Below are 60,948 nucleotides of genomic sequence, written 5' to 3' on the forward strand. Positions count from 1 at the left end.
ATTTAAGAACCAAGAATATCAAATCATCATTATAAACTAAAATTTTTGATACCATTCAAAACACACTTGTTAATCACAATAATACAGTTACAATTAATCTCCGAAACACTTAATACTTACCTAGAGACCTAGATGCCACAACCTCTACAGTGGATTCTGTTAGCGGTGAAACATTAATGGGTGCATGCAGATTTAGAGACGCTTTGTAAAGGCCTTACAGTGAGACTCTGGCTCTACACTTTGGAAGTATGCAGTAACACGAGAATAACAACTTATGGGTAAAGTGTACAACCTCTGCAGAGTGTAAAATTGATATATCAGTCGTGCTCATAGTCAAGAACGGGATTAGACTTCTTCATGATTAGTGGGGATCTTGGATGGTTGGTTACGGTAGTCGGGTGACGGTAACCCGATGATTTGTTAGCTGGATATGGAATATCTGGTGAGTTTTAGTATTCGGATGAAATCTGATAAGCTATAACTTGTAAATTCTTGATGTCATATATAGTAAATAGGACTGCTAAGTTTTTTAGTCATAGGATAAGATGATATTGATACAGTAAATCTGAGCCAAATCTTTTTTTATCTTAAGTTTTTATGTCATATTTTTTTTATACTTGTTATTTCAATAATAAATACTACTCGGTTAGGAAAAAATATATGAAAATTAAAGAAGCTAAAGACATAGCATCCTATGTCGTGTTACTCTCGGTCGATTGACCGTGTTGTGCTTAAAGTTTTCGTTGGAGTTTTTTTTATTTTTTCGTTGCTGTTTAAAACTCTAGTATTTATTTTAATAAAATTATTTTTATATAATATAGTACTATTTATTACTAATTATATTGTTACCTATACGATGTACGGAATGCATCTGATATATTGTTTTGAAATCGAACGTGGCATGCAGGCTGCCCGCTGCCGCTGTGTCTTCCTCTGCCATCATCCGCAGAGAGCGAGAGAGCTCTCTCTCCTCTGCGACGAACTGCTCTGTCCTATCCTTTCTTTCCCTCACACCACTGCCGCTCCTGTCCCTTCCCCAACCTCTTTTGTCCGTTACATCTCAATCAAGTTGTCCAAGCAGCAATGCAGCCGTCGCGCTCACAGCACGCCAAGCAGCAGCCATACACGCGCTCGCGCACCCAGGTGCTGGAGGCGCCCCTGGATCCGGGCTCCGATTCTGGGTACCAAGATTTCCAGTTCCGGTTCATCCCGGAGGTGTTCGAGCTCCAGATGGGCGGCGTCGGTGGGGGAAGGAGTGTCGACGCCAAGTTGACGGAGAAGGTTCTTGGGTTCGAGTTTGACAAGGTCAGGATCAGCATTGCGTCCAGCAACGACGAGGTGGACCGAGAGGCGCCGCCCAGGAGCTCCTTCTCCGGGGCGAGCCACCCGCCGGAGCCGGTGGACGAGATGGACACCGTTTTCGTTGCCGTCGACGGCCGGGACAAGCCGGTGATCTCGCGGGACGCGTCCCCGCCGCCTAGCGGCGCGGCGAGCCCGCACAGCAGCATGGACAGCTCCGGCGCGGCGGCCACGGTGACCAGCATCGCGCCGAGCTGCACCGTCACCTGCCGGAGCGCCAAGACCAGCGTCAGCAGCAGCGCGGCCAGCGACGGCAGCGGCTGCAGCAACGGCACCGCCGGCGGCGGGAGCGGCGGAAAGCCGCACAAGGGCGGGGACCCTAGGTGGAAGGCGATCCTCGCGGCGCGCGCGCGGGACGGGCCTCTCACGATGTGCAGCTTCCGGCTGCTGCGGCGGCTCGGGTGCGGCGACATCGGGACGGTGTACCTGTCCGAGCTCAGCAACGGCGGCGCGACGGGCGCGTTGAGGCCCTGCTGGTTCGCGATGAAGGTGATGGACAAGGCGTCGCTGGAGAGCCGCCGGAAGCTCAGCCGCGCGGAGACGGAGCGGGAGATCCTGCAGCTGCTGGACCACCCGTTCCTTCCCACCCTCTACGCGCACTTCGAGACCGACAGGTTCGCCTGCCTCCTCATGGAGTTCTGCCCCGGCGGCGACCTCCATGCGCTCCGGCAGCGCCAGCCTTGCAAGCACTTCCCAGAGCACGCGGCGAGGTACTTACTCTCTTAATCTTTTTTCTCAAAGTCACATTAGATTTCTTGCTTCGGACTGGTAATTTTGCTAGAAATTGCGTACTTTTAATCATCATACAGAGACATCTGTGAAATGTTGTATGGCAGCTATGAGTTCAGCACTGCATGGATCTTATTGCAGCATTGCCATGAAAGCCAGGGGGTTGGAATGGTCAGGTCAGGTCTACGAACCAATGCAGTTGTGGGTTAATCGCTGGTTCTTCGGTTGCAATACTTGCAAGTGTGCAGGTGCTTAGTAATCTAGGACCTGCCAACAATATCATAGAAATCTTCAGTGCTTATCACCACATTTTCCGGGTGGTTTTCATATGATTTGTCTGAAGTAGTGCTCTGGATTTCGAAATACTGTGTCCGTAAACGAAATGGCCTGTCATTTTTCAGCATTACCGATGTGTCTGACACGACTATAAGCACTAATATACCGATGTGTCTGACGGATTTCTCCATCACTAGAATTGGCATTTTGTTTTTGCTAGATTACAAAGTGCGTAAACGTTCTCCAACAAATCTGAAATATGTATTGGTCAGTCTGAGGTGTATGATCCTTTTCATTTTTTCAGGTTCTACGCCGCAGAAGTGCTTCTTGCGCTGGAGTACCTGCACATGCTTGGAGTAGTCTACAGAGACCTGAAGCCGGAGAACGTCCTCGTCAGGGAAGACGGACACATCATGCTCTCCGACTTCGATCTCTCCCTCCGTTGCGCCGTCTCGCTGACAATGTTGAGATCTTCCCTGCACTCTGACCCCAGGAACGCGCAGTCGTGTGCCCAGCCTGCCTGCATCCAGCCCACATGCTTCATGCCCAAGCTCTTCAACCAGAGGAACAAGAAGAGCAGCACCACCAATAAATCAAAGGGCACCGATCCCAGGCAGCAGCAGGCGTCCGCCGGCTTGCCCGAGCTAGTCGTCGAGCCGACTGGTGCGCGATCGATGTCGTTCGTCGGAACACATGAGTACCTCGCCCCGGAGATCATCAAGGGCGAGGGCCATGGCAGCGTGGTGGACTGGTGGACGTTCGGCATCTTCCTGCACGAGCTGATGTTCGGCAAGACGCCGTTCAAGGGGCAGACGAACCGTGCGACGCTGTTCAACGTCGTCGGCCAGCAGCTCAAGTTCCCGGATTGCCCGCCGACGAGCAACGCGAGCAGGGACCTGATCAGAGGCCTGCTGGCGAAGGAGCCTCAGAACCGGCTCGGCGTGAAGAGAGGGGCAGCCGAGATAAAGCAGCACCCGTTCTTTGAGGGCGTGAACTGGGCGCTCATCCGGTGCAGCACTCCCCCTGGTGTGCCGAGGGCTGTGGAGCCCATCGCGGTGACGCCGGCGAAGCCAGCGCCGGTGGAGAGGGTGGCGATGAACAGCAGCAATAGGATGGCAGGGGCAGAAGTTGAGTCTGGCGGGAAGTTCCTTGACTTCGAGTTCTTTTAGAAGATCTCTAGCATGCTTCGCAAGCTCTAGTTGGGGATTAACAACACTTGCTTCCAGTTGTAACCTTGTAGGTGTAGTCCCATACTGGCATACTGCTAGCAGTAGATTTTCCTCGCCTACCCTAGGATTATCCTTGGCTCTAGTTGTGTGTCAACAATTCTAGTTTTGGAAATAGAAAACTGCATGGTCTTGTACACACTACTTATATTTACTGTTCATCCCCTCCCACCTATACTTATCTATCATTTGATTCTTTATGATTTTTTTTTCACCCACTCGAATCTCAGCGTTTAGGCAATGACATGTCTGACCGGTTCCAATATCTTGTGTTGCATTTCCTCACTCTCTTGTTTGCAATGCATGCCACTAGTTAGTCAACAAGAGTAAGATGCAAGATTTGAGCACCGATTTGCATAATCTGTCTTGCCATGATTTTGTACAAAATTATAGTAGCAGTAGATTACATGATTAGAGCCAAAATACACCGTTAACTGGCCAAAGCATTCTGGCCAAACTGTGAATCCCCAGAACAAAACGGCAGAGCCAAGAAAGTCAGGATTCAGGAGCATGAGAGAGGAAAAACAGAGGCACCACCTCCTTACATTACGTTAGTGCACTACACGACCAGGTTCTCTGCTGCGCCGATGAGCCCCATGCCGGCAGCTGGACTCCGGTGCCGCATGAGGACACGCAGCTGCGCCCGCTGGCACTCGAGGTTGGTCACCAGATCAACCCTCTCCTCTCGCGGCCGCATCCGCACCGCCCGCGGGAACTCCACGGACCCCTTGATCCCCCTCCGGATGTGCGGGTTCTTGCTGCCGCCGGCCTCTCGCCGGTGCAATTGACCCTGCTGACTCCGGCTCGGGCTCTGTTCACCGTGTTGACTCGTGGAGTTTGACTTGCTGGCGTTTGGGCTACGGCTGCGGCTGCTCTTGTTGCAGCTGGCAGCGGTAGCATGGAGCTCGGCGACGGCGTCGTCGATATCCCGTAGCTTCTCCTCCATCGCCGCCCTCGCGTTGGCGAGCTTCATCTGCACCCGCTCCTCCCGCCACAGCTCGGCGACGCGCATCATCCGGCGCTCCTCCTTGATCTCCTCCATCGCGCGCTCCGCCTCTGCGCGCGTGGCGCCGGCCTCCTCCCGCAGCGCCCGGCACTCTGCCTCCGCGGCCTCGCCCCGCCGCCGCTCCTCCGAGAGCTCCGCGGCCAGCGCCTCGTTCAGCGCCTCCGCCTTCCGCCGCATGCGCCTCTCGAATTCGAGATCCGCCCTCAGCTCCCTGATGCGAGCCACGCAGAGCTCCAGCTCCGACGACATGGCACCGTACCCCTGGTCCAGCTCCACCTCCTCGCCGCCGCCGTCGTCGAACACAACGATCATATGCGGCTCGAGGTCCTTGCGGCCTTGACAAGAAGAGCGCGAGAAGGAGGGGACGCTGGGAGAATGGTCGTCCTGCGGGGAGTAGAGGGGGTTGCGATAAAGCTTCCAAGGTGGCGAGCAGTGTGAGCCGGCGCCATGATTGGCCTCCACCTGTTGCACCGACGCCATCTTTCCCACCTCGGGATCCAATATTTTACTCCACCTACTACTCGAGAGTGGGATTTGGAGGGAAAGTGCATGGCCCGGTGCTCCGGCCTCGTCCAAGCTTCGTCTTTGCGAGCTGTAAAAGGGAGGAGGAGAAGGAAATGGTCAGGTCTCACATGCATGGATCCCGATTTCGACGCCCCCATCATGGTGCTTCATGCTCCTGGTTGCTTTTTCTCATGCGATACGTTGTTTATCATTCCGTCTCATGCTGATGACGCCGCCATTGCTGCTGGCAATGGTATACGGATCATGTGCGCGCCATAGTTTTATGGTGAGGCGCGCATGCCGCGCACTCGCATCCTTGCAAATGCCAGATGCTAAGCCACACACTTGGCACGCCGGAAGTTCAACACCAACCCTCTTTTTTTTGGGAATCAGGCATGAGTTCTGCCGTTTCATACTAAGAGAGGAGCAGAAAAGTTTTTTAGTTTACAATTTGGCCGTCCGAACTAGGGGATGTCAATATGGCTCGGATAGATATCATTGGCTCCCCAACAATCCCTAAAAAAGAAGAAAAAACACATTACTATGGAAGGGAGAGGTTATTTTTTCTCTTATTTACATCTTCCAAATTGACATCAGCCAGTTTGTCCGGTTGTCTTGACAGATTTTGGAACACACGGCGATTGCGTTGCTTCCGAATGATCCACATGGTGTAGATTAAAAGGTCGTTTAGCTCACGATGTCTAGAAAGACATCGTCATTGCTGTTTTTTTGCCACCACACTCTCACTCCCTGTGAGATTTTGTAAGAAATTTCAGTACAAAACCCTATATACAGGAACAATAACCTTATGTTTTTCCTATGAAAATTCTTTGTTCCAAAGAGTTTAAGGCCATCTCCACATTCCTTAATACTCTTAAAAATTTATATTTTATAATACTATTATAATATTCTTTAATACTATCATACTAATTTCTATTTTTTATCACCAACCGCTACCAAATTTCATATATTTTATTACTCTACTCTTCCTTTAAACCTATAATCATCCTTATAAACAGTAACATGGCTGACTCTCGCCGTCTCCATCACTGTAGCACGCGATCCGAACTGTGTTGGAGGGAGCAGAGGCAGTATCCGGATCGGCATAGTGATGCGGGTGGCTATGAGATTTCATTGGCGATCGATTCCGACTGGTTTGACTTTGTGCAAGCATGTATCTCTGAGCCTGCTCCTTTCGTTTCTTGGGTGACCAGTTTTCGGTTGTGTCCGTCACGCAGAATCCTTTTCTGAAGGTACTCTACTCACGTGAAGAACAGCAGTGCAGTGCAGTGCACTACTCACGTGAAGAACAGCAGTGCAGTGCACTGCATCAGCCATCAAGACCGTCTGCAATTGATATCTACTGGCAATGCTACCCTTCATCGCGTAGCTTCCAACGCTGCCGTGGCATTAACTGTGTCCCGTCCGGTGCAAAACACGGGACACAGCATGCAGCACTGACACTGTAACGGGCACTGGATCTGCATCAGCCGGACACCGTGATAGCCATCAATGGTGCCCTATTCGTATCTCTGAGCCTGCATGTATTCAAAACCCAAACAGTGAGTGTAGTGTGGTGTGTAGGGTGTAAGGCTCTGTTTGTGGTAGCTGAAATTTATAGGTTTTTATTGAAAAATTGTTTTTCTAAAAAGCGGTGTATAGTTTTTAAGAAAAACTGTTAGTTTATAGTCTTAATTTATAGACTCTCAGCAAACAGCTTTTCAGAAAAAGGTATTTTTAGTTAGCTTATTAACTTTTAGTTTATTTTATCAAAAATTAGATTATCAATTTTTCAAAAATTAACATAAGCTCAGTCTGTTAATACAATTTATGATTTTTGAGAAACAGAAATTACTAATAAATTGTGGCAAGCAAGGCCTAAGTACTCTTCTCAGATTCCAGAGAGAGACAAGAAGAGCAGAGGTGGCCCGATGAGAACCAGAGATGGGTCGCTCTTGCAGTTCACAGGCTGGAATGGGCCGTAAATTCCATCTATCTGGACGAGCCATTCAATGTATTTACGGCCTCATTAACATTAAAGATTTGGGCTCCGAATTTTAACCAGAAAAGTTTGGGCCTCAAGGTCGTGACCCAAGTTAGGCCAGAGCTCAAGACGATTTTTTAAAATAAAAATTTGCAAATATATGTCTCCATTTTGAATTTTTTAGCCGATGACAAGAGTATATAATTATAAATTTTGAAAATAGATGCATATATTTACAAAATTTTCATTTTAAAAATATATAATTAAAAATTAACTCAAGATTACTTATGGTCTAGGTGGCTCTCAGTGCACATACATATGCAACCAGAGACTAAGGATCTGTGGTTGGGTTGAGGCTTTTCAAAAACTATTTTTAAAAGCTATTGTTGAATAGCTATTTATAGAAAAACTATTTTTAAATTGAATTGTGATACAAATAAAATATATAATATATGTAATACCTCTTATAATATCATTACTCATAAGCTATAAAAGCTTCTTCGGACTAGCTTATAGGTTCTAAGTAATAATAATAGTTTTAAATTACTTTTGTTTCTTATAAATTATTTCTAAAAACAGACTGTTTAATTTAACTTTCTACTTTTTAAATAGCAAAATCCAACAGAAACCGAAACAAACGAGACCTAACTCGCTCGCCTTATTATCTCGGCCCCGATGGTCGGTCGGTATGGTGTTAGATGCATGCAGCCCATGGATCACGTATACGGGGCTAACCTGCACTCCACTTAAATTCAATTTTGCTATCAGAATAAGATTGTGCTTATATTATCAAGGGACGAAGGTAATGGGCCGGGCTACCAGGCACGCCGCGCCCTATATCTAGTCGTATACTTTATTCATTTGCTATCAGATTAAGACCATAGAAGTACCATCTAAAAAAACAATCGTACAAGTTCATGGAGTGTTTCCAATTTGCTCCATCAGAAATGCAGATCTCCACAATTGCAAGAGCCTTTGCTACTTATCGATTATATTTTGGTACCAATCCGTAAGGACCACACGTCTCTTATTGATGGCCCTAGAGTCCATCATACGTAGTGCCACTTACTCCAGGACAGGAAGTAGGAATGATAAAAGAGTCGACAATACCAGCTGAGACCTGAGAGCTTGTCAGGTCCACTAAAAATGTGTTTGGTTACTTATATATGGTTCAGTTTCATCTGTGGAATGTAGGAAACACAACTGTTTAGTTTGCTTTTATGCACTCCTTAGACTTGGTTCACGAGATGAAAAAAGCTTCTCATGGCTGAGTACATACGTAGAAATTGGTTGTTTCTCTAGAGGCAGGCTCACGGGATATAGTCATGTGCTCATGTAATAATAGTATTAGCACATGATTAGTGAGTATTAATTTATATTAATACTTTGAAATTGATTAAGATTGAATATGATAAATTAAATACTATAGAGTATATTTATGTAAAATAAATATCATGTTAACTTTTATTATTTTTTATTTCAATCTAATGCAACATGTATTAATGCAGACAACCAAACACAATATCTTCTCATCTAATCTGAGCATATACAACCAATCAAATAAATAGCATTATATGCACACAGTCTGACTCACTAATATCAGTCAAACTAAGATCAAACGAGTAATCAAACGGACCCTAAGAATAGAAGCTCCTACACTACACATGCCGTCCGGTCCATGAACACAGCTATACAAGGCGATCTGCACTAGAGATTGTAGAGCTCTCCCTTTACTCTTCCCGGATTCTCCATCCAGCTCCAGCATGAGGTGTTTTGGACCCTTGCTCAGCCAGCCCACAGATCATTCCCAAATCCCAATTCGAACAGCATGGACAGGAAGCGGCCGAGCACATGTTGGCGCCATGTCCTGCTTTCTCTCTTTCCCTCCATCCTGCCGTCAAATCCAGCAACATTTTGTTGCCAACTGTAGGCTCTGAAGACCTTTTCTACACTCTAAAAACGAGTTAACGAGGTGAGGAGCTCTCTACCACCTTTCGCTATATATTGATAGCCTCTCATGTCATGTCATGTCCCACTAACACAAATAACTCTAATATTAATTATAGATCGAAATGGTCTTTTTAAACTTCAAAAACTATATGAGATGAGAGACTCTTCACTTTTGAGACTATTTCAACTCAACTATTTTTTCACACTACTTTAAAATAGATTTATATATCAGTCTATTACTGTCGGTTTCTTACGAGTCGGCAATAATGTAATATCACCACCGGTTCATATCATGAACTGATACTAAAAAATCATTAAAAAAACTGACAGTAAAAATCCACTATCACTGCCGGCTCGTGGCTAGAGCCATAATTCATAACTTTTTCATATGAAGTCGGATAAGGATAAACTTTATATCAAAACTGTAGCTCTCGACGATATCTACAACTTTGTAGTCGAAAAAACCTTTTCATTTGATGTCATTTAAATATTCAAATAATCGTTTGAATTTTCAGACATAAGATGTTAAAAGGATTGCATATGTTAATGATATCACTGGTACTTTTATAGTGGGTTGTTAAGGACGTATCTCATGAGCTGAGAGGTTCCGAATTCGAGTGACATGAACTGCAAGTGCGGGTATATCGCACGAAAAATCTTGTGACTTGCGACGACGCGGGTGTGAGGGTTTCTCGGATGTAATATATATATATATTTTAATTTTTTATCAAAAGATTGATTCAGTACCTGACTATTACAATGATAGTCGGAAAAGGTTACTGTCCGTTGTTAATATTGGCTTTAAAACGATAATGAAACTTTTTTATAGGCCAGCGATAAAGGGGTTTTTATAGTGTCATGTCTTTGGAGACTGGACGAAGGAATGAATGCCAACTACTTTTTCGTGCCACCCAAAGGAATGGCTGGCTTTGCCTTTGCCCAACAACCGGGATAGGGATAGGTCCAAACGCCAGCCTTGCTTTGCTGCTATTCTTCACCTCGCCCCGCCGAAGCGCGCGCAAGCTGCCATGTTGTTGAAAGGCCATGTTGTGGCGGACAAAGTGGGGCATGGCGGCAAAGAGCTGCTGATGCTGCATTTGGCTTGCCCCTTGATCGCGTGCAAACGCATGATAACCTGGCTGCATTAGCGCTAAAGACACCCAAAAGGCACGCACAGATACTACATAAATTTGAAGCTTTCCAGGCAGGGACACAAGTAGAAGGAGAAGAAACGAACCGTAGGAAAAGAGATGCGATGCAGGCAGAGAGGAGGGTTCTTCTCGCACTATGCAGCACGGCAATGACAACGGCAGAGAACAAATGGTCCAATGGAGGTCAGGAAAAAAACAACACAAATGTCGCCCACCTTTCAGTTCAGAGTTCAGACTTCAGAATTTTTACCCACATGGACAATGAATGATTCACTTCTGAAACAGTGGAGCTCACAAAAAAAAAGTAATGCTCATATTAGATTTCTAGCACAAGCTTGATTCGACACTAGAGTGCAAGGTGACCAGAATGTCTGTACATTATATATCCCCCTTCGCACTTCCCAGGAAAGGCAAAACAAGACCAACAATCATGGGCAAAATCATTATCTACAATCGAAATGATCCCAACACGGCAAAACATCCAAGGAGCCTTCACCTATATTTCATCACTAATTTGAGCTATATATATTGCATTTCCCCTATATAAACTACTGAATCACCCAAAAAAGAGAGGTAGTAAATGATTTCTTGGTACTTCTGATCACACGAGCTTCTACCGCACCGACCCAGCTCGCCGACACACAACATCAAGAGCCTCAACAACTGTTCCGGAGAAACCAGCTATGGCTTGGAACATTCCTGGCAGGCCTGTTTGTATGTTGTTCAGTGTCATTGACCTTGTGACCTCGACAGCCTTAGCGTGCCTTGTAATTTCATCCTCCACCTTGCGACGGCATAGGGCGATCTCAGATTTCTTCTCAGCAAGAGGATCACGGGCATCATACGCATGGCTTTCAATGCCATCACGCCCGCTGCCAGGAAGGCCAAGGCCAACCATTGAGTAGGATCGGTAATACTTCTTCTCAATGGCCCTGAGCGAGTTGGTTTTCTTTTCTAGCTCCTTTGAATACGTCTCCGCACGCTTCTTGATCTTCATCTCCTCTGCCTGCTTAGTGTAGATGACATGGACGACATTCACAAAGCTCTTGATAGCCTCTGAAGCCACAGCATCTGGAAGCCGGTCCAGTGCTTGCTTCCACTCATCACAGAAGGTGGTGAGTTCACGCGAGATCAGCGAGGCATAGGCTTCTTGTGGGGCACTGTTATCCACTTGGAAGAGTGTGAGCTTTAGCCAACCATATAGAGCACGGATGTAGTCACGTTGAAACTTGATGAGGCGGTTGAAGTTTGAGTGCCATGCTGAAACAGCAGCCTCAAGATCACGAGTAGCAAGCCTGTGAAGGTCAGATGTTGACTCGGCCATGGAATTGTCCACCAGACCACGGACTTGCTGAACAATCTCATTTTGGATCTCATGGAAATGATTCATTGACCTCCACATGCCCAACAGCCTGCATGTTAGTATTCAGAAACAGTTAAGTACTTCTGAGCAGCACAACAAGATCTGGAATCTGGGATGTGGGAAATGGAATAAGACTTACGCAAAACAAAGCTCAACAAGCTGTGGTGCAAGCTCATTGTCACGGACTCTGACAATGGCTGAGGATGTAGTGGTGGCAGCCTGTGAAGTAACTATAATCAGTGATTGCAGCTTGTTTATGGAGGCCTTGGTCTTGTCCAGCTTGGCACTATTCCTCCCTCTATATTCCAGGCTCTGCAGAGTAGAAAGCTTTTTCTCGTGCTCGATCTTCACACTCTCTCTTGCCTGCAGCAATTAAAATTCATCTACATGTTGGAAGTTCCAAATATTGGCTCAAGAAACTGCTTAGTGAACATAAGAATAATAACAGAAATCACATGAGCACTCATGGGATTCATCCAGTATTACCCCTCAAATTTGCTGATACTAAAGACGCAGATATGCTAAATCTACTAAAGACAATTTCTTGAGGATATAATATGCGAAGTTATCTACTAAAGACAATTTCTTGAGGATCAAGACCGTCATACAATAAAGAACCTCAAGGACAAGAGTAGTTTAGAAAAACATCGAGCAAAGGAAGGGAAGAGAATATGAAGGTGTGGTTAAGAAGTCAATTTCAATGTATCATGCTTGCTGCCTTTCCTGAAAGTAGTGAAAGTTATTGAGCAAATGCTCCAGTTGTTTCAAAGTAGGAAAATGCAGGACCTATCTAAAGACACTTTATGCAACAGAATCTGATTCTTCTTCCACTTTTGGTGAATTAAAGGGAGACCGGTCAACAATGGCTTTAAATCTGAGAAGTTTCACTTAATTCAATAGAAAATACAATATCTAGTTATTTTCTTTGGTAAGATTCAGTTGTATCACAGCCCTAATAAAATGATTGAGCTATTTTCTTGGCAACAGGGTTAAAACTAGCTTCAGTTCTGCCCTTGCTCTTTACTGCTTGGTAGCCCTATACTACCATGCCAGATTACAACGTCGTGTCGTGGTCATGCGTTTGTCAATAGCAAAGATGCAGACCTTGCCTGTATTATTCTAGCACCATATGTGCATTTCATTGTTTCCATGCACAACAAAGGTGGATACTAGAATGTCACAGTGGAGCTCACTAAGCTTGCATTACTGAAGACTGTTGTAAATTGTCTCTTACAATAGTACTATTCTCTAAGTAATGTAGTTGTATCATTTTCAAGTGGAGCCAAGCTGAATGGTTTCAAGGTGTTTCACCGACAAGTAATGATCGAGGCATCAGATAATTTTTTTCCATAGCAAACAAGCATCGCAAATTGAGTGCTGTGCCAGTACTTGACTATTAAGTATGACAGCCACTAATGTCCAAGTAACCATCAACCAAAGAACAAAATTACCTTGACCTCCTCGTAGAGCTTCTTCTCCCAAGCCAAAAGCCGCTCCAGCGTCGATCCATGGCTCTTCCCTTCCATTGACTCCATCTCCAGTGCATTGGTGTCCAACTTGTAGCGTACAGCCAATGGCGGCTTCGATGTCCACGTCGACGACAATGTTGATAGCACACTATTGGAGTGGTACACCGTCTCTGCGAAAGAAGAAATCAAATTAAGCAAATCAGCTAAAGTATTGTGACCATTGGAATCACAAACCATAGCATATTCAATGAGATCATAAAGCGCAACTACAGTCTGAATCATATTTTCATTTTTGAGGCACAGTTTGTGTATTCTCGTACTTTTGAGCTGCCGGAAGTTGCGGTCTAGCTGTGCGCGGCTGGCCTCCAGGAGCTCGGATACACCATTTCCGGCGTCAGCCGCCTTCACGAAGTACTCCTCTATGGCCACAACAATCTCTGCGAGAGTGCGGTGGCGTACCACCATCCGCATCTCGGTTGCCGCCGTGACCGTGGAGGAGTCCCCGGCCTCCGACCTCTCCTCCCTCCTCAGCGGCAACGGCACGGCGCCGTACTCCGACGGCGCCGTACCACCGTACTCCGATCTGGCCACGAACCCGCACTCCGATCTGGCCGCGAACCCGCACTCCGATCTAGTCCCCATCTCCCCCTCCTCCTCCGATCTGGTCTCCGACGTGGTCGTGGACGCGAAGTGCTCCTCGTCGTCCTCCCATCCGCCGCAATGCATCCCCTCCCTTTCCTCCTCCTCCTCGCCGTCTTCAACCTCGTCTTCTTCTTCTTTGAGGTGGTCGGGGTGGCGGTGGCGGTGGAGGTAGGCCCGGGCCTTCTCCTCCTCCTCGAGCTCGCGGAGGCGGTTGGCCTCCTCGATGTCGGCCTTGCGGCGGTCGAAGAACTCGGAGTCTGGCGGCGACGGAGGGTAGAAGTTCTCCCAGTCCCACGCGGAGGAGGAGGACGGCGTCCCCACCAATGGCTGCTTGCGGAACGACGAATGCGCGGGGCTGGCCACGCTCGAGTCGGACAGGATGTGTGGCACCCTGAGCCGCCGCGCGCGGGGTGCCCTCACGGGAGCAGGACGTGCCGACAACGCCGCCGCAGGAGGCTGCGGCGGCAGGGGCGGGGGCGGGTGCTGGGAGAGCGGCGTCGGGGCCGGGAGCGAGGAGGACGCTGCGGTGGAGGGCGCCGGCGTGGGGAGCGCGTGAGCGGCACCGGGGGCGGGCGGCGGCGCGGCGGCGGCGGAGAGGAGGACGGGGGCGGTGTGGTGGGAGACGGCGAGGGAGGGGTGGCCCTGCGCGAAGCGCGAGAGCGCGGTGGCGGTGACACGGAGGGAGCGGAGGTAGTCGGCGTGCGCGGAGGCCAGCATTTGCCGCGCCGCCACCGCCTCCTTCATGTGGCGCCGCCGCTCCTTGCAGCGCCGAACCGTGTCCTCCTGCTCCAACTTGGATGCCGTGCACCCCATCCCCACACCAGATCGGCGAGCTCTCAACCTGCCCTGCTGCTTCGATCCCTCTCCCCTTCAGCCCTTCTCACTCGGCTCAGCTCGTCTCCCCACTCTAGTGTGGGAAGTGAGAGAGGACTGAGGACCGTGCTCGTGCTTTGAGTGGGGAGTGAGCTGCCTGCCCCTTGCTTATGCTCTGCACAGATTTTGTACCAATAAATCTGTCAGATTTTCAGCTAATAATAAGCTGTCATATCATAAATAAAAAGTGACAAATAACAAATATAACAAATCTATTAGATTTTTCAAAACCCATACCGTGAGATTAATTGCCACAAAGATAAATCCAAAACCCGATAAAAACAATAGGTGAATAGAATCCGATCCGAACAACTATTTTCTTAGAAAAAGGTATGAAACAAAATGACTAAAACAGAACAAATTGTCAGACTTGACCAACAAAATGTCATGCTCGATGAAAAAACTGTCAGACAAAAGATTTGCTCGTAAAATGAAATTCAATGAAGCAAGAAAAAAAGATCGAAGATATTGATTCTGCTATTGCAAAATCATGACAATTAGCATTCCAAATTATAGAGCTCAACAAATACAAAGACATCTTTTAAATTGGCGTTCAGAAGTGCCTCGTGCATCAAAATTCAACACTTAGCTACTTCTTTTTCAATTGGATTCGAAAGTTCCCTGCTGCATAAAGAATAAATGTACAGTCAGTAATCTTACAACAAGCACATGTAATACATATAGATTTATAATGAAAAAACAAGAAAGCATATTAAAAGTAGATAGTAGAAAAGAAGCAGAAACATAAAAACACACACAACAGGAATAGAACCACAAACTACAGCACAAGTAGTAAGACCTGATATCTTCAAAAATAACCTCATAAACTCTAAAAACACCTGCTATGCGTTTTACAAACTAGGCATGGCCACCTTTTCTGGCCTTTCAAAATCTATTAGTTGTAAATAACCAAAAAATATTCTCCATAATGAGTGGCTAACTTGTTTAATAGCTAAAGCTTCATCTATGATAACTATTTTTCCATCTATGACAGTTAAAGACAAAGATAAATAAAGAGAGATAAACAAAGCAAGATAGCGAGGAAAGATATAAATCAGCAAAAAAAAAGGTGGATCCCATGGTCAACTTAGAGAAGAAAAAGTCACAAAAAGTTTAAATTAAGAAGGACACAAGACAGCGAGCAAGAATAAGACACAAGCTCCATGATCTAAAGATAAACAATAAGGCCACATTAGAATCAACAATCACACCAAAACTTCTCGCTACAACATCACCGTACCAAAGAAAAGAAGTAGCTACACTTAATTCATGATCAGGTTGGCCTTATTGACTAAAAGCAACCACAACCCACCCATCATCTCACATCAACACAAAGTAGAAGGAAAAAAAACCCGCAACATCATAACCTTCATCTCACAGACATGAACACCAAGTGAGAGACATGAACACCAAGTGAGAAGCAGTAATCTTATTGAAATGAACACCAAGTGAGTGAGAAGCAATATTCTTTCGAAGAAGCGCAACTAGGCTTAATTGACAAGTGCACATACTATATTGCGTAATTTACAATACACTAAGGACCTGTTTGTTTTCCTAGAGATTGTAAGAATCTGGATCGTAGATTATGGATTATAGAAGCTACTCTCGGATGGATTGTGCTATAATCTAGACTTGGATTGTGGCAATCCGCTTCAACAACCTAGCCCCACAATCTAACTGTTTGTTTGCACAATGAGATTGTGGATCACAATCTACTAAGTAACTGACAAAAAGAAGCACATAATGTAACCCGAGAAGAATATTTAGACTATGTAACTCATCTACATACTACACAACTCATCTCATCTACTAAAAAGGTCTTGAAAAAGCTTAGGCTAAGTAACTCATCTCATAGACCACGTAACTCACAAAAGCGGACTATCTCATTTACCAAAAAGATTAGTCATAAAGACCACACAACTCATAAAACAGAACTACTTCAGTGGAAACAACAAATACCCATCATCTCCAAAACCTTCAAAAATGGAATGAAGAGGCTGAGATTGTCACAGAGCCAATAATTAAAGATCAGAACTCACAATGAGCTTTAGATTAGGTACCATAGAGCTGTTAGTACATCTACATCTAAGCAGCAACTACACACATAAATCTAAAATGTGCTTTTTAAAAAGGATGTCCTTCTATTAATTATAATATTGTATACATCTTGGAGGATCAAATATCGTGTAACATCCTACAAGCATCAAGATACAGTTTTCTAAATCTGCTTATAGTTTCAGAAGAATTTGAGGTACATATTAAAAACATATTTCCATACAAATAATAGAAAATCATAAACGAGATAGAACCCCCTATTGTAAACACAAATATCAAAAAATAGACAAACTTTTCCCTACTCTTATATTTCCTTTTACAATTATTTACTTAAGAGATTACTAAACTACACCGTTTTCTCTCCCTGCTCTCACTGCTTCTGTGCTTCCTGGCCCGAGTAGCTGTGTGCAGTGGGCCACAGGGGCGTCATTTTGGTTTCTCGAGTCCTCGCTTAACAGCACCCTACAAGCCGATCAAATTCTCAAATATTTTTTTCTAAAACTTGTTATAACTCGCAGATGCACCTTTATACTACCATACATACATACTTATACAACGTATATTAAAGATTAAAAATGTAAAGTTAGGAGATTGATGAAGTCACATAAACATCTATCTGTCGACACGTACGTTACCCACTACTAAACAAAAATTTCATCTCGATGAGATATACAAGTAGCAAACATACGATTTAATTCTAAGTGAATAAATATACAATCATCTTCACTAACCATCAAAACAAAACTTGATTCTCAATTCAAATATTATCTTCCAAACATTTGCTGTCCAAATGATAATAAACTCTGCTTTTGGCTAGCAACGATGGAGGCGGCTCAGTCGTGTTTGTTTTAACGATTTTCAAAGCAATTTCCCTGGCTCAGATATAGAAAACAGTTTATGGGTATAGCAGCAACACGTTTGTTTGTTTTTGCATAACACCACCTTACGCTAAAAATGCACAAAAGCATAAAGGATTGTAAAGGCACTGAGCTCAGAGTTCCAGTTCTGAATCCAATCCGTTGATGAATAATACTTCCTCCTATTATACATACATATCATCTTAATAAGACATGATCTCTATTAAAATATATTTATAAAATTCATTGAATTTATGATATTATGAAAATATTTTTTTTAATAAATCTACATATGATTTTAATGTTTCTAAAAACTAAATATTTTTAAAAATATCATTAGTCGAAGTTATAAAATATGCATCGAACCCTTTTCTATACAACATGTATTTATGACCGTAATAGTAATATATCGATACGGTCACTACCATTGGTCTTGTCACTGCAGTGTCATCCTGTCAGAAAAATAACAGTATCAATGCGAAATTCACTTGGAGGTTACTGGTTACCACCACTTGTTTTAGCAAACCTGACCAAAAGCTTGCCCTTGTTTTAACCACACCGGAACGTGCTTTACGTGCATAAAAAAAATCATCAACGAGAGAAAACACCTAAACCTGCAGCTTCTTGCTCTCTTTCGGAGTACCAGTAATTTTTATTTCCCTCTTGTCCTCGGAGGATCTGGGAAAATACCGGTCTGGAACGCACTTGGACGCACGATCTTGGTCGGCTCCGTTTTTTAATCCTCGTGTCGGCGCACGATCCTTTTCTGTTCATTCGTCTCGATGCGAGGCTGTTGTTACAGTGCTCTGGAACTGTAAAAAGGCCTGGGCTGGACACGACGTGTGTTTCAAGCGATGTTCGCGTAGCCCAGCGTCTAACATGTCTGGACAACGACTAGTCACTACTCAAAGCCTCAGCATATAGTTTAGCATCTAGACGTAACTGGTTAAAGAAACTAATCGGTGAATCTAGACGGTTATCAGCTATATATGTAACTAGACGGTCGTTCTGACGATGTAAAGTTTAACGTCTGACAGATTTACGTGGGATCAAATTTCAGTCTCGAAACTAATGCATTCATTCCTATTCGTCTCTCGACTCTCATCTCATTTGTGGCAAGCCGCTGGTTGCAGTTACCCTGTGCCCATGCCTACGTCGTTGCTGTGGTCTCACCCGAGCCATCGACTTCGTCCGCATCATCGCCTGTTGTCACGCCCGAGCCGTCACCTGCTGTCACGCCTGAGCCGTCACCCGCGCCGTCTCCCCTCGCTCCGTAAATCCCCTGCCGTGGACAGATAGTAGCTCTAATCTTAGAATCTATGTATGCTTCTCCTTCACTGGAACTAAGCTCTAGTTTTACTCCCCTAAACGGTATGCTCCAAACCTACTTTTGCATTTTTCTGCTGTAGTACAAAATCATCTAGATAATTTAGTCACCGTCTAGTTAGCCTGGTCACTACTCCTTCTATTTCACAATATTTATCTATAACCTCAGGAGTATCAGTCTCAAATTATTTGTTCATTACGGTAACCAAGAATAATTTATGATCTATTTTTCTGTTATGCACTTAAGTGCATGCATGCATTTACTCGAACATTGATGAGTTACTTGCTCTCATATATGTATTGATTAGAGGTAGTATGGATATCTTACTGTATTTTTTCACTTAATTTCAGTATTTTTTAATTTGTACGTAATGATGGGTGTGGATAAATATTACGAAACGGAGGCGAATATTGGTTTAAAGCCATCAGCGTCGGCGACACTCGGGCTGAGCTCTCCATCCATGCGTCGGCTCTATCCGTCGTCGTGTGGGGCACCGTAGCGGTCTGGAAAATTGGACGCAGGGTCGGTGCACCGTGAACACTCATGTATCACCGGAGCCCACAAGCACGGACCTCCATGTACGTCAAATGGTCAAGAAAATCACATGAATCGTGAGCGTTTCTTCCCCACCAGCTCGCGCGCAGGTCTATGCGAGATTTTTATTATTATTTCAACCATTTTTACTCCAGTATTTTAATCGTAATTCTTTACGGGAGCTAGCCTTTTTTTTTTTGTCACGCCACCATCGAGTGACGGGTATCGTCATTAATAATTAGAGTTAGTTATTAATGATGGATTAAAAGTGATGTGTTTATATATAGTACTGATCAAAAGACAACGTGTTTTTATTGAACCATTACTAATAGAATATTATTACCGTACGTTGAGCGGTCATCATTAATGTGATATCTTTTTGTTAATTTCTTACTTAGTAAAAATTTCTATCATGCATGATAAGCAGGAACTTTTAAAATAGATGGTGTGACAATAGTCTACGACGACTGATATGATCAAAATGTTAGTTACTGTATGGTAGTGTTAATATTAGAATATTAAAGTAAAAAAAATCGGTCTACCCGGACGGAAGCACGCTGCTGCTTGCACGCCTATCGCGCCCGCTCGCTGAACGCGACTCGGCCGTGGGGAAGAGACACGGCCGGACCGCGCGCGAGGCTGCACGCGGCCGGAGCCAGACAGCCCACGTGCGACGGCGCCGTACGCGTGGGGTTTCTTGCGCAACTTCCATCGGGCTTCAGATATGCTTTCTCCTATCTTTTTTCGTTCTTCCAAAATAGAGCCTGCCTTTTCCGATCAGTTGTCACAACTTTTTTAATTGGTGTGTATCCATACACGCATCTCTCTCTACTAACCGCTACACGTGATTGTGCCATGTTATAAAGTGATGATGAAATATAGTACTCGTCGGTGATTCCAGCCTTTTATGATTCTGTATCAAATTATCGACAGGTACATCGTTTATTAGTAAAAGGAAAATTCCATCTTGGTAACATATGCAAGAAGCAAACTTGAATTTTAATCCTTAATGCAACCACATCCACTAACCATTCAAGCTAAAGCTTGATTCTCAAAGTGCAATATAAGTCGGGTTTTCCTTTTTATTAATACAGTACATAATGGAACCCTAGATCAGGTTTCATGAGATTAGTTGGGCCGAATAAGGAGAAACAGATCAGCTGGAACTTTAGTAGGACTGGCCCCTTTGTACCATGCGAGTCCAGGCCCAGCATAGGCGCATTTGACCGGAAAATGGCCAAGACAATTTAATTTGTTCATGAAGAAGAAAAAGAAGAATCGCACTCATCGATTAAGATTTCTCTGCTTTCTAGTATTATATTGATTAGTTCGAACGTAACAATGTGCAGGATATGATGCATCTGTATTTGCAGTGAAAAGTATTATTGTTTTCGAGAGGAGTACCTTTTTGGCGGGAGACATTGAGAGTATCATTAGACGTACGTATTGGTAGTTCATGATTGAACTGGGCCTATATGGCATCCAAAGTCTTAGCATCAAATATATCTGATATGGATCTTGTTTTGTTGATTAAATATTGCAAGGAACACACGATTTAAACGGATCAGAAATCAGATAGGTCATAGCCGGTCTAGAAAATCGTTCATTTGAAAATCGGCAAAAGCAATTGTTGGCATGATTAAATTTTGGATTGGTTTGCAAGGTCTATGAACCCAGAGGCCCTTTTCTTTGTCACTGGTTTTTATGCTTCCTGGCCCGACTAGTCGTGTGGAGTAGGTCACGGGGAGTGATTTCTCTTGAGTTATCACTTAATATCGCCACACAAGTTGATTAAAACCTACTCAATAATGATGGCTGTGTCACTTTTTCATGTCTATTTGGAAGAAAGAAAAAATAAGAAATTTTAAAGGGTTCAAACCCAGTAGCAAGTTTCATATGAAGCCCTTAGGCCTTGGAGCTACGGAGGCTGAAGACGGCGTTAGAATTCAATTCTACTTTTAACTTCAAAGACGCTAGACTCTCCTAAGTTGCCAAGATGAGGAGGAACACGGAACGACATATGTAAGAAGGGAGAAATATTTCTCATCTACTTAGATTTAGAAAAATAATTCTCTCCCACCTAGAAGGTGGCGAGGAACAAACATCACCCATTGAACAAGCGATGCAAGCCTGTTTTTAAATCTAAGTACAATACATAGATATATGCACGTACCCATATCATTACACATGTACTCACACAATATCTATTAAAGGCTGAAGATATAGAGCTTGTACCACGTACGTCTGGTTGTCGATGAGTATATCGCTACAACTGAAAGAAAATTGTCTTTATAAGACATAATAAGAAGCAACTTAGAATTTAATCTTTGATGCGTAGAGAGTACAGCCATTTTCATTAACCACTAAAGCTAAGACTTTGCTCTCATTCTTGCGCTGTGGTATGGTAGAGGATGATAGTCATGGCATGCATGGAATTTTTCTAATGGAACGTAGATGATTGCGGTTGAATTGAAGAGAACACATCTGTATTGTATGTTTCCTTTTACGAGAAACGGCAGCCTATTCCTTAAGATCTTTTAGACGAAGGAATAACATTATTCCGGTCTCTGCATAGTGAAATACACACAGCCGCTCATTATTACAAAGTTTGACATAACACCTGGAATACCAGGTAAGTTATGGAAAAACAAAAGCATTCTGAACATTGGTCGGTCCAATTTCTGTTTGTAGTCTATTACTAAACCGCCAACCAAAACGAGCAAAAATCTCCATCACGGTTGTTTCCAATCTTCGACATGCATCCTTTATAAGAGGTCGATCGTCCATCTTATGCAGCAAAGACCAGTGCCGAATCCAATATGTGCCCCGAAGAAGAACCTTCGACCCACTCCAAATTCTTCTTGGCCACCAATCTTGACGCGCGTTCCAACAAGTCCTCGTCTGCGGAATCAGCTCTCCTCTTGCTACGCCTTAGAGGAGTTGATGCTGGGATTGGTGACGTGGACGCCGGCCCTCTGCAAGTAATTTTGGATGTGCAGTGCATGGGATTCATATCCTGCACCAGCGCGCCATGGTTCACCACCGACGGCTCCAAGGAAGTAGCATCAGCCCCCGCTTCTGAGATAGCCATCCCCATCCGAATGGCCATTCCAGCTGGCTGTTGCACATCCCCATGCGAAGAGAGGCCATCACTAAACTCAATTGGATCGTCTCCCTCCAGGACCGGCCTCTCCAGACAAGCAACAACGCCTGCCACTGAGAGAGCCATCCCCATCCGAATGGCCTCCCCAGCCGGCAGCTGCACAGCCTCAAGTGAAGAGACAGCACCGTCGAACACAAAAGCATCAGCTCCCTCCAGAGCCGGCCGCTCCAGACCAGCAACGTCGGTGGGTATGACCGAACCATCCACCAGCACCGAAAAAGAGTTCTCCATCTGCAAAACAGGATTAGAGTTAATGTAATTCCCCACCTCCAGCACCTTCTGACAATTGTCCCCCTCATCCTCCGCCAAAATCTTATCAGCACATTCACCCAAAAACTTATCCATGGCCATCTCAATAATTTCATCAGCTTTTTCTTTGATGAAATCATGCATGTTCAGTGCCTTATCAGAAACACTTGATGCAAAGTTTTCCATCATCTCACCGCCCGAAGAACTACCAAAAACCTTATTACCTCCTTGACCTTCTTTCCCAGTATCACTCTTTGTTCTTTTTGTGCTTCTATCTTGCATATCCTTGTTTGGATTACCTTCTACATTTGCATCATCTTCTTTGTCATGCCGTTCTTGATCGGTCTCCATAAAGGATGTATCCAAGCTATCTTTGTCCTCCTCTACTTCAAACTTCAGTTCGTAAAAACGATCACCAATAACGACATCCATCTGATTTGGGATAAGGGCTGGATTAAGGACCGCTACAAAGAATCTACCATAGGCATTCCTATTAGTAGCCACCATGTCCACCTTTTGAGTTGCTCCAAACATAGTGCCAATTGCCCACAGATTCTGGAAAGTGCGTAGATCTTTTGGAAGTCCCATAACCCGCATCCATACCTTGGGTAGGATAGTACCCTCCTGAACCACAGCAAATTCCTCAAACTTTAGGTGTACACCCAACTCCTTTATATCTGCACCACCATAAGCCATAGTTCGTTGTAGCTCTGCCTTCGAAGGAAAAGGCACCACAAACTCATTGTTATCCTGCATATGAACCTCCCAGTTCCACTTCCCCGGGACAAGCAGCTGAAGATGAGCAATAAGCTGAGCTGGAGTTATACATCCTCCAAACACCTTAACCAATGCCGTCTTATGGTCAGTTTTGACATTCGAAATCGGTGCATGGGGTATGTAATAGAAGCCAAGACCATCCACTGCGTATCCCACTGAATGAGCTATCATCCTTGGTTCTTTAAGCACATGACACTTTTGAGCCACATGGTCACCCCCTCACATATTTCACAAAACAAAATTGTGGTGCAATCTATAGCTTGATGTCCCTTGGTACAACATTTGAAGCAGTACTTATTCTTGGATTTTCCTGTAATTTTGGATGCCCCAGCCTCCTTATTCGCTGTTATTGCATTTTTCAACACATTTTGATCAGAATGCAGGACAATTGAAGGACATGTCATACCTTTCTTACCAACATCCCCTCCACTCACGGTCCCAGTCGCTGTCCCAGTATGCAGGTTCACATTTTCCATCAGCACCATCGCCTTCTGATCCTGAGCAGTCGAGTTGATCGAACTGGAAATCCCTACCGAAGCACCCTGTGTTGCATCTGGATGGCCAATAGCTAGCTGTACCTTTGGTTGCAAGGCATGCACATCATGTTGATTTATCATAGGCACCTGAGCAGCAGTCACCGGAGGGATGGCCATCTGCGCCACTGGATTTGCCAATTGAATAGCTGTTTGAACCAACTGACCTGTCGAGGAACCCATTGCACGCCCCATGGCAGAAGAGCTTCCATCATGCTGTTGTTCATGCGCATGAGGAGGGCCGAAATATCCCCCTCTGCTCGAGTACTGGCTGCGCCCACCAAACCTGTGAGGGGCAGCACCACGTCGACCGCACCCACGTGTAGCACCTCTACCGCAATGCCCTCCTCCATAGCCCCCGTATCCTGGACCATAACCCCCGTACCCGGGATTAAAGCCTTGTCCACCATAATATCCCCATCCTCTGCCGCCGTGTCCACCTCCAAAGCCATCACCGCCCCCACCGCCCCCACCGCCAAAGTTGTAGCCAGGATCCTCAAAACCATTGTTGCCGCCAAAATTCCCTCGCCCACCTCCAAAAACTCCACCGAACTGTCCACGCCCACCGCCGTATCCGCCATCGAAGTCCCCCCGGCTGGCACCCTGACCACCGGAGGCACCCCTCTCTGTCGCCGCACTTTTCACCGGCCTGAGATGCAACCGGCCCTCCTTGGTTAGCCCCCGAGGCCATGCCGTATCGCAGGATGTCTGCGTAACTTGGGAGAACCTCCGATCGAGCACCCGGTCGACTGAGATCGGCCACACATTTTGCAGCCACCCTCTCCTTCCAAACCCTGGTCAGTTTGCCTGATTTTGCGAAAAAACTTCCCAGAGCGGAGGAGCACCTGAAGGTAACCGGTGTGGGCCCACCACAGATTAACACAATTGGAGTGGGGCCGGAGTGAACCACGGGCGGAGAAACAGGATCCCGCTTTTTTGAAATTTGAAAGTCATCTTCCACCTTCCGCCACGCCGTGTTTGCGTCTGCCGGCGAGGATTTCTTCCCGGCCGAACACGCCAAGTCCCGAAGTCTTACATCCTGCCTTGACACACGTGAGCGACAATCACGCACCACCACGTCATCCAACGAGGACACCAGAGACTTCCGAGGTGGCGGGAGCGGCCCGCTCCATGGCCGATGGCTGCACGCTTGATGTTGCGCAATTGACTTCACGATTCGCCGAGCTAGCGAGACATTGGGCTTAATGCTTGCCGGAAAGACCAACGAGCTCACCTTGGCCTGTGCCGATTGCTGCTGCAACGCCGCCTCCGCACGAAAGACCTCATCCACCGTGAACCCCTCTTCCGCTGCTGCACGCGGAAACGACGGTGTAGAGATTCAGTTGTGGAGTCGTCCTCATCCTCTGAAGCGTTTCCATTGTCAAGCGGCCAAAAACGCGATCGAGAACCGACCGGTCGTTGGCCAAGTAAAGGATCCGGCTTCGGCTTGGCCGCCGCAAGAACGGCCACCCGCGTCCAGCCATCAACTTCGGCGAGAGAGCTCGTCTCCAAGGAACAAATGGCTTGTTTTTGTCTCTCCGGCGAAACCTTGTGAGGCACCAGATGATCCATCATGGCCATCAGCTCCGCTGCACCTTGCTTGCATGATGCTTCATCTGCCTCCTTGCCACGATCGACCACGGCCACCAGCTTTCCGGCATGGCGCCTGGCCACCGGAGCCAAGGTCAACCTGCGCCCTCTGCGCATCCAGTCAACCGGCCAGGAGTTCCCCCCTGCTTTACTGTCTATGTATCCAATTCCACCAACTGTAAGAGGAAGAACTGGGTCTGGCTTATATGCCAAAAAGGAAAATGGCAAGGCGAGAAGACAGTCATGTCCACCGGCTGCAATATGGGGCGTGAAGGAGCTGCGGCTAGAGGGCAGGCAGAATGTGCTGCCGCCGAGAGGGAAGACTGTAACTGGTAGTGGACATCAGTGGCCGTCATTCCTTAAGATCTAAAGGTGCACAAATAAACTATTTGTATTTTACATGTGATTGAAGGCGGTGTGTCGATCTTTAAAACTGACAGATCCTGGTCGTCGGATGCTGATCCAATGAACCAAATATCATCTTCTACCTCTAGCACCCTGTCTTATCACATTCAAATATATTAAGTTGTTTAGGTATTCCAAAATGCACTGGAGTTGTTTCCAAAATAATCCCCACATTAAGTTGGTTCATATGAATTAGTTTATGATTTTTATGGTTCTATGTGTGGAGATTTGAAATTGAATGTGTCTAAATTCAAATCTATTATTAGTTTCTATTCAGCTCAAATCCAAATTAGATTCAAATCTTTGGTTCAAATCATCTTCCAAGTCTCAAGATCCAAATCACAATTTGAATATCCCCATTTGAATTTATGCCAAGACTAAATTCAAATAAAAACTCTCTTTTGAATCCATCCAACACCATTTCTCTTTTCCTTTTCCTTTTCCCTTTTATTTCTCCCGGGCTGGTTTTTCCTCTCCTTTCCCTCTTGCGTGGCCCACAACAGCCAGCCCAGCCTCTTTTCCCTTTACTCCCACGCGTGTAGGCCACCGCAACCCCACGCAACCCAACTCCTTTGTCCTCCACCCGCTCGCCTGTGCCCTGGCCTGCTGCCCATGTGCCCACCTACGTGCAAGCTCGATCGACCACGTGTCGCCCATCCAACCGTCACCCATCGCACCCTCTCCTTCCTCCTCCAGAACGACGCAGCGTCACGCCACTCGCCACCGCGATAGCCGCTCCTCCTCAGGAAATATCTGGCCGCCGCATTGAATGCCCAGCCACTTACCCGTGTTCTCGCTCTCTCTCCTCTCTCCGCTCTCTCCAGTACGCAACCTGACCATCGGCCGCCCATGACTTTCGTGACCCGTGCACATGGCTGGCGCAGTGCCGCCATGACACAGGAAAATATCGCCGCCGGTCGCCGTCCTGTTCCTCACAAACAGCGTGGCACGCCCACTACCTCTCTATAACGCTCTCTCCCTCTATAAATAGAGTACAGAGCGACGTTGGGTCACGAGGATGGGAGAGAGAGATATTTCAAGATTGTTTTCTAGGAGAACATGGGTGTGACAGGCACGGTGGCGGACTTGCCGAAATCACGCCAAAATGACGCTAGGGCTTTGGGTTGCGACGACGAGCAACGGAACATGACTGTAAGAGCACGACGAACTCACATGGGTGGTCAATCGATGACAGAGAAACTCGACGAGGGTTAGCAATGAGAGGGGCAACGTCAGCTCTCGGTTCCTCATTAGCAGTAGGAAGACGACAAAAAGCGGTGGGATCGGCTCCTCACGAGTACATGGTCACGAAGATGTGCTCAGATGCGGCGGAGAGGCGGTGAGCATGACGAACAACGGAGCTCGATGCGGCGGCAACAGTGGTAGCGATGACACGCGTTTTATGGTTTAGACACTCACATTTCTGGGAGAAAACAGAGGAGAGGGTGAGGACTTTTATAGGAGCGCAAAACCACGAGGGGGGTTCGTTCTTCGATTGGGATTAGGTTCGGAGAGGCGGCAACAACATGAGTCCGAGGTGGAGACGACGACAACAACACAAGGAGCACACTAACTTGTGGGCCTAGCTGGTGACGACGCGAAGTGAAGGCGGAAGACGCTTGGGTGTCTTCGGGCGAAGCGGCACGCAAGTGGGAGAGCTAGGCCGACGGGCCCAAGTGGGAAGCGGAGGGACAGCGCAGGCTTAGCCTGAGGAGAGAGGAATCGGGCCGTAAGGAAAAAAAAAAGAGAAAAAGGAGAGATTCGACCCATTGAGAGAAAAAGGAAATTTCGAGCTTATCCAAAATAAACAATGCTCCGTGGAGTTTTCAAAAATTTATTTTTCGCACAATAAAACTCTAATACTTCTATTCCAACATGAATGCAACATTAAAATAAATATAGCATGAATTAATTATTTAATTTAAAAAATAAATTTACACCTAGGATTTTGAGACAAAGATCAACATCCTAAACTAAAGAAAAGAATTTTTTACTATTTCAAAAAGTTAAAAATTAAGATATTACACTCATAAATTTCTAGAATTAAAAATGCCTAGCTTCAAGAATTCGCTAAAACTCTGCCAAACCTATCCGTAGTCACTCGTGCTGAAGCAAAATTGGCATGGATGCTTTCAATTTGACAGAATCCTAATTTTTTAGACATGATAAGGCATGATTATCCTCTTACTCTATGGTTCGGGATCAACACTCACAATATGAATTGCATTATAGAGAAGAGCAAACCACTGGCACTTTGTAAATCTACAGCAACAAATGATCACGAGAAAATTATACATGTATGTTTCGACAGGAGGAACTGCCCAAGTTTGCCTGACACTGCCACACCTCAACACTAATCAACAAACAATAATTGTCCATAATTTAAGGTATATACCGCTTCATAATTCTCATCGACGCTAAAAAAAAATTAAGTTAATTTTACAAAACAAATGGTCACGAGAAAATTGTACACTCCTGACGTCGGCAAGGGGCCATGGAGAGGCAAAAGGCCACCACTTAACTGCTGTTTCATTCTTGTCAGTTCATGGCTCTCCTTGGGTGGAGTCCCTTCGGTCACTGCCTGCACAAGCCAAGCTAATGCAGTGACAAGCTCCGAAAAGCCAACACTACCTGAGCCGATATTTCACATCATTCTGCACTGGCCAGGCAGCCCTTGGACATGATGCGGAGGATGCACCGGCCCTGTGCCTGCGCATTCATGTCGACGTACCTGACTGATGGTGCTCCAAGTTCCTGAGGACAATTCTTGCAAAGATTTTGGCTTCAATAGAAGCTGTTGTTGCAGCTGCCGCTGCACGCAACACTCGACCTGCTCCTGCTTTCTGCAAGAGACCTGCATGGTGCACTGCATGCCGACCTCCCGGGATTGTGAACTGCATTATTTTGGCAGAGTATATCTCATCAGAGAAGTTTATTTACAAAACAAACGAAGATACACAAATGTTATAGAATGAAATCTTTGTTTCATTGTTTGTGTTTGAGAGGGATAGCGAGGGAGAGAGAGAGAGAGAGAGCAAGGGAGATGCCATGATATGAAAATATGCACTTAAAGAGAGTAATTGTCAAGCCAAGCATAGACATGACGCAATCAATCTTACAAACAGTAATTAGTCTTTGCATGTCTTTAATTTGTAAGTATTAGGCATATTTGGATGGAAGGGACCTACTTTCAATTGAAGGCTTCGAAGTGGATGGTTAGGAGGCTTTAGATCCTCTAGTCAATATCATTCAATGTATAGCTTAATTTTAAGCCCATGTGTTCTGCATTAGTATAAATGTAGAAGTATATAGATAAATGAAATAGTGATGACGATATCATTATAAACTAAACAGCCAGAATTGGTCTTCTTCTCAAGCACGGTAAAGCCCATGTCTCAAATCATGATGGCCCTCAATACATAGGCTCAAGATAAATAGCACTAGATGTTGAGAAGGAATATAAGGAAACCAACCTGAAGAAGGGCAAAGGCAGCACAAGCACGAAGAATTGGTGACGGATTCCGAAGCATGGCAACAAATCTACCAATCTCTGCCCCACTGAAGAAAGTAAAGCACTATATTAGCACTATGCTTCTCTAACTACACCATATCATGACAAAAGATTAAAATAAGATGCACGCAACAAACACGAATCCTCCTAAAAAAGCTTCATGTACTCTGACTGAAGATAGCCAGCTAAACTTCATAAAGGGTCAAAACTAAGTGTAAAGCCAAACCTGCATCTCAGGTGTCCAGCTTCGTGTATAAAAACTGCTTCAGCAACCTGACATAGCGCTGCCGGGGTTGAGGAGGCAGCAGCCATAGAGAACATGTGTGGATCTGAAAACGACAGCACAAAGGTTTCTATATGCTTCAAAGCTATTCTTCTGGCTCCCTCAACACTAACACTCTTGGAACTGCTATCTGAGGATGTCCCAACCAATGCAACTTCATCCATTCTGTCAGTTCAAAAAATTCAGATTCAGACCATCTGATCATGTAAATGCCTCATTAAGATAATCTTGTACATCAGATATAGCAGTACCAATTTTTTACAAGGAACTAGTATCATATGGGGCATACTTCTAGCCAACTATTGCATAATGTGTATTACTACGGAGTAGCATGAAAAGGAAATGGGAAACTATGTGATGAAAACATACACTAAAGAATAATACTGCTTCTGATGAAAAATACATCAATCCCCTCCATATAAAATTTTCAAGTGCCAAAAATATATTCTACCCTATGTATTGTACAACTTAATGCAACAACAGGGAAGCTAGCAATGCTCTATGTCAATATAGATTGATCTACACAAAAACTAAAAAAAAGCATGATTTATTTATTTTCTCAGAACTGCCTCCTACGTCCTACCACATCATTGAATTTAAAGATTGTCATGCATCTATTGCAATTGCAATGTGAAATAAAGGTGCAAATAGGATTTGCCAAGACTAATTTTGACAATCAACACCGCAATATGCCACAACCAAGTAAGAAGTTTGATTTTAGAAACAGAACACTATTCATGGTAACTGCAACACCACACAACTGCACACAGTCCGCAAGGTCATTTCCTAGTTCCTAGATGAATGCAGATCTTTTGTAGGACACCAGACTTTCAAATAACATTTATAGACTCAACATTTATAATATAATAAGAACTGCTAAAATTGGACATTGGTAAAAAAACAGTTATCAGCAGCAATATATAGAAGTGAACTTAGAAATAGAACTTATAGCTGCAGATTAGATCAATGAACAAAGAAATGGTAAACAATGTTTCTGTCTTGATGTCAAACACATAAGTCCTCCGATTGTGAAATAAAACTTGACGACCACAAATAACGCTTAGAAGTCATCTAACTATTTTAAAATCCGATGCATCTTCTTAAGCCTAGAGGCATGTTGTGCATCACACTCTACCAGCAGTGCATCATAAATCAAAAAAATATATATAGTAAATATTGAAGCCTGAAAGATGAATCACACTCTTAACACAATTTCTAAGGGTCGACTTCTAGTAGTCCAAGCTCAACTAAGAACTAAAAGCCAGATATTAATACTGAACGGCAAACACCTGAAGCAATAAATTTCATAAACACTGTAAACAGCATACCTTCCATCAAACATATAGGCAAGGGCTAGGGCAGACATGAAGCGAGCCATTTTTGATCCTGATGACGAGCAAATGTTTACAAGAACAGGCACCCCACCTTCTTCAACTATGCGGAGGGCATTACCAGAATAAAAAGCAAGATTCCACAGTGCCCCTGCTGCTGTCTCGTGAACATCCTGCAGAAACAGGAAGTCATAGTGTCTGGAGACAACAGCTTTTTATTTTCAAAGACAGAAATACCAATGCATGAGAAATTTAAATTAAAAACATGAGCTGCACATGTGCAGCATGGCAATCTTAGTAACTTTAGCAAGTCATTTAAGGAATGGAGGGAATGATGCGTTCATACAGATAGAACTAGGTCACAACGGGAAATGAGTCTCAAGCAAGCAAATTTAAAGCCACATGATATAAAATAGACCAACATAAATCAACACACATACTGAATACAGTGAATTCGTTTTCATATCTTCATATTCAAGAGAAGTTATTTGCCCCCAAGAATCAAGAGCTTGTGCATTACAAGTTACAACTAACACTACCATTTGGTAACTTCAGATAACCAGGACATTAGGTAAAGCACAATCTGCAGTGCTGCACTGCAAACGAGATTAGAACCTAACTTGTTCATTAATTATAGTGGACACAAACTTATTTCAAACTGGTCATGTACAAAGCACTAATTATTGCTTAGTAAAAGTAGAACAATTCCAACAACTGAGTCAAAAGGGTACGCAACATAAAAAAATGTAAAAACTAACCAATAAGTCTGGGCATTACTTTGACTAATGCATGATGGATACAGGAAGTCTCATGGTGTTATTACCAAGTGCCAACAAAAGATCTTTCATAATGTGAAAATGATTCAAAATTCTTCAGTAAAAGAATCTATCCACACATGAACAGAACATTTGTCAAACTTGCTGAATATATAAAGTGCAAACGGAACTTACTTCAACCTCTGAGCGTGCCAACATAAGCAAAGGTGCAACACCACCTCCCTGTCCAATTGCGATGCTGACCAGTGCAAAGAAAATTAATGTTATCACTTAGCACCAACAATGTGAGAGTTAAGTAATAGCTAAGCGATTGGTGAAGTTAAACAACCAAACACCTCCAAAAGGGAACAATAAACTTCAATTTTTACTAGACTTCCTTTTATTGATTGACCCCCTAAGCTGCCTTTCACCACTTCATTAAAACAGGTGAACAATTGACTTTGAAATTTCCATGAATATTGATAGCCAAACTACTACTCCATGTGATCAGCAAAAAGGCATATCATAGTAATAGGTGCAGGTTTACTTCTTCAGACATGCAGCCTAGATTAAAGTTAAGCAGATAAAACTCTGTAATATTCATTCTTATATATCACATATATGTACTAACTGGAAGCAAGCAATAATACCTTTTAGAAAATTTCTAAAGTTAACGGTAAATATAAAAATCTGAGAAGAAAGCTCCACAACAAATCACGATAGAAGGAACTTCAATTAGTGAGAACATATTAACAACAACTAAATTAATAATTAAAATTTGAAGTTACCTGTTAGCTTCTGAAACAGATAATCCCCATAATGCGCCAGCAGCTCTCTCCTGAAGGCCCTCTGAAGCATTTAAACATTCTTGTACAAGTGAAACCTAAAAAAACAGAAGTCATTATCTGAAATGAAAAACTATTTATTTTCAATTTGAGTGTGCTTGAGAATAGATGCAAGGGATGGGACAGAAGTGTTCCTCAAAACATTTTGGTATCCCAGCAGCACTATCAGTTATTTTTCTCAAGAGAAGAAAGAAGATGGATCATTTGCATTGATTGAATTTCTTTACCACCGTATTTAATGTCTTAATCATAAAATTCAAGATAATATGTTCTACCCAAATTGCTCCCGAATAACTTGAGGCTGCTTTTAATCAAAATTATTAAATTAGAACAGCAGCATTCCGCATCAACCCATATTGTAGACAAGCCTCGTCAAAGGCTTCTCTTCTACTAAAATGTACCACTTAAGGCCATCTCCAACGGAGTCTCCAAATTTGAGGATTCTAGTGTTACAGTGTTTTGCGGTATACTGTAGCACTAGAAATCCATCTCCAACAGATCCTCTATCCAGTGATACAGTACTGCTACAGTGTTAGAGATAGAGGATGCTGTAATAGTGATAAGGGATGCTGTAATAGTATTTTGAGGATGAAGATTTGAGGTAGCTGTTGGAGATGGTCTAAACAGGCAATAACCACCAAAGGGCCTGACGTGTGCAGGAGATGTGGGTGGTAAAGTTACCAAAGCTTCAACACCGCCTGCAGCAGCAATAGCTTCACGATTTCTGTCATCAAATGACAGGTTCCACAAAGCACCAGCAGCTTCTTGTCTAATCGCATACATAAAAAAGTGTACAGCATTAATGTAGATTCATATGGTACATTCAGGCAGAATGCAGACATTAGTACATTACAACTTGAAGGCCATGCAAGTCAGAGTATGTAATCGACTCAAGTAGAAGTATACCTAACACCCTCATTTTGAGAACTCGTTAGTTGCACTAATGACTCCAGAGCCCCTGCTTCCTGACCTACAGCAGCATTGTTGTCGTTGTTGTCTCCATGTACAGCTAAGTTAGCTAAAGCTCTTGCAGCCTACACATATAAGAATAGTAGCATTAGGAATTAGCAAGAGTACAAGACAGCAAAAATATAGAGACGGTGAATATTAAAAAAGACAAAGACAAGGGCTAGGCCGGTATTGTAAGATAAAGCTTTATTTGTACAACATAAAATGAGGTGGAGAGCTTCTACATGAGAACATCACTTCTGAGTATCTTGGTAGCAAATCCAAAGGGTCTAAACCAAACATTAAAAACCGAAACGTTAAACTAAACTGCATTTCCAAATTACTTGTCAAGATTCCAGTCAGCAGCTCCGCAATCTATTCAAGGCAAGTACTGCAGGTTACATAGTTCCGTGTTCTTGATGAGGACGCAAGTTATGAAATTTATATAAAGTAAGCAATGAGAGCGACCCCTTGGAGAAACACAAAAGCTCGTAGATATCCTATAAAGTAAAATTTTACTGTGCACCTTCACAAAAACCTGACAAATGCAGTACACATGGCCCTGGACCAAATTCAATAGGTAACGTTCAGGCGTACAGCTATGAAACCTTGAAGATGGTAAATCGTGTGCTTTTGCTAGTGTTTTGTCTTTATTGCAACACCCCTATCACATGACCAGATTATTTCTCATATGGCAGGAAAAAAATGTTCGATACGGAAGCAATAAGATGCAGATAGCACATCTGCAGGTTTACAGCTATGTAGCCATGAAGGTAGAATTAAAGATGAGAGCTTGCATGCCCTTGGTCGTGCTTTGTATGTATCATATCATGTCGGTTTTGTCGAATATGTATTATTCTTATACTAGGAGAGCTACTACTAGTTTATATAAAAAAATACAAGCATGAAGGCTCGTGTGCTGTTTACCTGTTCTAAGACACCCTCAAGTTTACACAATCGAGCAAGTGTAACCAAAGCATGGACACCACCAGCCTTTGCAACTTCCAAGCTACACTTGTCGTCAGCAGCCAGGTTTGCGAGCGCACCAGCAGCACGTTCCTAATGAAAAAGAATAGCAAGAAACTCAGCAAGTTAAATTGGAAGTTCTAGAAACTGAGAATTCTGAAGGCTCCATACAAGAACTCCATCAGTTCCAGCAGGCCAACGAAATATTAGATCGACCAAGGCCTTTATACCACCAGACGCCGCAATAGACGCCTGAAAAAGAGCAACCAATGAGTTATTACCAAAAGTGCCACAATCAAAGGTTAGGCAATCAGAATCAGCATCCAAAGAACAACAACCTTGTGGTCGTCACCCACAGAGAGATTCCAAAGGCCACCAGCAGCCTCTTCAGCAACAAGCCGATTCATCGACTTAGCCAAATTAGTGAGTATTGTAATACCACCTTCATCTGCAACTGCCTTGGCAACATTGGCATTCACTGATAAGTTGGCAATAGCCTGCATGGTGACATCAACTAATGTTAGAAAATGGTAAATGCGAGAATACAAACACTACGAAATAAGGGGTTCATCCAAACATTTAATTACTTTTGCTGCTTCAGACTGTGCGCTCTCTCTTGAGCACCTCGCAAGGTCCAACAGCATTCGGATGCCCCCATTCTGCATCACAGTCTCCGACCTTGCAGGATCCACAGTCGCGCTCTCATCATCAATAACTACAAATGTAGCAAGGGCAGTAGCCGCTCGCTCCTGCACATCCTCCTGCGAACTCTTCAGTAGGCTAAGCAGCAGCGCAGTGCCCTGCTGCAGCCAGAAGTCATGCATACCATGTGGGTTGGACTCTGCAATCCTTAGAAGTGACTGCGAAAGGATCCACTCAAGCCAGCTCATAATATCACCAACTATCTTGTCTTTGTGCCTCCAGTTACATTGATTGAACACCCCGTGCTCTTTCACATCCACACCAGGAAACAGTGAGACAATCGATTTAAAGATGTGGCTTGTAATGGTGAGCACGAGCTTGCCCTTGGAGTTACTAAATGCAGCAGGATTGTGAGACAGTTCCTCCTCAACAGAAATGCAGTTCAGCGTGCATATAAGCTTGAGGGTTTTGGAGTGGGAGATGAGGCGAGAGACAGCACTTGGTGAGACATCGGTTCGGGAGACGTCAATGGCAATAAGGGAGGGAAGCTGGGCCCAGAAAGCGGATGCTGTAGCCCATTTCAGGTTGCGGCATCCGGCGACGGAGAGGAACCGGAGGGTGTGGATGCCGGCCAGGGCGGCCTCATCGACGGCGCCGCAGTCAAGGAAAGCAACGTCCTCGAGGAAGGGGCAGTAGCGGGCGAGCGCTCCGACAGCATCTGCGTCAGCTTCACGGAGACCTGAGAGGCGCAGGCGGCGGAGATGCGAGCAGCAGAGCGCGACGTGGCGGAGGGCATCGCTGGAGATGCGTTCGAGAGGGTCGGGCCCGATCTGGAGGCTCTCGAGGTCCTCGTGCCGCGCGGCGAGGACGGCGAGCGTGGCGTCCGTGAGCCCTCGGCAGCCATCGGCCACCACCTCGCGGAGCCCCCGCGCGCGGAGGCCGGGAACGGCCTCGGCCGCCTCGTGGCCGCGCAGCCGCAGCCGGCGCAGGCTCCCGCACCGCGAGGCGAGCGACGACGCCACCTCGGGGTCGCACCGGTGCGCGCGGAGGTCGAGCGCGCTCCACAGACACGGCGACGAGCCCAGCGCCCGCCACGCCCGGCACGCCGCCGCCATGCTGGCACGGTCGCGGTAGTTCAGCCGCGCGAACAGCTGCAGCAACGCGTCGTCCGGCAGCGCCGTCCAGTCCACCTCCGCCGCCGCCGCATCCTCCCAGCCCTCCGCCCCCGCCGAACCCACATGCGACGAGCCCCGCAGCGCCCTCCCCTCCCCCACCACCTCATCCACCCCCTTCGCCTTCTCCCTGCACGTCCGTCGCCGCACCCGGCGCGTCATCCCGCCGGACCAAACCCTAGCTCCGCCACCTACCGCCGGCGAGGCCACGCCACCACACACGCACAAACCCAAACACGCACCCAAATCCCCAAATCGGCAGGTAGTTAACCACCTCCCGCCGCGAGATCAAGAGGCCACCGCATCCGGCCGCTTATCGGGTTCTGGCGCGGGCAGCCAGACCAATTCAGGGGTCCGATTCGCGAACGACGCGGCGACCCGAAGAGAGATGAGGATGCCGGCGGCTTCGATCCGTTCCGCGGGTGGGTGGATCCGACCGACTCCGACTCAGCTCCGCGTGCTCGCTTCCGTCCCCTTTCCTCACCTCCTGCGGGAAGGGGGTAGAGGAGGAGCTCAGGGGCAGGAGGCGGGGACGGGCCTTATATACCGCGTATGCGGATACGCCTACTGCGTACGCAGCTGCGTACACGTATTCCGAGCAAATACGTGTAGACGTTATATTAGAGGATTTTTTTTCTGTGATATTATGTTAGAAGATTTTCTTTCGAGGAGAGTGAGTAGACGCAGCTCTAAGAGGTGAGATTACGAGACCACGTAATATGTCAAAAACTTACTGGTGTCAAAAACTCTTGATGATTTAAAGATGACAGTCATTAGTACGTATCTTTGATAATTCTTTTCTATTAGAATATATTTGCAAATCCAATAAAGTTATAATGTTATGAAAGTATTTTTCAAAACAAATTTATATATATCAAGTATTTATGACTTGAGAGAGCACAAGTCTAGAGCAGTGGAGTTTTTATAAGAGACGGAATGCCGCGGTAATCTGCCACTGCCATTTGATTGCCCTTTTCTTTATTTGTATTTGGATTCTAAGAGGGCGTTTTTTAAGCTTTGCCGGATTTTTGCCGTACCCGGAGAAGAGATGAGAGCATTCGGTCGAAAGTGAGTTAAAAGAGGTTAGGTGTAGTGTAGCAATTAGCAGCACAACGTGAGCTCGCTCACTGCGAGATAAGTTGCAACGGATCTTTATTTACATGAAGCATGATAACACAGCTTCTCTCTTAAACAACTCAAGTTACTTTCTACAACAAAAAATTAACCGGTTACAAGGAATCTCGACGAGAATGTATGAAGTAGAGCCTAGAATGGTAGCATCATCTTTAGGCGTTTAAGAAGGAAATAAACATTCATCTTTCCTACTACCAGATCAGAACAATTCGCTGCCCCCAACTTCATCTACTGCTATAATACAAACGTAGCTCCCTCCATTTGTGGCTACAGTTTCATTCGACATAACCAAGACATACAACGAAATCATTCATCTTCAGAACTGTCATCAGATTGATCGGGTTCTTCCTCAGGCAAAGCAGACACGATTGCAGCACAGCAGAAAGACTCACGGTCCTTCAAGAGGAGGCAGCTTCCATCTGAGTTCCATTTCAAGTCGACTATCCGGAAATTCGGCAAGGGGATGTTGACGCAGCAGGCACCGGACGGTGTCCACATGTACAGGTGAGGGCTCTCCGTGCACACAACAAGGCGTGGGCAAGTAGGGTCCCAAGCGGCAGCACGGATTGGATCTTTCTGCAAAAGAACAGCAGCAAGCTCAAGGCGGCAGATATCCCATATCCAAAGAGCAGTCGGCATGCTGTCGTTCCGGGTGAAGAAATAGTGGCTGTCACTGCTCCATGATAGCATACCTGCAACAGGTTACAAGTAGAATGCAATCTTAACAGTGCAGGTTTGTCCAGAACAATTTCTGCTAGAAATTCAAGAATCAGCAAGACAACTCATGCAAGGCATGTTTGAAAATGTTGATTGCTACTTCTACATAGATATCTGTAACAGACTAACAGTATAAGAATTCATAAATGAAATCTAGGGCAATTGCACATCAAATCCATCAACAGCAATCACTGTTAGGAGTAAGAAATAGGACGAGCATTGTGTAAGAAACTAAGTAGATCACAAGTTCATGATACTAGCCACCTGTGCGTTAGTCATCAAGTAAGAAACAATTGATAATCCACATGCATGTATAGGACCTTGCAACAAGCATCCATCAGCTGAAGTGGCAAAAGGCAAGAAGAACTAACCAATTCCTTGTTTGGGGTTGGGTTTGTCAGTGGCAGGTTTCTGCGAAGGTAAGGTGATTGGAACATCCATCACGGCATATTTTACTCTAGAACCCCCTCCCTCTGTGCCATTTTCTGAAAACAAAGCGCATGGAAAATTCATTAGAGAATTTAAATGTATGTAAGGAGTAGCTGATAACATCACATAAAGGCATTACAACATGCCAATTTGGTAAGAATGGTCATTGAACTAGGAGGGGAAAATAACATGGAGACTGCAGACCATGGAGACTGCAGACCATAACACTAACATGGCCTTAAGGTACAACGATTTCTACTGAAGTACGGTATCACAGTAAGTATGGACTTCTCTCTCTATCATTCTACCAAATTGCATGGAACAATAATGCGTTTATTTTATTGCCATCACAATGCAAAAAAACCAGTGGTAATCTAGTATATGGTACCAACGTGAAGAAAAAGAAAAGGATTCATAAAAAATGTATCTTCAGAAGAACAGCAGTGCATGCCAAAATCAGATGTAGCATGTGGGAGAGCTAAGGTTACAAGTGTACTACAGATCAAAGGAACACAAAATAGACTCAGAATGTCCCAGGGAGTGTGTTAATTTCCATTTTTTGTTAGATAGGATAACATCTTGAGGACTGCTTTTACTTTAATTACCACTGCAGCTAACTTCAGTTGATAAGGGAATTCATCAAGAAAAATATGTTTTTTCAGAAAAAAAAATACGGTCCAATGGTCAATGGGTAGAACATGCAAAAAAGGAATGGCATGAGAAGTAGTGCAAAATGAACACTCCTGATCTTACCTGCAACATTGTCTTGCATGTTACAAGAGAAGCCTTCGCTTAGACATAACTCTGACATATCAAGCTGCCACGGGTCATCGATTTCCTGGGGATATTTTTGTAGTTAAAATTGGATAACAGGGTTAGTGAGTAGAGAAATAAATCTGAACTATGCAGCTGTGCTAATATGGCAGATGATGAAACAAATTGACAGAATTACCTTAAATATAGCAGCATTACAGGGACTTCGAATAGAGGCTGCATGTGTGAACTCCGCAAAAGTTTTCCATGTCAGGTGGTTCAAAGTCCGTACTGCTTGATCATAGCTGCCCACTGCTAAAAACTGCCCACACGGTGACCAAGCAACAGTTTTCACACCTAACCCACTTTCATAAGCTAAATACTTGAAAAGGCACCTTCCGTCAGGCGAATATATCAGAACCTGTAACAGGCATGTTCCTCAAATGATCAGATACATCTTAGAGTTTGTATCTCTGCATAACTATCTAATGCTCAGTTTAAGAGTAAGGGAAAAACAACTTGGTTCTGTTCTCTGACAAACTGAAATGAACTCTAAGAGTTGACAAGATATTAATGATTAAATTTATGGAGCATAATTCGAAAGGTTCGATAATCAATATCCAAATTAATCATGTACTTGTGCAACCAGATCCAACAATGTAATAAGTGCCAAAGGAGGCACCAGGATGGACTAAACTTAAGGAAAAATGTATACTTCCCTTAGATAAAAAGAGAGTACGAGACAAACAAGGTAGTAACTCGCAAGCAATGGCCATCTCAACCTGACGTTATTATTAAGTGACATTAGCAGAAAGAATATTACTATATTAGCCAACTAGAAAGGTGCTATGTAAGACAATGAGATACTGAAAGTAAAGATGATTTTTCATGAACATATATGAAGCGGGATAACTAAAGATTAAAGTTGCCCCCCCCCCCCCCATAGAGACATGCAAGTGAATGGACTACAGGCAAGTGTCATAAGCCATGACACACAAAACAACAATAGGGAGTTTCTGAAGAGAAGGCGCATGCACCTTGTATTCAAGAAGTGAATCCCAGACCACAATAGCACTATCATCCGGTGACCATTCAACACCAGTTAAGTCTACCGTGTCAACAGCAAAGACACCCATTATCTCCCAGGAATGACATGAGAGCAAATTTATATAATCCTTGCAGTCGCGCCTGGTGCAGATTGCAGCAAATTTCCCATCCTTGGTAAAAGAAACACCTCTAGAGGCCTGCTTTGGCCACTGGACATGTACGCATGCCGTATTTACAAGAGACCACACAGTCAGACGGAGCTGAAACTCTGATGTAGTGAGTATATGACGACTGTCGGGGCTCCAGCGAGCATATGTAATCCCTGCAGGGCCTTCATCGATCTTGCAGGTCCAGTCAGGCTGGCTCAGTGACCAAGCCTGCACCATGGGACGCTTGTAAAGTCCACATAGAATGTATTCTGAATCCGGTGCCCAGTCCACAGAGCTTATCTTGTCCATGCATGAAAACAATTGTACCACCTGTATAAGCGAGTTCAAACACACAATAACAAGAGTTCAAGCTTACATTTATGTAATGTCGCAATGTGAGTACATTTCTATAACAACATGAGCTCATTTAGAACTCGAAATCCATATACCTCAAGAATCCATCCATATGGTAAATAAGGAACTTGCAAGACATATACAAAACGTAACTGTTCTTGCAAATTTGAACCATGATACAAGATTCACAATTTGCATAGACGAATATGAAACATTAAGTGATCATGGAACTTCCAGAGTCCAAGTAATCTAAAGTTATGCAATTCACTAAACGAAAAGAGCCGAATGCTACCTAATTACACCCGCTAAAATTCAGAGGCGAAAGAAATGCACGAGTCTAAACCTCCGCGCAGACAACAAAATCACGTATTACCCACGCCCCCGTACCATTTGATACAGAGATTGCTTCGATCCAAAATGTACCGCGAATTGAGCTAACAAAGGCTACTCCTCACCCCAACGGCTTCGGGTCGGTCACAAAAAGGCGCAATTCATGCACCAACATGCTCGAATTTGAGCAGCACGGGGCCACATTACCCCAAATCCAGATTCGGCGACTGCTACAGGAGGCAGGAACCCAAACCCTAGACAAAGCCCGCATTCCGACACCCGAGCACCGAGATCGACGGGGAGGGAAGAGGCGGGGAACGGACGGCGCGGGGACCTTGAGGGAGACGACATCTCGGACGACGAGGCGGTAGTCGACGGCGATGGCGAGGAAGCGCGAGTCGGGGGAGAAGCAGACAGGGCCCGTCTGCTTGTACGCCTCCGTGAACTCCATCCTCTTCTACCTCTCGCCCGGAGCCTCCGAGCGACGGAGAACAGAGGCGAGGCCTCTCCCGCGGCGGCGTTGTGCTCCGGCGAGGTGGGGTTTCGAATTTCTGGAGGGTTCGTGTTTGGAATTTGAATTTGTTCGTCATCTGCGTTATGCTAGGCCGTCTCACATGATGTACCACATCAAGCTGCTGTCGCACAACACTCTCGTATGGATGGTACAATGAGTTTAAAAATGATTGGTTCATCTTTTCTCATAGTTCTATTCCTCTAATTATAAGTTAAAAAAATTAATCTATGAGTTTTCTAGCTTTTCTTAAAATACATCTCTTTTAGAACACTCGTACTTATAAGCGAGGGTATTTTAATCTATTTTCTTCTCGATTCATCGGACGGGCACGACATCTTCACGATTTAGCTTCGCCCTAACGTAAGCTTCGCAATGGTATCACGTACTCATCTAGTTCTCATACGGTTCTGAGGCTAAACCGCGAAACCCTAGCACGCTTTCCAAAACGTGACTTTCCACTTGCTTACATCTTAAGTAAGTACTCTAATATCGACTTGTGTATTCCGTCTTGCGATCCTGACCGCCGACAAGTCTCTCCCGCTATCGATCCCTCGGGCCGCCTTGTCACTTGCAGCGACATCCCTTTCGCTTTATTTTGTCAACACGCCGTCTCTATCCGTCTTTCATGTCTTACTTAACATCCACGTGTTTAACTAGGATCACCCTTGACTCCATCTGACCTCCTTGATCGTTTAGCACCAAGCACTCTATTTGGCTCCGATCATCCCACCGTCGATTGCCAAGTTGCATCCATCACCTGCACACTATGAGATAAGCAAACACATATCTCCAACTCCAATTTCAATTAGTCAATAATCAATATGCTCAAATGAAATTCCAAAGTAATTTAAATCACATCAAAACTCATGCAAAACTGAAAATCATCAAACCAAATAAATACCAATGTCAATCACTCATCACAAGTAAATCAAGGCATATTTCAACTTGATTTCCCAATCTCCCATTTGATGAGTGCATTGACAACCCTGAAAGCATAAGATTTTAGTTTGAAAAAATTAAAACAAGATAAACTCATCCAAGTGACTAAAAATCAGAGAAAGAGTGAAATATATCAATTGGCATAATAAAGATTGAAAAAAACCTAAGAGAGGCAAAGACGAGCCAAAAACCTAAAAAAGTAAGAAAAACTCAAAAACTAAAAAACACATGCCACTCCTCGATAATTGCATATTTTCTATTTTTTTCCCTTTCATTTCTAGATAAATGCAATTTTCTTCCCCTTTGTTGAATATTTATGCATAATTTCTTTGGGCATATTTTCTTCCTCTTTGGCAATACAAACATCAAGGATACAAGACAATGCTAAAGATGTACAAATGAAATACAAGCCTATAAAATTTCACGTATAGATCATAAAGCACTTGCAAGAACTATATATGTCAAAGCACTATAAGGAGTAAACAATATAACTCAAAGGCGCACAAAGTCTCGAAGTAAGTTCATGTCACAAATCCTAGTTTGGACTTGATATAGCACTAGTTTCTCTAATCTTTGCACAGATCATAAAATTATGGATGCTTTTGTGGTGACATCTTATGGATAATTGAACAACATGATCAAAACTTGCTTCACACAAGATAATATGAAAAAGAACATTCTTAGCAAATTAAAAGGCACAAGTTAACTTTCTCATTTGATCATTTAACTATACTTAAGTGAGCTTTAAACAACCATGGATTCACTTCTTTAGCAAACCACATGAAGCATTAAGCCATTGTATTGGATTCAATTTTAGCTCAAAACTTGATCTTTAATTTTAACATAGGATTCAAGATATACAATTTTTCACAAAGCCAAAATAAGTTGTGCCTTTGCGACACAAAAAAGCACATACTCTTCTAAGGGTTAATCGTGGGCTAAACATTTACGTAGACAAATGTGAAACACCTCCAATCTGCTGAACTAAACAAAGCGGTCTAACACAAGGTTTTCACAGAACTAGCCATAATTTAAGCACTGATCAAGCTAAAGTATATACTCAAGGGTGACAAGAGATTATGTTCACATTTCAAGTTCATTCTTAGAAAATATAAGCTTGCTCAATAGATTTTATATCATGTTTCAATAAAAGCCTAAGATTGCACAAATTGTTATACATCCACTACGCTTAGCACAAATTCACAACTAGTAAAAGAAAGTGCAAAGAACATATAAGTGAAGCTTGCTAACATGATTATCTTACAAAATGCTATGCAATACAAATATGATAAAAATAAGATAGAGTATGTACAAAGGTAACCCCCTCACACAATATCATAGGAATGACATACATCAAGCTCTGCTCTTAGAAAGGCAAACTGTTTCGCGGATTCGAAACTTCTCGCGTTTGAATTGTATTGAAAAACTGTGTGTGTAATATTGCGGGCGTGCCAGTATACAGAGTATACAAAAGTAGAACACAGGAGACAATGTAATGGAATCGTAACTTTATTCATTCGTGTAGAATTCATAAAGTACATCTTCAATTACAGTTGTTTTACACCCATACGCACACGCTATCTGACTTTTTGCTTTACTTCGGCGATTCCTTTGTCTTTTGGTTCCCGGGGCTTCGTGAAGCGCTTCCGGTTAATTACACCCGTCTTCGGGCTACCTTCGATTAAGCTGCTGGCGGTCGTCGTATTCAGGTCGTCTCCGAGTTTACAAGGTTGTAGTCACACGCAAAACAGACCAAGCAAAGTGACAGAATTAGAAATCAAAAGTAATAAAGGACGGGATAAGCAGTCCAGCCGAAGCTTCGGGACTGTATATGGATCCCGGGTCATCATCGGCCTCGTCGGCCTCAGAATTATGTTTTTGTCGTCATCGACCTCGTCGGTCTCAACAGATCTCATGAAGCAACAGTAGGGACTTTCTTTCTTTTGTGGTAAGCATCATCGAAAGGCGTCGATATAGAATTCATGAGCTATCAACATTGAGTCCACTGAACTTTCTTTCCTCTCTTCTTTCTTTTCTTCTTTCTCAACATGAAGCTAGCAGCACAAGATAAGTAATGATCACAAGCCGTAACCAGCCACATGCAATAGGATCAAAATGCATAAGGGACAGTATGAAATTGCCCACATAAACAACAAGATCAAAATAGATAATGCCAACAACAGCCCCTCTTTTTCTTTTGCTTCTTTTCCCTGAAACGGATCATCACCATTGAGCAAGGCATGTAGGATAGCTCAGGATCAATAACAGGGCAATCGGCAAGAGAGCCCTTTGCAGTTTTTTCATAAGCACAGCACAGAGGCCACCTTCTTTGCACGAGCTCGGCGCCGCCGGCCGGTTTGATTCTTGCATGAACAGGGTGTCGGAGAGTGAACTCCTGTCGCAGGGATCCCGAGAGACCCCTTTTTAGAGATTCGGCCGGGGGGATGATCCTGGAAAAGCTTGTGTGGGAAATAAGCGGGAACGGAAATAAATGCGATGGCTAGTGGGTACGCCGGGTTTTAGACAGGTTCGGGCCGCACGGAGGCGTAACACCCTACTCCTGTATGAGCGCTATATTTATCCTTGAAGGGGATTCTTCAAGGAGGTATCTGGTTCTAAGAGGAGAACTGTTTACAAAGAGCTTGAGGTTCTTATGTTTCAGCTTAACTTGAGCTGGTTCGAGTGTCTGTCGATCTATCTTTGGCCTGGCTCGCCGGAGATTGTTGGTTATCTGGTCTCTTGGTTGTCTTGTGGTCGGGGGCTGTTGCTCTCTCTTTTAGTGTTCTCCATCCTTTCCTTTTATAGGCGCGCCGACCTCAACATATCCTGAATGGGAAAGAGGGGACGCGAATGCCAAGGTGCCACGGAGAAAGGCGTAATCATTTCATCTTGGCGAAGTGACAGGAGCGGTGGAGAAATGCGGCGCGCATTCGACCACCAGCCGCTGCGGAAGCCTCGGGGCGCCATGAAAGGGGCCCACCGGGCAGCCTCAGAGGTGCCCGGTGCGCCCACCCTGTCTTGTTCTTCTGCCAGGGCAGGGTGGCAGGCCGAGCGCTTCGATTCTGGCAACGTTATCCCGAGGCACCTGGATGAAACGGGACGGGACCCGTGCATTTAATGGACCCACGCCCCCCTGCCAGTGCATGGCAGGGTCTGACACTGGGGCGTGGGCAGCTGAGAATGTCAGGATGTCAGGATGTCAGACCGCGCGTGCCTATTAAATGCGGCATTGGGCCTTTGACTGGATGACACCCTGACGACGGGACCCTTCGGGTCGTTGAATGATCTTGCGCGAACCTTCGGGGAACCGAGTCCTCGGGGGCTACCACGTGCAGCCCCGAGCACTCTCTCCCGAGCACTCGAGTGAGACCTTCGGGGAACCGAGTCCTCGGGGGCTGCCACGTGCAGCCCCGAGCACTCTCTCCCGAGCACTCGAGTGAGACCTTCGGGGAACCGAGTCCTCGGGGGCTGCCACGTGCAGCCCCGAGCACTCTCTCCCGAGCACTTCGGTGGGACCTTCGGGGCACGAGTCCTCGGGGGCTGCCACGTGCAGCCCCGAGCACTTCGTTCTTAGTATTTGGGCCCTGCAGATCATCGGGGAACTAGGGTGCTCGGGAACCAGAGGCGGCGGCCCCGAGTACCTTCTCCCGGGACTTAGCTTTTTCTTACCTTGCAGGGTGGTGACATGTGGTGGATGGCCGGCCTGGCCTCGGGACTTAGGGACCCCTGGTTCTGAATACACCGACAGTAGCCCCCGGGCCCGTTGGTAGCCGATGGGACGGAGACTGCGAATGGGCCCTTCGTTGCGACCGAGGCCAAGGCTGGCGCGGACGCCATGTGGCAAGCTTTCGAGGGGTGGCCCTTGCGGACCTAGACCTCAAGTATGTTCCAACGGGAAAATGAGTGGACGCGTGTCCACACAACTTCCGAAGGGTATGATAACCATACGGGCGGCACGCGCGGTCGCCGCGCAGATCGAGGAAAATACGCCTGGTAACCGCTGACATCGCGCGATCGGCGGGAGATTCGCCTGACAGTCGCGCCGATCGAGGCGACGCTTCGCCGAGCGAACCGTTCGGGCGGCAGTTTTCGAATTTTGAGATATAAAAGGGGGAACGGATCGGTCCGTTCCCCTTTTTATGCTCTCTTGCACTTGCGCTCCTGCCTTCTTTGTGCTCCGAAGCCCTCAGGAAACTCCCAGGCGACCGGAGCATTCTCCCTTCTCTCTCTTTTCACCACCAGAAAACATCCCCCATCTTGCCGAAATGACGAGGGTTGGAGGAGGACGCCGGGACAAGACTTCGGACAGCATCTTGCCGGAGTCTCGCCTGAGGAACGAGGAGGCGGCGGACAAGATTAGGAAGCTGCTGGTGCCGGAGGGTCAGGAGGGTGCTGTGGCGGTGAGGCCGGCGACTCTGACGCCGGCGACGACCGTCCCTGGGCGGACCGTCCTCTTCACCTCCTTCGTGGCAGCGGGGCTAGTGCCGCCGTTCTCCGCCTTCTTTCTGCAAGTGCTGGAGACGTACGGCATTCAAATGGTGCACCTAAGCCCCAATTCCGTCGTGGCGTTGGCGGTCTTCGCGCATCTCTGCGAAATGTTTGTGGGGGTGATGCCGTCGGCGACGCTGCTTCGTCATTTCTTCGTCCTTCGGCCGGTGGGGAAGAAGAGGGGGCACTCCACGGCGGACGTCGCGGGGTGCTGCAACCTTCGACTCCGGGAAGGCCTGGGGGACCATTACATTCCCCAGGTGCTGCGCAGCAAGTGGGAGGAATGGCGACGGGACTGGTTCTTCGTCGACATCGACCCCCACGAGCGCCTCGAATTGCCAGAGAAGGCGGCGGAACCTCGGCGATCGACGTGGGAGGCGCCGCCACCAGAAGATGCGAGACTGAAGCCGGTGCTTGAGCGCATCCTGGAACTGCGCGAGGGCGGGCTGACCTCGGTCATGGTGGTTGTGGACTTTCTGCGCCGTCGGTTGGCGCCTCTGCGAGAACGGGCCCGGCTGAGCTGGTTCTACACCGGGCCGGAGGACATCACCAGGACCCAGATTGGCGCGAGCTGGGATCTGGGGGCGGCGGAACTGCGGGGAATGACAAGGGTGATCACCGGAACGGAGGACATGAGCCGGACGGAGCTCCCGTGGCCGGAGATGGCGCTCTGCGCCAACCCCAACCGGGTGGCTATTATGGCGGGGCTGCCGGAGTTCGATGCCCAGGGGCCCGTGGACCGGCCAAGAAGCCGGAGTCCTGAGGCCTCCGAACTCCCCGGGCTGGAGGAACTACTTGGCGATGAGGTTGCTGGTAGTTCGGCGCAGGCTGGTGAAGGGGTCGCCGCAAGTGGCAGCCGCCGTACCAGAGAGGAGGGCGCCACTGAAGTTGTTGAGGAGTTGGCGCCGGGAGATCGGGGAAAGCGTCCCCGGGCCTTGATCCTAGTGCCGGATTCTCCGCCGTCGCCGACGGCAGCGGCGGCATTTCCGGTGCTGGAGCCGCGCCTGGTGCGGATGGGGCCTGCATCGGCGCCTGCGACCTGCACGGCGGAGACCGAGACCCGTGCGGCGGCACCCGAGGTCCGCACGACGGCGCCCGTGGCCCGCGTAGTGGCTCAGCCGAGCCCTCAGCGGAAGAGGCGGCGGGAGGAGTCCGGACCGACGGCACCGGATCCGGACATCAGGCTCCCAGCGGCCAAATGGCGGTATCGGTGAGTCTTCTTTCTTGCTTTTCCATGGGCATTTTCGGCCCGAACTAAGTTTTGACAACTTTCACTTGTCTCCCGTAGGCCGGCTGCAGGCGTTGCTGTGACGGAGAGAGAGCAGGCGCCGGGGCCAGAGCCGAGCCTGCCCGCTGCGACGGCGGAGGCCGGCATAGGATCGGCGGAGGTGCCAATTGACGTGGCGGCCCCTGGGAGAGAGGCGGAGGCGGCGGCCGAGAGAAGGGTGCCGGTGGAACCTACCCCGGGCGCGGAGAGCTCGGGGCGGATAATGGTGGAGGTGGATGTTCTGCCGGGGCCGGCGGACAGGACGGCCGATGCGGGAATGCGGCCGCCGTCCGAGACCTTGGCTCCGGCGGAGACTACCCCGGGGAGGCAGAGCCCGGGGTGGATGGCGGCGCAAGGCCCGGCGGAGAGCTCGACCCCCCTGGAGGCATCCCGCGGAGAAGCCTGGGCCCCCGCAGTGCCCGGCCGACCTGCCGATCCCTTCCTGGCCGCCATTAAAGGCGTCCAAGTAGCAGTCGGGCAGCTGGGCGCAGTGGTGAAGGCCAAGGAGGGGGAGCTCGAAGCCGAGTGCGCCCGCCTGGCACTGGAGAAGGCGCAGCTGGCGGGCGCCCAGGAGGAGGCGCAGCTGGCGGGCGCCCAGGAGGAGGCCCGTGCGGCAGCCGCGCGGGAGCAGAAACTCCTAGAAGACATCCGCGCGGAAGCCGCGCGGGAACGAGAAACTCTGAAGACCGCGCGGGCAGAGGCCGCGCGGGAACGAGAAGACGCCGCCCGCTTGGTCGAGGCGTCGAGGCAGCAAGCTGCTGAGACCCTTACCAGGATGGGGCAGGCGCAGGAGAGGGAGGTGGCTGTCGCAGTCCGGGAGCGGGCTGCGTTGGAGCGGCAAGCCGAGCTGGTCCGCCGGGAGGGCGCGGCCGAGAAGACGCGCGCCGACCTCCAGCGCTGGGAAGACGATCTCCGGAAGATCAGAGAAGAATTCAAGCGCTGGGAGGAGGACGTCTCCATCCGGGAAGTGGACAATGAGCTATCGGCGTCGGATCTCGGTGCCCGGGAGGACTCGGTGGCCCAACAGGAGGATGTGTTGGCCCGGCGGGAGAATGAGCTGAGTCGCCGAGAAGGCGAATTGAGTCGCCGAGAGGGCGAAGCTGCTGCTGCGTTGGCCGCCGCGGCTACCAGGGCGGAGGAGAATGCGAAGCACGAGGCGGAACTGGCCGCCCGTGAACGCGCCTTGTCCGAGATGGTGGCCAAGGCGAAGCAGGCTGCCGCCCTTGCCGCAGCTGGCGGTTCTTCCGGTCCAGCCGGGGACCAGGGACTCGAGGCACAGCTGCGGGCCGCCAAGGAGAAAATCGAGACTGCCTTTGTCTCGCGGGTCAACCTTGAGCATATGCTGGAGGACATACTCCGGCGGATGCGACGGGCCGTGGAGAAGGGTGGTCTCAGACGGCTTGTCGACGACAAGAAGGGAGACGGCCCCGCACGATAAGTGTTGGGGCTGCAGCAGGTCTGCGAGCGCCTCGAGACCCTGCCCTGGGCAGTCCAGGAACTTGCTGCCCGGGAGGGGCGTGGCTTGGCACATGCCGTGGCCGAGCACGTCCTGGCTTGCTACCGAAGCAGGGACCCGAACTTCCCATTGGAGCCGGCGCGGGAGGGAGTGGTCGAGGCTGAGGAGGAGGCCGCCCGGGCAGCGGTCCGGAGTATAGCCTCCATGGTGGCGGCCGGCTTCAGGCGAGAGGTGCCGCCGCCGCCAGCCCCCGGGGACGACTCGGAGGATTCAGCCGACGCCTCTGCCGCCGACTAGGCCTTCTGTGCTCTCTTTTCTTTTGCCGTCTCAATGGATGTAAATATTAGGAGTGAACCCTTAGAAAACACCTTGTATATGTCTTGTGAATATAATGACAGCTTTTCCTTGGGCTCGCAACTCCAATTTCTCTGTGTGTTTGATGTTTCTTCTGGTGCTCTGCCTGGAAGTCCCGGGGAGTACTCAGTCGGGCCGTTCCCGACCTTCCCATCCCCGAGAAATGAAGTTGTTCCGATCGCTGACGTTGGCGCAGCCAGCCCTCAAGCTCTCGCGAGTTCGCACTGCCTAGGTTAAGAAACGAAGACACAGACTCCCTTGCCCGGGAGATAGATCGATCCTGCTCGGAACACGCCGTGCCCAGTGAACACTTTTTCACTTTGCGACCACTCAGTTAGTAGAAGGGAGACGCGTGCGGGCGAGAATGTGACCAAGAGTCCTCGCGGTCCGGTGATGCCCGGGCTCAAAACGGGCCGGACCGAGCACTGACAGCCCGCCCCCAAGGCCTGAGCTCCGGACTAGTCGAGCAGCTCGAGCGATAGGATTACCCAGGGCACCCGAGGACTCGGTAGTGCTCGGGGTCCTTAAAAGCGGACCGAACACCACGACCACCACGAAGGGCTTCGGTCAGACATTACCGCACGCACGGTACTCCTTTCTACAAACCGCTCTGTCGTTCTGGGAAAAAGTAGACACGCGGCAGGGTTTTTGCGTGCGAGGAGACCACCTCGCCGAACAGATTAAAGCGCGAGAGCCCCCGAGAATGACTCGGGAACATAAATTTACTGAAAGCAGACTTGTCTGAATATAACTACTCACCGGACAGCCGTCGGCCTTCCGGCCAACCGATCCAGGAGGGGTGTGCTTCCGAGCTCGGGTGCCCGGGGACTTGATTCTTTCAACGGAGCGCCCGAGTGCCCAGAGGCATACGAGGCTCCTAGGGTCGGGTGATCTCGACCACCCAAGCCTAAGTGGTAGGACCACCCGAGGACCCTTGGGGCCGACCAGAGACCGGGGCATTGAAGCCCTCGCGGCCGAACTGCTCGTGATTGCCAGCCTGTGACTTAAGAGAGAATATAGAATTTCTTTGTCTGGTGCGCTCTGTTAGTGCGGTACTTGCTATAGACTGCTCTCGTTTTCGACCTGAGACCTCTCGAATACCCAAACCGGCGGACAAGAGCGGACAGAGGCATAACCCAGAGGTCTTATGGTTCGGTAGCGTCCGGGTATGACAGACCAGACCGAGCACCGACAGCCCGCTCCGGGGGCCCGAGCTCCGGACTACTCGAGCAGCTCGAGCGATGGGATTACCCAGAGCACCCCGAAACTTGGTAGTGCCCGGGAGCCTGTCACGACACCGAACACCACAGCCTACCATGCCGGACGTAAGTCAGCGGCGACTGCTCGCATGCATACCGATCGGGATTCTTTTGTCAGCGGGGAAAAAGAGAGAGCGAACTTTTTCTCGCACAACCGAGCTCCTCACCAGACAGATTAAACATACGGAATCCAGAAAAAGTATTTTGACATAGCGATTGCTTATTGAAAAACTTAATGTGCAATATTTACAAGGTTGGGTGACAGCGACTTACCCCACGGGGCGAAGCCTTCAGACTGCTCGGGCGGGCAGAAGCCCCTGGCCTTGCTAACCTGAACCGCGAGCACGACCATCTACGGGTAGAAGCGTCGAAGATGCTCGATGTTCCACGGATTCGGGAGTGGCTGTCCTTCCTCCGTCGCCAACCTGAAAGAACCTGCCCGGGGGACCGCGATCACGGTGAAGGGACCTTCCCACACAGGGGACAACTTATTCGTTCCTTCGCGCGACTGGATGCGTCGGAGAACTAGGTCCCCCACCTCAAGAGACCGGGCCCGGACATGGTGCAGATGATAACGCCGCAGACTCTGCTGGTACCGAGCCGCCCGGACAGCAGCACGCCGCCGGCGCTCTTCCAGGTAGTCCACGTCGTCGCGCCTTTGATGCTCCTGCTCACCCTCAGAGTATGCATGCACTCGAGGGGAGCCCAGAGTGAGCTCGGAGGGGAGGACTGCTTCGGCGCCGTAGACGAGGAAGAAAGGAGTCTCCCCGGTGGCGCGGCTTGGCGTAGTCCGATTGGCCCATAGCACGGCTGGCAGCTCGTCTACCCATCCCTTCCCGTGCTTAGCGAGCACGTTATAGGTCCGGGTTTTGAGGCCCTTCAGAATTTCCGCGTTGGCGCGCTCGACCTGCCCGTTACTCCGAGGATGAGCGACGGAAGCGAAGCAAAGCTTGATGCCGAGATCTTCGCAATAGTCCCCGAATAAGGCACTAGTGAACTGGGTGCCGTTGTCAGTGATGATCCGATTGGGGACACCAAAGCGGCTAGTGATGCCGCGGATAAACTGGAGCGCCGTGTTTTTGGTTACCTTGATGACTGGGACCGCCTCCGGCCATTTAGTGAATTTGTCGATAGCGACATATAGGTATGCATAGCCCCCGACTGCTCGGGGAAATGGACCCAGAATGTCCAAACCCCAGACCGCGAAAGGCCATGACAGGGGAATGGTATGGAGAGCCTGAGCTGGCTGGTGAATCTGCTTTGCATGGAACTGGCACGCCCTGCAGCGCCGAACCAGCTCGGAAGCATCCTGGAGAGCTGTAGGCCAGTAGAAACCTTGCCGGAAGGCTTTCCCGACCAGCGTGCGGAACGATGAATGGCCACCGCACTCGCCCTCGTGGACCTCAGCGAGAAGATCGCCGCCTTCTGCCCGAGAGATGCATTTCAGGAGGACACCTCCTGCGCTACGTCGGTAGAGATCCCCATCTACTATGGCATAGCGTTTGGACTGCCGAGCAACCCTTTCGGCAGACGCCTCATCCTCGGGTAGGAACTTTTCTTTCAAGTACCCTCGGATGTCAGACATCCACGAGGCATCTTGAGAACATTCGGTGAGCACAGCGCACTCGCCGGACGGCGGCGCCCTGACGGGGCTTCCCACTGAGGGTACCGCCGGGGTCCCCTGAATTGAGTTCGAGGTTTCCCCTTCATCCTGTTCGGCGGGCAGGACGGAAGGCCGTGCGAGTCTTTCTTCAAAGACTCCGGCAGGGGCCCGCACACGTGAGGAGGCCAGGCGAGAGAGCTCGTCGGTCGGAGCATTGTCGCGGCGAGGGATATGCCGTAATTCGAGGCCGTCGAAGCGTCTCTCGAGCTTTATGACTGCATCCACGTACGCTGCCATTTGTGGATCCGTGCACTAGTACTCCTTGGAAACCTGGTTGACGACCAGCTGAGAGTCCCCTTTGACCAGGAGGCGACGAATCCCGAGCCCCACCGCAGCCTGGAGGCCGGTGATGAGACCTTCATACTCCGCCATGTTGTTGGACGCGCGGAACTGCAACTGTACGACGTACCGGAGCTCTTCACCCGTTGGGGAGGTGAGAACCACTCCGGCCCCTGCGCCTTTCAGCGAGAGGGAGCCATCGAAGTGCATAACCCAGTACCCGGGCGCGTCGTGCCCAGGATAGGCAGAGATCTCTTCTGGGATGACGCAGGGGACGGGCGTCCATTCTGCCAAGAAGCGGAGAGTGCCTGGCTTTTGATTGCCTGGCGACAGACGAAGTGTAGGTCGAACTCCGCCAACTCAACCGCCCATTTGACAACGCGCCCGGTGCCCTCCCGGTTCCGGAGAATGGGTCCCAGTGGATAAGTGGTAACCACCGAGATCTTGTGCGCCTGGAAGTAGTGGCGCAGCTTCCGGGAGGCGACGAGCACGGCATAGAGCAGCTTCTGCGCCTGGGGATACTTTGTCTTGGCCTCCCGGAGGACCTTGCTGACGAAGTACACCGGTCGCTGTACCCGGCGGGCCCGGATGATGGCCCCACCCGGGGGGCTGCCACAGCCCCCAGGGTCGGCGGTATGGTCGGGGCTGGCCGGGCACTCGGGCTCGATTCCTTGGCTGGGAAGAGCAGTGTGTTCGGGCTCGACCCCTTGCCCAGGGGGAGCCGCGAGGATAAGTGAACGGTCGGGGGCCTCTCGGAGCTGGGACCCGGCACCCGACCCCGAACATTCGTCGCGCTCCACCACCAGCACTATGCTCACGACCTGTGGAGTGGCCGAAACATAAAGTAGTAGGGGCTCACCTTGGGAGGGAGCCACCAAGACGGGTGGCGAGGTAAGGTACTTCTTTAAGTCGCGGAAGGCCTGCTCGGCTTCCGACGTCCAGTCAAAACGACCGGATTTCTTCAAAAGCTTGAAGAGGGGGAGCCCTCGCTCCCCGAGCTTGGAGATGAAGCGCCCGAGGGCTGCCATGCAGCCGGCGAGGCGCTGGACCTCCTTGAGTCGAACCGGGGGTCGCATCTGCTCGATGGCCCGGATCTTCTCCGGATTGACCTCGATTCCTCGGCCAGAGACCAAGAAACCAAGGAGCTTGCCCGCCGGCACCCCGAAGACACATTTCTCCGGGTTGAGCTTGAGGCGGGTAGAGCGGAGACTGTTGAAAGTCTCGGTAAGGTCCTCGAGCAGGGTGGCGCGGTCTCGGGTTTTGACCACGAGATCGTCGATGTAAGCCTCGACGTTGCGGCCAACCTGCGAGTTAAGAGTGATACGAATGGCGCGCTGGAAGGATGATCCAGCGTTGCGCAGGCCGAAAGGCATTGACATGTAGCAATAAGTCCCCACCGGGGTAGTAAAAGCAGTTTTTTCCTCGTCCCCTACGGCCATGCGAATCTGGTGATACCCAGAGTTTGCATCTAGGAAGCACAAAAGATCACATCCCGCAGTTGAATCTACGATTTGATCAATGCGAGGTAAGGGGAAGGGATCTTTAGGATAAGCCTTGTTAAGGTCGGTGTAGTCCACGCACATGCGAAGCTTGCCGTTGGCCTTCGGGACGATGACTGGATTTGCTAGCCAGTCGGGGTGGAGGACTTCTCGGATGAATCCGGCGTCGAGGAGCTTGCGGACCTGCTCGCGGATAAACTCCTGGCGCTCTGGCGCCTGCCGCCGGACCTTCTGCTTCACTGGGCGGGCGTCCGGACGCACAGCCAAGTGATGCTCGATCACCTCCCTAGGGATCCCGGGCATGTCGGACGGTTGCCAGGCAAACACGTCCACGTTAGCCCGGAGGAAGGCGACGAGCACGCTTTCCTATTTGCTGCCCAGGTCGCTGCCGATACGGACAACCTGGGTAGCATCTTCGCCCACCTCGACCTCCTTCGTTGGAACAGAGGTGTCGGCGGCGAGTCGGGGTCTGGATGAAGAGGGTCCCGGGCCCCCTGAAGAGCCATCAACCTCGGCCTGCGCTGAGACCAGAGCCATGTATGATTGTTCGGCGCAGGAGACAGCGCCGCCGGAGTCAGCGATCACGGAGATAGAGCCTGCGGGGCCGGGCATCTTAACCGTAAGGTATGCATAATGCACGGCCATCATAAACTTGGCGAGCGCCGGACGCCCGAGGATGGCGTTGTAGGGGAGAGGGAGCTCCGCGACATCGAAGAGGACGCACTCCGTGCGAAAGTTGTCCCGGCTCCCGAACGTGACAGGCAACTCAACCTGCCCGAGGGGCAGGGAGTGCCCGGGAGTTACTCCACAGAAGGGGAGTGACGGCTTTAGGCGTCGGGAAGATACTTGCAGCTTCTCAAAAGCCTCTTTGGAAAGGAGGTTGAGGCCGGCACCACCGTCGATCAGCACTCTACCAACCTTAACATTGCAGATAGTGGGAGACACAACCAGAGGTAGCCGTCCCACGGCTGCAGTACTGACGGGGTGATCTGCCATGCTGAACGTGATCGGAGCATCCGACCACCTCAGGGGTCTTGTGGCCTCCTCGCTCGGGGTTGCCGAGCACACTTCGCGCCGCATGACCTTGATGCCACGGCGCGAGCAGGGTGTGTAAGCGCCCCCGTCGATGAAGGCGACCGCATGCTCGGGCTCCTGGAAGCCGAGCTCGGCGTTGTTGGGGACGACCTCGGTATCGCCTCCTCCGCGGGACTCGTCGCGCTCCCTCTGGCGCTGCTCCACGAGTCCTTTGACCGTACGACACTCCGTGAGGTCGTGCCATCTGGTCAGGTGTATGGGACACCATTTACCTGGCTCGGGCCCCGCGGGAGCGGGGACCCTCGCTGGAATAGGAGCTCGGCCAGGGGCCGGGGCTCTTGCTGGAGCTGGCGCCCTAGCCGGTGCCGGGGCCCTCGCGGGCACAGAGGCCCGAGGAGGAGCCCGAGCAGGGGCCCCGACGGGGCGCCGATCGACACCCGGCCGACGCTCTTGCCGGTGATCGGGCTCTTGCGGTACCCTGTGAGCGGGGACTTGGGCTGGCTCGACGGGAGCTGCCTCGCGCTTCCTTCTCTTTTTCTTTTCCCGCTTATCAGAGCGGGAAGAACTTGGCTGATCGGAAGCGGGGCGAGGAGCATGCCACGCCCTGGCCTCCGCAGCCTTGGCGCACTTATCGGCTAGTGCGAAAAGTAATGATCACAAGCTGTAACCAGCCACATGCAATAGGATCAAAATGCATAAGGGACAGTATGAAATTGCCCACATAAACAACAAGATCAAAATAGATAATGCCATCAACAGCCCCTCTTTTTCTTTTGCTTCTTTTCCCTGAAACGGATCATCACCATTGAGCAAGGCATGTAGGATAGCTCAGGATCAATAACAGGGCAATCGGCAAGAGAGCCCTTTGCAGTTTTTTCATAAGCACAGCACAGAGGCCACCTTCTTTGCACGAGCTCGGCGCCGCCGGCCGGTTTGATTCTTGCATGAACAGGGTGTCGGAGAGTGAACTCCTGTCGCAGGGATCCCGAGAGACCCCTTTTTAGAGATTCGGCCGGGGGGATGATCCTGGAAAAGCTTGTGTGGGAAATAAGCGGGAACGGAAATAAATGCGATGGCTAGTGGGTACGCCGGGTTTTAGACAGGTTCGGGCCGCACGGAGGCGTAACACCCTACTCCTGTATGAGCGCTATATTTATCCTTGAAGGGGATTCTTCAAGGAGGTATCTGGTTCTAAGAGGAGAACTGTTTACAAAGAGCTTGAGGCTCTTATGTTCCAGCTTAACTTGAGCTGGTTCGAGTGTCTGTCGATCTATCTTTGGCCTGGCTTGCCGGAGATTGTTGGTTATCTGGTCTCTTGGTTGTCTTGTGGTCGGGGGCTGTTGCTCTCTCTTTTAGTGTTCTCCATCCTTTCCTTTTATAGGCGCGCCGACCTCAACATATCCTGAATGGGAAAGAGGGGACGCGAATGTCAAGGTGCCACGGAGAAAGGCGTAATCATTTCATCTTGGCGAAGTGACAGGGGCGGTGGAGAAATGCGGCGCGCATTCGACCACCAGCCGCTGCGGAAGCCTCGGGGCGCCATGAAAGGGGCCCACCGGGCAGCCTCAGAGGTGCCCGGTGCGCCCACCCTGTCTTGTTCTTCTGCCAGGGCAGGGTGGCAGGCCGAGCGCTTCGATTCTGGCAACGTTATCCCGAGGCACCTGGATGAAACGGGACGGGACCCGTGCATTTAATGGACCCACGCCCCCCTGCCAGTGCATGGCAGGGTCTGACACTGGGGCGTGGGCAGCTGAGAATGTCAGGATGTCAGGATGTCAGACCGCGCGTGCCTATTAAATGCGGCATTGGGCCTTTGACTGGATGACACCCTGACGACGGGACCCTTCGGGTCGTTGAATGATCTTGCGCGAACCTTCGGGGAACCGAGTCCTCGGGGGCTACCACGTGCAGCCCCGAGTACTCTCTCCCGAGCACTCGAGCGAGACCTTCGGGGAACCGAGTCCTCGGGGGCTGCCACGTGCAGCCCCGAGCACTCTCTCCCGAGCACTCGAGTGAGACCTTCGGGGAACCGAGTCCTCGGGGGCTGCCACGTGCAGCCCCGAGCACTCTCTCCCGAGCACTTCGGTGGGACCTTCGGGGCACGAGTCCTCGGGGGCTGCCACGTGCAGCCCCGAGCACTCTCTCCCGAGCACTTCGGTGGGACCTTCGGGGCACCGAGTCCTCGGGGGCTGCCACGTGCAGCCCCGAGCACTCTCTCCCGAGCACTTCGGTGGGACCTTCGGGGCACGAGTCCTCGGGGGCTGCCACGTGCAGCCCCGAGCACTTCGTTCTTAGTATTTGGGCCCTGCAGATCATCGGGGAACTAGGGTGCTCGGGAACCAGAGGCGGCGGCCCCGAGTACCTTCTCCCGGGACTTAGCTTTTTCTTACCTTGCAGGGTGGTGACATGTGGTGGATGGCCGGCCTGGCCTCGGGACTTAGGGACCCCTGGTTCTGAATACACCAACACAGGGCGTGGAGGCCGGTTTGATTTTTGCATGAACACGGCGTAGAAGTCGTTTTGATTTTTGCATGAACACGGCATGAAAGCCGGTTTAATTTTTTGCATAAACACGGCACCGACGCCGGTCGGTATTTCTTTTGCTTTTGCACAGGCACAGAGGCCTTCACCATTGAACACCAGAGCATAGAAGGGAGAAGAACAGATCGTCGTCGGGCCTCAGAACTTTCATCACCGGCCATCGGCTACGGGGGAATTTAGTATTGGGGCAATCAGAAGCATGCCCACATCAGTGAAAACACCATCACAGCGCAAATGCAAAGCAGAACAACCGGGCCTTGGATTATTCCTCATCGGCCGCGGCAGACGCTAGTACATGCAGAACGACGGCGGCAAGAAGGCACGCGCACAGAGACAATCATCACAGGACAGCCACCATCCATCGCAGAGAATAGCACGAGTTCGACTTCGGGGGGCGGCCTCAGGTTTCATCACTGGCCAGCCCCCCGGCGATCTCAGCTCAAAAGGGGTGGAGAAAGAAGGAGCAGTCATGGCCGAGGCTCACCTTGCGAGTCAATAGCGGTGGAGATGCAGCTGGTGTTCATGGCGACGACGGCTTGCGCTCTGTGTTCACGGTACGCGGCTGCGGCGGCGATTTCGTGCGGCAGCAATTGGATGCGATAGGGCCTCACCAAGGTGTTCAAGCCTTCCCCCTCCTCTAATTTTTCTTCCTCTTCCAACAGATCAAGACCTCCTCTTTATAGGCTGCTGCAATGGGGAGATAGAGATCGAATTCGGTTGGGATTTGAGGGGGAACAGATAGAGATAGGATGGGGATCCGGTTGGGAACCGATTTTGCATGGATTTGGTGCAGTTTGTTGGAGATAGAGGGAGGGGAAATTGGTCTCAGGAGATAGAGGCAGAGAGAGAGAGAGCAGGAGGCGGATGCTGTTTCCGTGCTCGATGCAGCAGGGAATGGCTGCTGGAGAGGATGTGTGGAAAGAAGAGAAGCTCGTGAGCTGGAGCTGCAAGGGAAAAAAAAGGGTCGGGCCTGTATAGGCCAGGACAAACATTGGGCCAGGAAAATGTATGTGCGCATGGGCTAGCTGAAATGAGTATGGACTGGGTTGAAGAAAACACAAGCACGGCTTTGTGTACTGCCTCCTTTTTCTTTCTTTTTGTCAAAAATGCGATCCTTCAGATATTCGATTCTCAGGCTGCTCTTCTGTAGTATTACCAACAGATAATACGTATGTCACTTCATGAATATATCCTGTTGTGCCAAGCAGTGATTTTTCATAGCAAGCAGAGAATTGGACATATGACGTTGAGGAATCCAATCAATGCACCCGAGCAGATTTTCTGCAAGATAAAAAGACAAAATGCGATCCTACACAAACCTTGTTACATCTAGAGATTTGGTAAAGATGTCGGCTAGCTGGTGTTGGGTATCTATATAGCTTAACTCGATGTCTCTTTTCTCATTGTGGTCTCTCAAAAAGTGAAATCTCACATCTATATGTTTGGTTCTGGAGTGTTGAATTGGGTCATTAGCTAAGCTTATGATATTTGTGTTGTTACACAAAATCGACACACTACTAAAATCTAACTCAAAATCTCTCAAAATAGTAACCATCCATAAAATCTATGAGTAACAGCTAGCAGCAGCTACATATTCAGCTTCAACAGTAGACTACGTAATGCTAGACTGCTTGTGAAAAGACCAACACACAAGAGAAGTACCTAAGAAATGACAAGTATCAGAGGTACACTTCCTGTCAATTCTACAACCAGCAAAATCCTCATCTGAAAAGCAACAAAGAGAAAGCGAAGGAGATGCAGAAAACCAAATGTCATACTCGAGAGTATGCTTGAGATACCTTAGAATGTGTTTCACCGCTTGGCGATGAGACGTCCTCGGTGAAGCCTGGAAGCGAGCACACAAGCATACAGCGAAGTAGATGTCAGGTCTTGTCACTGTTAGATACAGGAGGGAGCCGATCATGCTCTTGTACTCCCGTTGGTCTACCTCCTCACTATCTCATCCGGATCAAGCACGATCGAGGTAGCCATCGGTGTCGCTAATGGCTTTGCATCACTCATGTCGGACTTCTTCAGCAGATCCTTGGTGTACATCGCCTGGTGGATGAAGGTACCTTGCTTGCACTACTTGATTTGAAATCTAAGGAAGAAGTTGAGCTCGCCCATTATCGACATCTCGAAATCCCTGCTCATAGTTTTTACAAACCTGCGCACAAGTGCATAAGAAGAGTGTGAGGAATAATGACGTCCTAAGAGGGGGGGGTGAATTAGTATATTTAGAAATTATTCGGCTCCAAAAACCTCA

The 60,948-nt window shown here is 48.3% G+C and overlaps 5 protein-coding genes and 1 long non-coding RNA gene across 6 annotated transcripts; 1 reads left to right on the forward strand and 5 right to left on the reverse strand.

Annotated features, from left to right (window-relative positions):
- The first annotated feature begins 971 nt into the window (after positions 1-971).
- LOC133902874 (serine/threonine-protein kinase D6PK-like) lies at positions 972-3,565 on the forward strand. Its single transcript, XM_062344193.1, has 2 exons — positions 972-2,069; positions 2,669-3,565. Exons 1-2 carry the CDS (start codon positions 1,084-1,086, stop codon positions 3,531-3,533), a joined length of 1,851 nt encoding a protein of 616 aa, XP_062200177.1. The 5' UTR covers positions 972-1,083; the 3' UTR covers positions 3,534-3,565.
- Positions 3,566-3,936: 371 nt separating this feature from the next.
- LOC133902875 (protein BRANCHLESS TRICHOME-like) lies at positions 3,937-5,513 on the reverse strand. Its single transcript, XM_062344194.1, has one exon. It carries the CDS (start codon positions 5,074-5,076, stop codon positions 4,150-4,152), a length of 927 nt encoding a protein of 308 aa, XP_062200178.1. The 5' UTR covers positions 5,077-5,513; the 3' UTR covers positions 3,937-4,149.
- A 4,963-nt stretch (positions 5,514-10,476) lies between these two features.
- Positions 10,477-14,624, reverse strand: LOC133903884 (protein ROLLING AND ERECT LEAF 2-like). The gene is made up of 4 exons (XM_062345361.1): positions 13,338-14,624; positions 13,000-13,187; positions 11,688-11,911; positions 10,477-11,597 (listed from the first exon to the last, which is right to left on the reverse strand). The coding sequence occupies exons 1-4, from the start codon at positions 14,470-14,472 to the stop codon at positions 10,799-10,801; spliced, it is 2,346 nt and encodes a 781-aa protein (XP_062201345.1). The 5' UTR covers positions 14,473-14,624; the 3' UTR covers positions 10,477-10,798.
- A 13,661-nt stretch (positions 14,625-28,285) lies between these two features.
- LOC133902966 (protein ARABIDILLO 1-like) lies at positions 28,286-36,981 on the reverse strand. The gene is made up of 12 exons (XM_062344295.1): positions 35,249-36,981; positions 35,000-35,158; positions 34,833-34,913; positions 34,623-34,754; positions 33,654-33,781; positions 33,429-33,516; positions 32,691-32,785; positions 32,098-32,161; positions 31,145-31,320; positions 29,760-29,981; positions 29,496-29,580; positions 28,286-28,916 (listed from the first exon to the last, which is right to left on the reverse strand). Exons 1-12 carry the CDS (start codon positions 36,635-36,637, stop codon positions 28,740-28,742), a joined length of 2,796 nt encoding a protein of 931 aa, XP_062200279.1. The 5' UTR covers positions 36,638-36,981; the 3' UTR covers positions 28,286-28,739.
- Positions 36,982-37,600: 619 nt separating this feature from the next.
- On the reverse strand, positions 37,601-42,035 carry LOC133902944 (uncharacterized). The gene is made up of 6 exons (XM_062344272.1): positions 41,723-42,035; positions 40,546-41,034; positions 39,708-39,929; positions 39,509-39,593; positions 38,698-38,811; positions 37,601-38,301 (listed from the first exon to the last, which is right to left on the reverse strand). Exons 1-6 carry the CDS (start codon positions 41,837-41,839, stop codon positions 37,916-37,918), a joined length of 1,413 nt encoding a protein of 470 aa, XP_062200256.1. The 5' UTR covers positions 41,840-42,035; the 3' UTR covers positions 37,601-37,915.
- Positions 42,036-44,334: 2,299 nt separating this feature from the next.
- On the reverse strand, positions 44,335-59,977 carry LOC133903940 (uncharacterized). The gene is made up of 2 exons (XR_009907383.1): positions 59,167-59,977; positions 44,335-44,895 (listed from the first exon to the last, which is right to left on the reverse strand). It is a non-coding gene; the product is annotated as an uncharacterized LOC133903940 (long non-coding RNA).
- Between the last annotated feature and the right edge of the window lie 971 nt (positions 59,978-60,948).

This window comes from Phragmites australis, chromosome 21, assembly GCF_958298935.1.
Source record: "Phragmites australis chromosome 21, lpPhrAust1.1, whole genome shotgun sequence".
Classification (NCBI taxonomy): Eukaryota; Viridiplantae; Streptophyta; class Magnoliopsida; order Poales; family Poaceae; genus Phragmites; species Phragmites australis.

Excerpts from the sequence above, each read along its gene's own strand:
- LOC133902874 (XM_062344193.1), top strand. The coding sequence starts at position 1,084 with ATGCAGCCGTCGCGCTCACAGCACGCCAAGCAGCAGCCATACACGCGC. Across the intron at positions 2,070-2,668 it reads TTCCCAGAGCACGCGGCGAG|GTTCTACGCCGCAGAAGTGC; the intron begins GTACTTACTCTC and ends TCATTTTTTCAG.
- LOC133902875 (XM_062344194.1), bottom strand. The coding sequence starts at position 5,076 with ATGGCGTCGGTGCAACAGGTGGAGGCCAATCATGGCGCCGGCTCACAC.
- LOC133903884 (XM_062345361.1), bottom strand. The coding sequence starts at position 14,472 with ATGGGGTGCACGGCATCCAAGTTGGAGCAGGAGGACACGGTTCGGCGC. Across the intron at positions 11,912-12,999 it reads AGCTCTACGAGGAGGTCAAG|GCAAGAGAGAGTGTGAAGAT; the intron begins GTAATTTTGTTC and ends TAATTGCTGCAG. Across the intron at positions 11,598-11,687 it reads CTTGTTGAGCTTTGTTTTGC|GCTGTTGGGCATGTGGAGGT; the intron begins GTAAGTCTTATT and ends ACTAACATGCAG.
- LOC133902966 (XM_062344295.1), bottom strand. The coding sequence starts at position 36,637 with ATGACGCGCCGGGTGCGGCGACGGACGTGCAGGGAGAAGGCGAAGGGG. Across the intron at positions 34,914-34,999 it reads CTGTGGGTGACGACCACAAG|GCGTCTATTGCGGCGTCTGG; the intron begins GTTGTTGTTCTT and ends GCTCTTTTTCAG. Across the intron at positions 29,982-31,144 it reads GCCTATATGTTTGATGGAAG|AATGGATGAAGTTGCATTGG; the intron begins GTATGCTGTTTA and ends TTGAACTGACAG.
- LOC133902944 (XM_062344272.1), bottom strand. The coding sequence starts at position 41,839 with ATGGAGTTCACGGAGGCGTACAAGCAGACGGGCCCTGTCTGCTTCTCC. Across the intron at positions 39,594-39,707 it reads GTAATGCTGCTATATTTAAG|GAAATCGATGACCCGTGGCA; the intron begins GTAATTCTGTCA and ends AAATATCCCCAG. Across the intron at positions 38,812-39,508 it reads CATGCAAGACAATGTTGCAG|AAAATGGCACAGAGGGAGGG; the intron begins GTAAGATCAGGA and ends CTTTGTTTTCAG.